This window comes from Takifugu rubripes, chromosome 13, assembly GCF_901000725.2.
Source record: "Takifugu rubripes chromosome 13, fTakRub1.2, whole genome shotgun sequence".
NCBI classification, from domain to species: Eukaryota; Metazoa; Chordata; class Actinopteri; order Tetraodontiformes; family Tetraodontidae; genus Takifugu; species Takifugu rubripes.
The window spans coordinates 315,159-387,247 of record NC_042297.1 but is presented as its reverse complement, the minus strand read 5'-3'; the positions used below and the strand labels follow the sequence as shown (position 1 = coordinate 387,247).

At 48.5% G+C, this 72,089-nt stretch overlaps 1 protein-coding gene and 1 long non-coding RNA gene across 3 annotated transcripts; both read right to left on the bottom strand.

Moving 5' to 3' along the window:
* Positions 1-9,079: 9,079 nt before the first annotated feature.
* On the bottom strand, positions 9,080-13,056 carry LOC115252121 (uncharacterized). Its single transcript, XR_003890563.1, has 3 exons — positions 12,211-13,056; positions 11,919-12,121; positions 9,080-10,070 (listed from the first exon to the last, which is right to left on the bottom strand). It is a non-coding gene; the product is annotated as an uncharacterized lncRNA (long non-coding RNA).
* An 18,798-nt stretch (positions 13,057-31,854) lies between these two features.
* LOC115252111 (collagen and calcium-binding EGF domain-containing protein 1-like) lies at positions 31,855-60,751 on the bottom strand. 2 transcript variants are annotated; one of them, XM_029846496.1, is made up of 11 exons: positions 60,426-60,751; positions 59,644-59,724; positions 39,203-39,255; positions 36,441-36,575; positions 36,218-36,355; positions 35,975-36,108; positions 35,773-35,887; positions 35,278-35,417; positions 34,770-34,805; positions 33,546-33,581; positions 31,856-33,341 (listed from the first exon to the last, which is right to left on the bottom strand). In XM_029846496.1, the coding sequence occupies exons 1-11, from the start codon at positions 60,527-60,529 to the stop codon at positions 33,153-33,155; spliced, it is 1,161 nt and encodes a 386-aa protein (XP_029702356.1). In that variant the 5' UTR covers positions 60,530-60,751; the 3' UTR covers positions 31,856-33,152. The 2 variants fall into 2 exon arrangements, with proteins under 2 accessions (XP_029702357.1, XP_029702356.1); XM_029846497.1 differs by lacking the exon at positions 59,644-59,724 and having other exon boundaries at positions 31,855-33,341.
* Positions 60,752-72,089: the final 11,338 nt, after the last annotated feature.

Sequence of the window (72,089 nt, the reverse complement as noted above, 5' to 3'; positions counted from 1 at the left end):
TCCGCTTTACCGGTCGGAGGAATATAAACGGTGATGGCGATGACGTTAGTAAACTCCCGTGGCAAATAGTATGGACGGAGTCCGATAGCAATAAGTTCCACGTGGGGACTGCGCACGCGCTCCTTGACGTGAATATGCTCCGGGTTGCACCACCTGTTGCTAACGAACACGGCCAGTCCCCCTCCTTTCTTCTTACCGGCCGTGGTGGTGTCTCGGTCCGCTCGCACAGTGGTGAAACCAGCGATCGTCACATTAGAGTCCGGTATCAGTCCATGGAGCCATGTCTCCGTGAAACACATGATACTGGCCTCTCTGGACTCCCGCTGGGTCCGTGTGAGCGCCTCCAGCTCGTCCATCTTATTCGCCAGGGACCTGACATTCCCCGTTATGACCACGTGGACGCAGGGTTTAAAACGTCGCCTCTTCATCCTCTGTCTAACTCCAGCCTTAGTCCCTCGTTGTTTCCTCCTCACCTCCTTCGGGATTTGGGGCTTCTCTCCGGCCACGAAGGATGGTGGTCTTAGAGCCATCAGCTGGTCTCGTGTATAGACAATACCGCTCCGCTTCTCGGCACAGCTGATGGAGGCCGCGAATAACCCAAGCACAGCAAAACAGAGAAAAAGGTATTCGAGCCTCCAGAACATGGTGTCTGAATACTCCAGTTGAAAATGGAAAGAAAGAAAGTAAATACCAAATAGCAAAGAATGTAAACAAGTAGAGAAAACACTATGAAAATTTAAAAAAGAACAATTAAGTGTAGGGAGCTGCTACTACTGGCTGCCACCTGGCACAGCGCCATTTTGCCACTTCTTAAAGTTACTAATGATCTTCTCATAGCTTCAGATCATGGACTGGTCTCTATGCTGGTTCTGCTGGACCTCAGTGCTGCTTTTGATCCAGTTGATCACAGCATCCTGTTACAGAGACTGGAACATGTGATTGGGATTAAAGGGACAGCACTAGACAGGTTTAGATCATATTTATCTGATAGATACCAGTTTGCTCATGTCCATGGTGTTCCCTCCTCATACAGTAGGGTTAGCCATGGAGTTCCTCAAGGTTCTGGACTTGGACCAATCCTCTTCACCTTGTACATGCTTCCCTTAGGGAACATTATTCATCAGCATGGGATAAATGTTCATTGTTATGCTGATGACACTCAGCTTTATTTATCCATGACACCAGAGGAGACAGAAGTTAGTGAAGCTCCAGACCTGTCTTAAAGATATAAAGTCCTGGATGTCTTCAAATGTCCTCCTCCTTAACTCAGGAAAAACTGAGGTCATGGTGTTTGGTCCTGAACCTCTCAGGGATAGATTAGATCACATGATCACTCTAGATGGTATCTCATTAACATCTAGTCTCTCTGTGAGGAATCTTGGAGTAACTTTTGATCAAAATCTCTCCTTCAACTCACACATTAAATTAGTCTCTAGTGCCTTTTTCCACCTGAGGAACATCTCAAAGATCAGGAAGCTACTGACCCACCATGATGCTGAAAAGTTAGTCCATGCATTTGTTACTTCCAGGCTGGACTATTGTGATTCTTTATTATCAGGGTGTCCAAACAACTCTTTAAGAAGCCTCCAGCTGATCCAAAATGCTGCAGCCAGAGTTCTGACAGGTATTGACCACAGAGGTCACATGACTCCTGCAATGGCATCGCTTCATTGGCTGCCCGTTAAATTTAGAATAATTTTTAAAACCCTTCTGGAACTGGAACATTTTTATAGTTTTATATTTATATTCATATTCTATTTTTAATTTATTCTATTTTATTTCTTATTTTATTCTATTTTTATTATCTTTAATAGGTTTAATGGGGTGTAATGGTGGTGGTAAATTTTGTAGATGCTTGTAGATCTTTGGAGATGCTAATTTCCCTGGTGGACCCCCCCTAAAGGGATCAATAAAGAACTCTTGAATCTTGAATGCTGGTCTACTTGTGGTTCCCAGAGTCTCTAGGGGTAGAATGGGCCCCCCTGCTATGGGACCAGCTCCCTGTCCAGGCCCCCCCTGCTATGGAACCAGCTCCCTGTCCAGGCCCCCCTGCTATGGAACCAGCTCCCGGTCCAGGTACGGGAGGCTGACTCCATCGCTACTTTAAGATCAAACTTAAAACCTTCCTCTTTGAAAAAGCTTATTATCACTAATTCTGTAGTTCCAGTTACTATCATAGACAGACAAATTATCATACTTAGGGGGTCGTCTAATCATTAGGTCACATCTTAGTTATGCTGCTATAGGCCGAGGCTGCCGGGGTCCAGAAACATGATCACCTGACAGGTCTCTGGTACCCCACTGGGTCATGGTCTCCTCTCCTCTCCTCTCCTCTCCTCTCCTCTCCTCTCCTCTCCTCTCCTCTCCTCTCCTCTCCTCTCCTCTCCTCTCCTCCTCTCCTCATCTCCTCCTCCCCTCCTCCCCTCTCCTCTCCTCTCCTCTCCTCTCCTCCTCTCCTCTCCTCTCCTCTCCTCTCCTCACTCCTCATCTCCTCATCTCCTCCTCTCCTCTCCTCTCCTCTCCTCTCCTCTCCTCACTCCTCATCTCCTCCTCCTCTCCTCTCCTCTCTTCTCCTCTCCTCACTCCTCATCTCCTCCTCCTCTCCTCTCCTCTCCTCACTCCTCATCTCCTCCTCCTCTCCTCTCCTCTCCTCTCCTCTCCTCTCCTCTCCTCTCCTCTCCTCTCCTCTCCTCTCTTCTCCTCTCCTCACTCCTCATCTCCTCCTCCTCTCCTCTCCTCTCCTCACTCCTCATCTCCTCCTCCTCTCCTCTCCTCTCCTCTCCTCTCCTCTCCTCTCCTCTCCTCTCCTCCTCCCCTCCTCTCCTCTCCTCTCCTCTCTTCCTCCTCTCCTCACTCCTCATCTCCTCCTCCTCTCCTCTCCTCTCCCTCTCCTCACTCCTCATCTCCTCCTCCTCTCCTCTCCTCTCCTCTCCTCTCCTCTCCTCTCCTCTCCTCTCCTCTCCTCTCCTCTCCTCCTCCCCTCCTCTCCTCTCCTCTCTTCTCCTCATCTCCTCCTCCTCTCCTCTCCTCTCCTCTCCTCACTCCTCATCTCCTCCCTCCTCTCCTCTCCTCTCCTCTCCTCTCCTCTCCTCTCCTCTCCTCTCCTCCTCCCCTCCTCTCCTCTCCTCTCTTCTCCTCTCCTCACTCCTCATCTCCTCCTCCTCTCCTCTCCTCTCCTCTCCTCACTCCTCCTCTCCTCTCCTCTCCTCTCCTCTCCTCTCCCCTCCCCTCCTAAGGTTCTGAAGACATGGTCGGTGTCAGATGGACCTGAGGTTCTGAAGACCATCAGTCGTCCACCACCTGTGCTGGCTTGGGAAGTGCATAAATGATAAGAAAGGTGACAGACAGGCACATGCACTGTCTCAGCCTCTCCAGGAAGTCGTGCACGTACACATGATCCTCCACACAACAGCGGACAGGTGCAGGCGTGGCCTGCTGCCAGGTGCAGGCGTGGCCTGCTGCCAGGTGCAGGCGTGGCCTGCTGCCAGACACGCTACCTTGACACGCTAACTCATTCTTAAATCCCAGTGACGGCGCCTGAGGCTGAGGCCTTTAGTTTACCTTCTGGAGCCTTTTCAGTCCTCGGAGGGTGTGTCCACGGAGGACACACCCTCCGTCCCCAATAGTAGGACACCTTCTGTCAGGCTCTTCATCATAGAACTGAATCTTTGCACGGGATCACAAGCAGGGCAGCGACCTCATGACAACTGGTTCATGTTAGAATCAACAGTGGATAATGTGGCCGGTGGGGGAAGGGGGGGGGGGGGGGGGGATGTCGAGAAAATGTCATCTTCACACTGTCTCTTCTAGAAAGAGGTGAGGAGACACAATGTGTGGCTATTATGTTTCAATAGCTTAGCATGAAAAAGTAGCATCTAGCTGGTGCTATTGTAGCAGGACTGGATGGACAAATGTGAGGAGGTGGATGACTGGCACCAGGCTGTGTAAACTCCTCTGGCCGCGGGCGTTCCCTCTCCATACACGTTCCTCGGGCGTTCCCTCTCCATACACGTTGTTCCTCTGGCGTTCCCTCTCCATACACGTTCCTCGGGCGTTCCCTCTCCATACACGTTGTTCCTCTGGCGTTCCCTCTCCATACACGTTCCTCGGGCGTCCATCTCCATACACGTTGTTTTCCTCTGGCGTTCCCTCTCCATACACGTTGTTCCTCTGGCGTTCCCTCTCCATACACGTTGTTCCCTGGCGTTCCCTCTCCATACACGTTGTTCCTCTGGCGTTCCCTCTCCATACACGTTGTTCCTCTGGCGTTCCCTCTCCATACACGTTGTTCCCTGGGCGTTCCCTCTCCATACACGTTGTTCCTCTGGCGTTCCCTCTCCATACACATTGTTCCTCTGGCGTTCCCCTCTCCATCACGTTGTTCCTCGGGCGTTCCCTCTCCATACACGTTGTTCCTCTGGCGTTCCCTCTCCATACACGTTGTTCCTCGGGCGTTCCCTCTCCATACACGTTGTTCCTCGGGCGTTCCCTCTCCATACACGTTCCTCGGGCGTTCCCTCTCCATACACGTTCCTCGGGCGTTCCCTCTCCATACACGTTGTTCCTCTGGCGTTCCCTCTCCATACACGTTGTTCCTCTGGCGTTCCCTCTCCATACACGTTGTTCCCTGGGCGTTCCCTCTCCATACACGTTGTTCCTCTGGCGTTCCCTCTCCATACACGTTGTTCCTCTGGCGTTCCCTCTCCATACACGTTGTTCCTCTGGCGTTCCCTCTCCATACACGTTGTTCCTCTGGCGTTCCCTCTCCATACACGTTGTTCCTCTGGCGTTCCCTCTCCATACACGTTGTTCCCCGGGCGTTCCCTCTCCATACACATTGTTCCTCTGGCGTTCCCTCTCCATCACGTTGTTCTCATCATACACGTTGTTCCCCGGGCATTCCCTCTCCATACACGTTGTTCCTCGGGCGTTCCCTCTCCATACACGTTGTTCCTCTGGCGTTCCCTCTCCATACACGTTGTTCCTCTGGCGTTCCCTCTCCATACACGTTGTTCCTCTGGCGTTCCCTCTCCATACACGTTGTTCCTCTGGCGTTCCCTCTCCATACACGTTGTTCCCCGGGCGTTCCCTCTCCATACACATTGTTCCTCTGGCGTTCCCTCTCCATCATGTTGTTCTCATCATACACGTTGTTCCTCTGGTGTTCCCTCTCCATCACGTTGTTCTCATCATACACGTTGTTCCCCGGGCGTTCCCTCTCCATACACGTTGTTCCTCTGGCGTTCCCTCTCCATACACGTTGTTCCTCTGGTGTTCCCTCTCCATACATGTTGTTCCCCGGGCGTTCCCTCTCCATACACATTGTTCCTCTGGCGTTCCCTCTCCATCATGTTGTTCTCATCATACACGTTGTTCCTCTGGTGTTCCCTCTCCATACACATTGTTCCCCGGGCGTTCCCTCTCCATACACATTGTTCCTCTGGCGTTCCCTCTCCATCATGTTGTTCTCATCATACACGTTGTTCCTCTGGTGTTCCCTCTCCATCACGTTGTTCTCATCATACACGTTGTTCCCCGGGCGTTCCCTCTCATACACGTTGTTCCCTGGGCGTTCCCTCTCCATACACGTAGTTCCCCGGGCGTTCTCTCTCCATACACGTTGTTCCTCGGGCGTTCCCTCTCCATACACGTTGTTCCTCTGGCGTTCCCTCTCCATACACGTTGTTCCTCGGGCGTTCCCTCTCCATACACGTTGTTCCCCGGGCGTTCTCTCTCCATACACGTTGTTCCCCGGGCGTTCCCTCTCCATACACATTGTTCCTCTGGCGTTCCCTCTCCATACACATTGTTCCTCTGGCGTTCCCTCGCCATCACGTTGTTCCTCGGGCGTTTTCTCTCCATACACGTTGTTCCTCTGGCGTTCTCTCTCCATACACGTTGTTCCTCGGGCGTTCCCTCTCCATACACGTTGTTCCTCGGGCGTTCCCTCTCCATACACGTTGTTCCTCGGGCGTTCTCTCTCCATACACGTTGTTCCTCGGGCGTTCCCTCTCCATACACGTTGTTCCTCGGGCGTTCCCTCTCCATACACGTTGTTCCTCTGGCGTTCTCTCTCCACACATGTTGTTACCTGGGCTTTCCCTTTCCATACACATTGTTCCTCGGGCGTTCCCTCTCCATACACGTTGTTCCTCTGGCGTTCTCTCTCCATACACGTTGTTCCTCTGGCGTTCCCTCTCCATACACGTTGTTCCCCGGGCGTTCCCTCTCCATACACATTGTTCCTCTGGCGTTCCCTCTCCATCATGTTGTTCTCATCATACACGTTGTTCCTCTGGTGTTCCCTCTCCATCACGTTGTTCTCATCATACACGTTGTTCCCCGGGCGTTCCCTCTCCATACACGTTGTTCCTCTGGCGTTCCCTCTCCATACACGTTGTTCCTCTGGTGTTCCCTCTCCATACATGTTGTTCCCCGGGCGTTCCCTCTCCATACACATTGTTCCTCTGGCGTTCCCTCTCCATCATGTTGTTCTCATCATACACGTTGTTCCTCTGGTGTTCCCTCTCCATACACATTGTTCCCCGGGCGTTCCCTCTCCATACACATTGTTCCTCTGGCGTTCCCTCTCCATCATGTTGTTCTCATCATACACGTTGTTCCTCTGGTGTTCCCTCTCCATCACGTTGTTCTCATCATACACGTTGTTCCCCGGGCGTTCCCTCTCCATACACGTTGTTCCCTGGGCGTTCCCTCTCCATACACGTAGTTCCCCGGGCGTTCTCTCTCCATACACGTTGTTCCTCGGGCGTTCCCTCTCCATACACGTTGTTCCTCTGGCGTTCCCTCTCCATACACGTTGTTCCTCGGGCGTTCCCTCTCCATACACGTTGTTCCCCGGGCGTTCTCTCTCCATACACGTTGTTCCCCGGGCGTTCCCTCTCCATACACATTGTTCCTCTGGCGTTCCCTCTCCATACACATTGTTCCTCTGGCGTCCCTCGCCATCACGTTGTTCCTCGGGCGTTTTCTCTCCATACACGTTGTTCCTCTGGCGTTCTCTCTCCATACACGTTGTTCCTCGGGCGTTCCCTCTCCATACACGTTGTTCCTCGGGCGTTCCCTCTCCATACACGTTGTTCCTCGGGCGTTCTCTCTCCATACACGTTGTTCCTCGGGCGTTCCCTCTCCATACACGTTGTTCCTCGGGCGTTCCCTCTCCATACACGTTGTTCCTCTGGCGTTCTCTCTCCACACATGTTGTTACCTGGGCTTTCCCTTTCCATACACATTGTTCCTCGGGCGTTCCCTCTCCATACACGTTGTTCCTCTGGCGTTCTCTCTCCATACACGTTGTTCCTCGGGCGTTCCCTCTCCATACACGTTGTTCCTCTGGCGTTCCCTCTCCATACACGTTGTTTTCTCTGGCGTTCCCTCTCCATACACGTTGTTCCTCTGGCGTTCCCTCTACATACACGTTGTTCCTCTGGCGTTCCCTCTACATACACGTTGTTCCCTGGGCGTTCCCTCTCCATACACGTTGTTCCTCTGGCGTTCCCTCTCCATACACATTGTTCCTCTGGCGTTCCCTCTCCATCACGTTGTTCCTCGGGCGTTCCCTCTCCATACACGTTGTTCCTCTGGCGTTCCCTCTCCATACACGTTGTTCCTCTGGCGTTCCCTCTACATACACGTTGTTCCTCGGGCGTTTTCTCTCCATACACGTTGTTCCTCGGGCGTTTTCTCTCCATACACGTTGTTCCTCGGGCGTTCCCTCTCCATACACGTTGTTCCTCTGGCGTTCCCTCTACATACACGTTGTTCCTCTGGCGTTCCCTCTACATACACGTTGTTCCTCGGGCGTTTTCTCTCCATACACGTTGTTCCTCGGGCGTTTTCTCTCCATACACGTTGTTCCTCTGGCGTTCCCTCTACATACACGTTGTTCCTCGGGCGTTTTCTCTCCATACACGTTGTTCCTCGGGCGTTCTCTCTCCATACATGTTGTTCCTCTGGCGTTCCCTCTCCATACACGTTGTTCCTCGGGCGTTCTCTCTCCATACATGTTGTTCCTGAGCCCTTTACAAGCTCCCTTCACACATGCAGCAGAATGAAGACCTGGAAGAGCGAGTTCCTCTGAGAGGAACACAGCAGGGCCACCACGTTTGGCCGTTCATCACACTGCAGAACCATCTAAGCTAACCACATGACACGTGCACGTTTTAGGTCACCAAATAAAGACGTGCATCAGACTTCTTAATGTTTAAACTCTTTTTGTTGCCATGGAAACACTTTGCCTTTCCAGAGTTGAACGTCAGGATTAGATGGGAGAGAGCACCTGTAGAACACCAACGTCAGGACTCTAATTCTGGGATGTGAATGGTAATATGAAGGTTCTCCATGTCAAAATAACCCATAATTAGGGGGGAGAACTTCTTATCATCCAACATTCATCTGCATTTAAGAGCAGAACACAAATTTACACACTGTTGTTGTGTTGGCTCGTCCCTCATTTAATGTTGCGACGTCCTTCATCACGTACGCACGCACACACCCTCTCTCACTCACACACACACACACACCTATACACACACATATACACAAACACACACTGTTGTTTTTGGCTCACTCACACTGACTGAGACTTTTCTGGCATCATATTCGTTTCTGTAATCATGAAATTTCCAAGTGGCCTCCTTTGAAAAACAGGTTGATAATTGAATTAGAGCTGGCAGCCAGTGTGCAGACAGCAGTAATATTATGGGATGACTCCCCAGAACAGAAGTCTTGCATCTGTGGGGAAGCTCTGAAGGCTTTTCTGCTGCTGCTTTCACACATTTGCAGCTAAATACTCTTAACCTTCATAGCAACAGTGGTTTTAGCCACGTTCCTGTGGAAACTAGAGCTGAGCTGATGGCTGGACTCTTCATTTTGGTTTCTCCTTGTATGAAATCATCTTGTCAGAGACCAGACGAGAACCCAAGAGCGACACCAGAGTTCGGTTGAACACAGCTTTATTAACAGGAGCAGAAGGCAGACAGGAGTCACCGGGGAGCGGCGTGGATCCAAGCGTCGGGGACTGGCAGGGTCGAGGGCGGGCGGGCAGGGTCGAGGGCGGGCGGGGCGGGCAAACGCTGGAGAGTCATGAGAGCCGCAGAGGACAACCTGGTGGGGAGGCAGCGTAACACAGGGAACTAAAAAGGCTCGTTATGGTGCTAATTCGCCCCAGGTGTGCGGGGCGCCACAGGTGCGACAAGATCTCACATTATGATCAAGAAACTGACTAAATATTACTGCCAAGGTTTCCCACAGCACAGAAGTGATGAGAAAGAGCCAAAATCATCCTGAAAGTGAAAGAAAATGAATAAATTCCACATGAAGAGCAACATCTGAACAAGACTCTAAACACAAACAATGTTACTATGAGTTGAACATCTTTGAATATGCCAGACAGGCATCGTTTCACATCCAGGAAGGAAACTATAAAGATATCTCAGCTTCCCCCCACTGGCTGATAACCTTTTCTTTTCTCTAGAGAAACTTCTGTTCACCAGGAAAAGACCTCTGGATGGCAGAAGACCATCAGCCAGGGGGGACGGGGGCTGTTTCAGGCCCAAATCCTCCTGTTGTTTTCATTTAGCTCAATTCTGTCTTCGTTTCCTCCGTTTTCTCCGACTCCACCTGTCTTAAACCAGTTGTTTATGTCACTCTAATACATTCAAATGCTGCTGGGGTGGATCAAAACCTGTTAACCAACCTGCTGTGAGGATGCACATACCAGCAACAGTGTATTTCAGCACTCAATATGAAGGAAGTACTGTACAGGAACACACACCCACACACAAGTGTGGATACACAGAGACGCACGTGCGCGCACACATGGCTGTCTTGTTGTGCACTAGGTGTATTTATGAATGGCTGCAGGGAGATTCCTCTCCCAGGAGGAAACAGCTGCCATTTGTCATCTGGCCTATCTTGACTCCCATCTAAAGATACCAAATCCAGCGCTACGTGCTGCTGAACGATGGCGGCCATACGTCACATCGTTCTCTGCCCTACGTGTTCCATTCATGCCTGATCCGTCTGGGCCAACACGCCTTCTCTGCTGGCTTAAACATAGGAAACAATCCAACAAATTTATGATCAATAAAATTGTTCTTTTATTTGACATCTACTTCAGCTTCCAGTATTGTATATTATGGGGTTTTATCCAATCACATTTCACCTGGCTGATGCTGTCAGGTGCTGTGATGTCTGCCCGAGACCTTCTGAAGCAGCAGAACGTTGAGGGACACACAGAAAGAAGGGTTAGGGTTAGAAGGGTTAGAAGGGTTAGAAGGGTTAGAAGGGTTAGGGTTAGGGTTAGAAGAGTTAGGGTTAGAAGGGTTAGAAGGGTTAGGGTTAGGTTAGGGGTAGGGTTAGAAGAGTTAGGGTTAGAAGAGTTAGAAGGGTTAGGGGGGGTTAGGGTTAGGTTAGGGGTAGGGTTAGAAGAGTTAGGGGTAGGGTTAGAAGAGTTAGGGGTAGGGTTAGAAGGGTTAGGGTTAGAAGAGTTAGGGTTAGAAGGGTTAGGGTAGGAGGGTTAGGGTTAGAAAGGTTAGGGTTAGGGTTAGGGTTAGAAGGGTTAGGGTTAGGGTTAGGAGGGTTAGGGTTAGAAAGGTTAGGGTTAGGGTTAGGGTTAGAAGGGTTAGGGTTAGAAGAGTTAGAAGGGTTAGGGTTAGGGTTAGGTTAGGGGTAGGGTTAGAAGAGTTAGGGTTAGGGTTAGAAGAGTTAGGGTTAGGGTTAGGGTTAGGTTAGGGGTAGGGTTAGAAGAGTTAGGGTTAGAAGGGTTAGGGTTAGGGTTAGGGGGCTTAGGGTTAGGTTAGGGGTAGGGTTAGAAGAGTTAGGGGTAGGGTTAGAAGAGTTAGGGTTAGGGTTAGAAGGGTTAGGGTTAGAAGAGTTAGGGTTAGAAGGGTTAGGGTTAGGAGGGTTAGGGTTAGAAAGGTTAGGGTTAGGGTTAGAAGGGTTAGGGTTAGGGTTAGGAGGGTTAGGGTTAGAAAGGTTAGGGTTAGGGTTAGAAGGGTTAGAAGAGTTAGGGTTAGAAGGGTTAGGGTTAGAAAGGTTAGGGTTAGGGTTAGGGTTAGAAGGGTTAGGGTTAGGGTTAGAAGGTTAGGGTTAGGGTTAGAAGGGTTAGGGTTAGGGTTAGAAAGGTTAGGGTTAGGGTTAGAAGGGTTAGGGTTAGAAGGGTTAGGGTTGGGGTCAGGGTTAGGGTTAGAAGGGTTAGGGTTAGAAAGGTTAGGGTTAGAAAGGTTAGGGTTAGAAGGGTTAGGGTTAGGGTTAGAAAGGTTAGGGTTAGAAGGGTTAGGGTTGGGGTCAGGGTTAGGGTTAGGGTTAGAAGGGTTAGGGTTGGGGTCAGGGTTAGGGTTGGGGTCAGGGTTAGGGTTAGAAGGGTTAGGGTTAGAAAGGTTGGGGTTAGAAGGGTTAGGGTTGGGGTCAGGGTTAGGGTTAGGGTTAGAAGGTTAGGGTTAGGGTTGGGGTCAGGGTTAGGGGGTTAGGGTTAGAAAGGTTAGGGTTAGGGTTGGGGTCAGGGTTAGGGTTAGGGTTAGAAAGGTTAGGGTTGGGGTCAGGGTTAGGGGGTCAGAGGAAGAAGGTCTTTGGCTGACATGCAGGCGTCCTGCAGCTGTGGAGAGAAGCTGAGATGTGCAGCTTTGCAAACTACCTGAGCTACAGATCTGCTAGCTTCCACATTTATCGCTGTATTTTTTGATTTTGGTTCATGAGTATTTGACTTCAGTCACAGCTGCGCCAACATCGTTTTCTCTTGCACATCTCAAAAACAAATATTGTGTTTACTTTGATTTTCAGGTAGTAGTTTGTTTCCCCATCATCTTGTTGGTGGTATTTGAACCAGAGAAAACGCAGTTTAATCTCAGATAGCATACTTTTGTTGAACTTTGTAAAAAATGACTGATTTTAATTACCTTGGGAATGAAGTGCTGCTCCACTAGTCTATGTTAAGGTGATGGGATGTGTGAGGCTGGAGCCCAGTTCTGTCCCTCAACCCTCGTCTTACATTTCAACCCTCGTCTTTGTGCGTTCACAGGTGTCACAACTGTGCCTCCGGTCAAAGGGGTCGGCTGAGGGGAAGCTCGAGTGTCCATGGAGGGAGGACATCACTGAAGGCCTGGACAACGATGATGATTCAGCACAGGTGTGACAGGTGAGCAGATGACGTGAATTTGATGTGAACATGTTGTGCAGGCGGTTCACCACCTCTCTGCTGCCACCTGCTGGCAGAGGCTAACACCTCCAGGAAATGAGATCATCTCTTGCTCAACACACTTCCTGGAGCGTTTTGTGTTGTTGTTGCTGATCCTGGTTGCTGTGGCAACGACTGTACTGTGAACAGTGACTGCGTGACAGTGGGCAGTGAGAGACCATGTAGGACGGACACGTTGCAATATGTGCACATGCAAAAGTGTGCACGTGCACATGTTTGCATGTGCACACAGCTGTAGCTTACAAATTAAATCAAGGCCAGTAAGATCAAATATGGATTCATTTACAATGAATGAAAATACTGAAATAATTTTACAGCATTGTGTCAAACCTGTTTATGTGTGTGTCACGTGCACTTTCTGTATCTATGTGCACGTTCTGAGTGTGGAAGCAGTCAGTCAGTCAGTCAGTGTTTTGAGTGCTTTCCTCTGGTCTACCCCCCTCTGCTGGTGAAGACGGAGCACATGCCACAAACCTGGACAGGTATTAGGTGGTAAATAAACTTTGATCGCACATGTTGATGCAAGACACAAACGTTCCCCGTTATTTCCTGTTGTGTATTTAATGGATCAGCATCACTGTAGCTGTTGGAAAGGAGGAACGATAAGAGATGGGAGCAGTTCAATTACCTTTTCAGAAAGTGCAGCAGCAGCAAAAAAGCTATGCTGACTCCTGCCCTAACCTAAAGAATCATCATGGCTATCATGATTGTCATTATGGTAGCCTCAACATCAGCCTCAACATCAGCCTCAACATCAGCCTCAACATCAACATCAGCCTCAACATCAGCCTCAACCTCAACATCAGCCTCAACATCAGCCTCAACATCAACATCAGCCTCAACATCAGCCTCAACATCAACATCAGCCTCAACATCAGCCTCAACCTCAACATCAGCCTCAACATCAGCCTCAACATCAGCCTCAACCTCAACATCAGCCTCAACATCAACATCAGCCTCAACATCAGCATCAACATCAGCCTCAACATCAACATCAGCCTCAACATCAGCCTCAACATCAGCCTCAACCTCAACATCAGCCTCAACCTCAACATCAGCCTCAACATCAGCCTCAACATCAACATCAGCCTCAACATCAGCCTCAACCTCAACATCAGCCTCAACATCAGCCTCAACCTCAACATCAGCCTCAACATCAGCCTCAACATCAACATCAGCCTCAACATCAGCCTCAACATCAGCCTCAACATCAGCCTCAACATCAACATCAGCCTCAACATCAACATCAGCCTCAACATCAGCCTCAACATCAGCCTCAACATCAGCCTCAACATCAGCATCAGCCTCAACATCAGCCTCAACATCAACATCAGCCTCAACATCAGCCTCAACCTCAACATCAGCCTCAACATCAGCCTCAACCTCAACATCAGCCTCAACATCAGCCTCAACATCAGCCTCAACATCAACATCAGCCTCAACATCAGCCTCAACCTCAACATCAGCCTCAACATCAGCCTCAACCTCAACATCAGCCTCAACATCAGCCTCAACCTCAACATCAGCCTCAACATCAGCCTCAACCTCAACATCAGCCTCAACATCAGCCTCAACCTCAACATCAGCCTCAACATCAGCCTCGACCTCAACATCAGCCTCAACATCAGCCTCAACATCAGCCTCAACATCAGCCTCAACATCAACATCAGCCTCAACATCAACATCAGCCTCAACATCAGCCTCAACATCAACATCAGCCTCAACATCAGCCTCAACATCAGCATCAGCCTCAACATCAGCCTCAACCTCAACATCAGCCTCAACATCAGCATCAGCCTCAACATCAGCCTCAACATCAGCATCAGCCTCAACATCAGCCTCAACCTCAACATCAGCCTCAACATCAACATCAGCCTCAACATCAGCCTCAACATCAACCTCAACATCAGCCTCAACATCAGCCTCAACATCAGCCTCAACATCAACATCAGCCTCAACATCAGCCTCAACATCAACATCAGCCTCAACATCAACATCAGCCTCAACATCAGCCTCAACATCAGCCTCAACATCAACATCAGCCTCAACATCAGCCTCAACATCAGCCTCAACATCAGCCTCAACATCAGCATCAACATCAGCATCAGCCTCAACATCAACATCAGCCTCAACATCAGCCTCAACATCAGCCTCAACATCAACATCAGCCTCAACATCAGCCTCAACATCAGCCTCAACATCAGCCTCAACATCAGCCTCAACATCAGCATCAGCCTCAACATCAGCATCAACATCAGCATCAGCCTCAACATCAGCATCAGCCTCAACATCAGCCTCAGCATCAGCCTCAACATCAGCCTCAGCCTCAACATCAGCCTCAACATCAGCCTCAACATCAGCCTCAGCCTCAACATCAGCATCAGCCTCAACATCAGCCTCAGCCTCAACATCAGCATCAGCCTCAACATCAGCCTCAACATCAGCCTCAACATCAGCATCAGCCTCAGCCTCAACATCAGCCTCAACATCAGCCTCAACATCAGCCTCAGCCTCAACATCAACATCAGCCTCAACATCATCAACATCAGCATCAGCCTCAACATCAGCCTCAGCCTCAACATCAGCCTCAGCCTCAACATCAGCCTCAACATCAGCCTCAACATCAACATCAGCCTCAACATCAGCCTCAACATCAACATCAGCCTCAACATCAGCATCAGCCTCAACATCAGCCTCAACATCAGCATCAACATCAGCATCAGCCTCAACATCAGCCTCAACATCAACATCAGCCTCAACATCAGCATCAGCCTCAACATCAGCCTCAACATCAGCCTCAACATCAACATCAGCATCAACATCAGCATCAGCCTCAACATCAGCCTCAACATCAACATCAGCCTCAACATCAGCATCAGCCTCAACATCAGCCTCAACATCAGCCTCAACATCAACATCAGCCTCAACCTCAGCATCAGCCTCAACATCAGCCTCAACATCAACATCAGCATCAACATCAGCATCAGCCTCAACATCAGCCTCAACATCAACATCAGCCTCAACATCAGCATCAGCCTCAACATCAGCCTCAACATCAGCATCAGCCTCAACATCAGCCTCAACATCAGCCTCAACATCAGCATCAGCCTCAACATCAGCATCAGCCTCAACATCAGCATCAGCCTCAACATCAGCCTCAACATCAGCATCAGCCTCAACATCAGCCTCAACATCAGCCTCAACATCAACATCAGCCTCAACATCAGCATCAGCCTCAACATCAGCATCAGCCTCAACATCAGCCTCAGCCTCAACATCAGCCTCAACATCAGCCTCAACATCAGCATCAGCCTCAACATCAGCATCAGCCTCAACATCAGCCTCAACATCAGCCTCAACCTCAACATCAGCCTCAACCTCAACATCAGCATCAGCCTCAACAACAGCATCAGCCTCATCAGCATCAGCCTCAACATCAGCCTCAGCCTCAACATCAGCCTCAACCTCAACATCAGCCTCAACCTCAACATCAGCATCAGCCTCATCAGCATCAGCCTCAACATCAACATCAGCCTCAACATCAGCATCAGCCTCAACATCAGCCTCAACATCAGCATCAGCCTCAACATCAGCCTCAACATCAGCCTCAACATCAGCCTCAGTCTCAACATCAGCATCAGCCTCAACATCAGCCTCAACATCAGCCTCAACATCAACATCAGCCTCAACATCAGCCTCAACATCAGCATCAGCCTCAGCCTCAACATCAGCCTCAGCCTCAACATCAGCCTCAACATCAGCCTCAGCCTCAACATCAAGCCATACATCAGCTCAAACATCAGCATAGCCCTAACATCAGCCTCAGCCTCAAAATCAGCCTCAAAATCAGCATCAGCCTCAACATCAGCCCTCAGCCTCAACATCAGCCTCAACATCAACAATCAGCCTCAACATCAGCATCAGCCTCAACATCAGCATCAGCCTCAGCATCAGCCTCAGCCTCAACATCAGCCTCAACATCAGCCTCAGCCTCAACATCAGCCTCAGCCTCAACATCAGCCTCAACATCAGCCTCAACATCAGCCTCAGCCTCAACATCAGCCTCAACATCAACATCAGCCTCAACATCAGCATCAGCCTCAACATCAGCATCAGCCTAACATCAGCCTCAACATCAGCATCAGCCTAAACATCAGCCTCAACATCAGCCTCAACATCAGCATCAGCCTAACATCAGCATCAGCTCAACATCAGCATCAGCCTCAACATCAGCATCTAACATCAGCATCGCCTCAACATCAGCATCAGCCTCAACATCAGCATTCCAGCCTCAACATCAGCCTCAACATCAGCCTCAGCCTCAACATCAGCCTCAATCAGCCTCAACATCAGCCTCAACATCAGCATCAGCCTCAACATCAGCCTCAACATCAGCCTCAACATCAGCATCAACATCAGCATCAGCCTCAACATCAGCCTCAGCCTCAACATCAGCATCAGCCTCAACATCAGCCTCAGCCTCAACATCAGCATCAGCCTCAACATCAGCATCAGCCTCAACATCAGCATCAGCCTCAACATCAGCCTCAACATCAGCCTCAACCTCAACATCAGCCTCAACCTCAACATCAGCATCAGCCTCAACAACAGCATCAGCCTCATCAGCATCAGCCTCAACATCAGCATCAGCCTCATCAACATTAGCCTCAACATCAGCCTCAGCCTCAACATCAGCCTCAACCTCAACATCAGCCTCAACAACAGCATCAGCCTCAACAACAGCATCAGCCTCATCAACATCAGCCTCAACATCAGCCTCAGCCTCAACATCAGCCTCAACCTCAACATCAGCCTCAACCTCAACATCAGCCTCAACATCAGCATCAGCCTCATCAGCATCAGCCTCAACATCAACATCAGCCTCAACATCAGCATCAGCCTCAACATCAACATCAGCCTCAACATCAGCCTCAACATCAGCATCAGCCTCAACATCAACATCAGCCTCAACATCAGCATCAGCCTCAACATCAGCATCAGCCTCAACATCAACATCAGCCTCAACATCAACATCAGCCTCAACATCAGCATCAGCCTCAACATCAACATCAGCCTCAACATCAGCATCAGCCTCAACATCAACATCAGCCTCAACATCAGCCTCAGCCTCAACATCAGCATCAGCCTCAACATCAACATCAGCCTCAACATCAGCCTCAACATCAACATCAGCCTCAACATCAGCCTCAACATCAACATCAGCCTCAACATCAGCCTCAACATCAGCATCAGCCTCAACATCAGCCTCAGCCTCAACATCAACATCAGCCTCAACATCAGCATCAGCCTCAACATCAACATCAGCCTCAACATCAGCCTCAGCCTCAACATCAGCCTCAACATCAACATCAGCCTCAACATCAGCCTCAACATCAGCATCAGCCTCAACATTAGCCTCAACATCAGCCTCAACATCAGCATCAGCCTCAACATCAGCATCAGCCTCAACATCAGCATCAGCCTCAACATCAGCCTCAACATCAGCATCAGCCTCAACATCAGCCTCAACATCAGCATCAGCCTCAACATCAGCCTCAACATCAGCCTCAACATCAGCATCAGCCTCAACATCAGCCTCAACATCAGCCTCAACATCAGCATCAGCCTCAACATCAGCCTCAACATCAGCATCAGCCTCAACATCAGCATCAGCCTCAACATCAGCATCAGCCTCAACATCAGCCTCAACATCAGCATCAGCCTCAACATCAGCCTCAACATCATCAACATCAGCCTCAGCCTCAACATCAGCCTCAACATCAGCATCAGCCTCAACATCAGCCTCAACATCAGCCTCAACATCAGCATCAGCCTCAACATCAGCCTCAACATCAGCCTCAACATCAGCCTCAGCCTCAACATCAGCCTCAACATCAGCCTCAACATCAGCCTCAACATCAGCATCAGCCTCAACATCAGCCTCAACATCAGCATCAGCCTCAACATCAGCCTCAACATCAACATCAGCCTCAACATCAGCATCAGCCTCAACATCAGCCTCAACATCAGCCTCAACATCAACATCAGCCTCAACATCAGCATCAGCCTCAACATCAGCCTCAACATCAGCCTCAACATCAACATCAGCCTCAACATCAACATCAGCCTCAACATCAGCCTCAACATCAGCCTCAGCCTCAACATCAGCCTCAGCCTCAACATCAGCCTCAGCCTCAACATCAGCCTCAACATCAGCATCAGCCTCAAACATCAGCCTCAGCCTCAACATCAGCCTCAACATCAGCCTCAGCCTCAACATCAGCCTCAACATCAGCCTCAGCCTCAACATCAGCCTCAGCCTCAACATCAGCCTCAACATCAGCATCAGCCTCAACATCAGCCTCAACATCAGCCTCAACATCATCAACATCAGCCTCAGCCTCAACATCAGCCTCAACATCATCAACATCAGCCTCAGCCTCAACATCAGCCTCAACATCAGCCTCAACATCAGCATCAGCCTCAGCCTCAACATCAGCATCAGCCTCAACATCAGCCTCAACATCAGCCTCAACATTAGCCTCAGCCTCAACATCAGCCTCAACATCAGCCTCAACATCAGCATCAGCCTCAGCCTCAACATCAGCCTCAACATCAACATCAGCCTCAACATCAGCATCAGCCTCAACATCAGCCTCAACATCAGCCTCAACATCAGCATCAGCCTCAACATCAACATCAGCCTCAACATCAGCATCAGCCTCAACATCAACATCAGCCTCAACATCAGCATCAGCCTCAACATCAGCCTCAACATCAGCCTCAACATCAACATCAGCCTCAACATCAGCCTCAACATCAGCATCAGCCTCAACATCAGCATCAGCCTCAACATCAGCCTCAACATCAGCCTCAGCCTCAACATCAGCCTCAACATCAACATCAGCCTCAACATCAGCCTCAACATCAACATCAGCCTCAACATCAGCCTCAACATCAGCCTCAGCCTCAACATCAGCCTCAGCCTCAACATCAGCCTCAGCCTCAACATCAGCCTCAACATCAGCATCAGCCTCAACATCAGCCTCAGCCTCAACATCAGCCTCAACATCAGCCTCAACATCAACATCAGCCTCAACATCAGCCTCAACATCAGCCTCAGCCTCAACATCAGCCTCAGCCTCAACATCAGCCTCAACATCAGCATCAGCCTCAACATCAGCCTCAACATCAGCCTCAACATCATCAACATCAGCCTCAGCCTCAACATCAGCCTCAACATCATCAACATCAGCCTCAGCCTCAACATCAGCCTCAACATCAGCCTCAACATCAGCCTCAACATCAGCATCAGCCTCAGCCTCAACATCAGCCTCAACATCAGCATCAGCCTCAACATCAGCCTCAACATCAGCCTCAACATTAGCCTCAGCCTCAACATCAGCCTCAACATCAGGCTCAACATCAGCATCAGCCTCAGCCTCAACATCAGCCTCAACATCAACATCAGCCTCAACATCAGCATCAGCCTCAACATCAGCCTCAACATCAGCCTCAACATCAGCATCAGCCTCAACATCAACATCAGCCTCAACATCAGCATCAGCCTCAACATCAACATCAGCCTCAACATCAGCATCAGCCTCAACATCAGCCTCAACATCAGCCTCAACATCAACATCAGCCTCAACATCAGCCTCAACATCAGCATCAGCCTCAACATCAGCATCAGCCTCAACATCAGCCTCAACATCAGCCTCAGCCTCAACATCAGCCTCAACATCAACATCAGCCTCAACATCAGCCTCAACATCAACATCAGCCTCAACATCAGCCTCAACATCAGCGTCAACATCAGCATCAGCCTGAACATCAACATCAGCCTCAACATCAGCATCAACATCATCAACATCAGCCTCAACATCAGCCTCAACATCAACATCAGCCTCAACATCAGCATCAGCCTCAACATCAGCATCAGCCTCAACATCAACATCAGCCTCAACATCAGCATCAACATCATCAACATCAGCCTCAACATCAGCCTCAACATCAACATCAGCCTCAACATCAGCATCAGCCTCAACATCAGCCTCAACATCAGCATCAGCCTCAACATCAGCCTCAACATCAACATCAGCCTCAACATCAGCATCAGCCTCAACATCAGCCTCAACATCAGCCTCAACATCAGCATCAGCCTCAACATCAGCCTCAACATCAGCCTCAACATCAGCCTCAGCCTCAACATCAGCCTCAACATCAGCATCAGCCTCAACATCAGCCTCAGCCTCAACATCAGCCTCAACATCAGCATCAGCCTCAACATCAGCCTCAGCCTCAACATCAGCCTCAACATCAGCCTCAACATCAACATCAGCCTCAACATCAGCCTCAACATCAGCCTCAGCCTCAACATCAGCCTCAGCCTCAACATCAGCCTCAACATCAGCATCAGCCTCAACATCAGCCTCAACATCAGCCTCAACATCATCAACATCAGCCTCAGCCTCAACATCAGCCTCAACATCATCAACATCAGCCTCAGCCTCAACATCAGCCTCAACATCAGCCTCAACATCAGCATCAGCCTCAGCCTCAACATCAGCCTCAACATCAGCATCAGCCTCAACATCAGCCTCAACATCAGCCTCAACATTAGCCTCAGCCTCAACATCAGCCTCAACATCAGCCTCAACATCAGCATCAGCCTCAGCCTCAACATCAGCCTCAACATCAACATCAGCCTCAACATCAGCATCAGCCTCAACATCAGCCTCAACATCAGCATCAGCCTCAACATCAACATCAGCCTCAACATCAGCATCAGCCTCAACATCAACATCAGCCTCAACATCAGCATCAGCCTCAACATCAGCCTCAACATCAGCCTCAACATCAACATCAGCCTCAACATCAGCCTCAACATCAGCATCAGCCTCAACATCAGCATCAGCCTCAACATCAGCCTCAACATCAGCCTCAGCCTCAACATCAGCCTCAACATCAACATCAGCCTCAACATCAGCCTCAACATCAACATCAGCCTCAACATCAGCCTCAACATCAGCGTCAACATCAGCATCAGCCTCAACATCAACATCAGCCTCAACATCAGCATCAACATCATCAACATCAGCCTCAACATCAGCCTCAACATCAACATCAGCCTCAACATCAGCATCAGCCCTCAACATCAGCATCAGCCTCAACATCAACATCAGCCTCAACATCAGCATCAACATCATCAACATCAGCCTCAACATCAGCCTCAACATCAACATCAGCCTCAACATCAGCATCAGCCTCAACATCAGCCTCAACATCAGCATCAGCCTCAACATCAGCCTCAACATCAACATCAGCATCAGCATCAGCCTCAACATCAGCCTCAACATCAGCATCAGCCTCAACATCAGCCTCAACATCAACATCAGCCTCACATCAGCATCAGCCTCAACATCAGCCTCAACATCAGCATCAGCCTCAACATCAGCATCAGCCTCAACATCAGCCTCAACATCAGCCTCAACATCAACATCAGCCTCAACATCAGCCTCAACATCAACATCAGCCTCAACATCAGCCTCAGCCTCAACATCAGCCTCAACATCAGCCTCAGCCTCAACATCAGCCTCAACATCAGCATCAACATCATCAACATCAGCCTCAACATCAACATCAGCCTCAACATCAACATCAGCCTCAACATCAGCATCAGCCTCAACATCAGCCTCAACATCAACATCAGCCTCAACATCAGCCTCAACATCAACATCAGCCTCAACATCAGCATCAGCCTCAACATCAGCCTCAACATCAACATCAGCCTCAACATCAGCCTCATCATCAACATCAGCCTCAACATCAGCCTCAACATCAACATCAGCCTCAACATCAGCATCAGCCTCAACATCAGCCTCAACATCAACATCAGCCTCAACATCAGCCTCAACATCAGCCTCAACATCAGCCTCAGCCTCAACATCAGCCTCAACATTAGCCTCAGCCTCAACATCAGCCTCAACATCAGCCTCAACATCAGCCTCAACATCAACATCAGCCTCAACATCAGCCTCAACATCAGCCTCAACATCAGCCTCAACATCAAAATCAGCCTCAACATCAGCCTCAACATCAGCCTCAACATCAACATCAGCCTCAACATCAGCCTCAACATCAGCCTCAACATCAGCATCAGCCTCAAACATCAGCCTCACATCAGCATCAGCCTCAACATCAGCCTCAACATCAGCATCAACCTCAACATCAGCCTCAACATCAGCCTCAACATCAGCATCAGCCTCAACATCAGCCTCAACATCAGCATCAGCCTCAACATCAGCCTCAACTCAGCATCCAGCCTCAACATCAGCATCAACATCATAACATCAGCCTCAACATCCAGCCTCAACATCAACATCAGCCTCAACATCAGCATCAGCCTCAACATCAGCCTCAACATCAGCATCAGCCTCAACATCAGCCTCAACATCAGCCTCAGCATCAGCATCAGCCTCAACATCAGCATCAGCCTCAACATCAGCCTCAACATCAACATCAGCCTCAACATCAACATCAGCCTCAACATCAGCCTCAGCCTCAACATCAGCATCAGCCTCAACATCAGCATCAGCCTCAACATCAGCATCAGCCTCAACATCAGCATCAGCCTCAACATCAACATCAGCCTCAACATCAGCCTCAACATCAGCCTCAACATCAACATCAGCCTCAACATCAGCCTCAACATCAGCATCAGCCTCAACATCAGCATCAGCCTCAACATCAGCCTCAACATCAGCATCAGCCTCAACATCAGCATCAACATCATCAACATCAGCCTCAACATCAGCCTCAACATCAACATCAGCCTCAACATCAGCATCAGCCTCAACATCAGCATCAGCCTCAACATCAGCCTCAACATCAGCCTCAGCATCAGCATCAGCCTCAACATCAGCATCAGCCTCAACATCAGCCTCAACATCAACATCAGCCTCAACATCAACATCAGCCTCAACATCAGCCTCAGCCTCAACATCAGCATCAGCCTCAACATCAGCATCAGCCTCAACATCAGCATCAGCCTCAACATCAACATCAGCCTCAACATCCGCACATCAGCCTCAACATCAGCCTCAACATCAGCCTCACATCAACATCAGCCTCAACATCAGCCTCAACATCAGCATCAGCCTCAACATCAGCATCAGCCTCAACATCAGCCTCAACATCAGCCTCAGCCTCAACATCAGCCTCAACATCAACATCAGCCTCAACATCAGCCTCAACATCAGCCTCAACATCAGCCTCAACATCAGCCTCAACATCAACATCAGCCTCAACATCACAATCAGCCTCAACATCAGCCTCAACATCAGCCTCAACCTCAGCATCAGCCTCAACATCAGCATCAGCCTCAACATCAGCATCAGCCTCAACATCAGCATCAGCCTCAACATCAGCATCAACATCATCAACATCAGCCTCAACATCAGCCTCAACATCAGCCTCAACATCAGCATCAGCCTCAACATCAGCCTCAACATCAGCATCAGCCTCAACATCAGCCTCAACATCAACATCAGCCTCAACATCAGCATCAGCCTCAACATCAGCCTCAACATCAGCATCAGCCTCAACATCAGCCTCAACATCAACATCAGCCTCAACATCAGCATCAGCCTCAACATCAGCCTCAACATCAGCATCAGCCTCAACATCAGCCTCAACATCAACATCAGCCTCAACATCAGCATCAGCCTCAACATCAGCCTCAACATCAGCATCAGCCTCAACATCAGCATCAGCCTCAACATCAGCCTCAACATCAGCCTCAACATCAACATCAGCCTCAACATCAACATCAGCCTCAACATCAGCCTCAGCCTCAACATCAGCATCAGCCTCAACATCAGCATCAGCCTCAACATCAGCATCAGCCTCAACATCAACATCAGCCTCAACATCAGCATCAGCCTCAACATCAGCCTCAACATCAGCCTCAACATCAACATCAGCCTCAACATCAGCCTCAACATCAGCATCAGCCTCAACATCAGCATCAGCCTCAACATCAGCCTCAACATCAGCCTCAGCCTCAACATCAGCCTCAACATCAACATCAGCCTCAACATCAGCCTCAACATCAGCCTCAACATCAGCCTCAACATCAGCCTCAACATCAGCCTCAACATCAACATCAGCCTCAACATCAGCATCAGCCTCAACATCAGCATCAGCATCAACATCAACATCAGCCTCAACATCAGCAGCCTCAACCTCATCAATCAACATCAGCCTCACATCACATCAGCCTCAACATCAGCAATCAGCATCAACATCAGCATCAGCCTCAAATCACACATCAGCACCTCAACCATCAGGCCCACATCAGCCTCAACCTCAACATCAGCCTCAACATCAGCATCAGCCTCAACATCAGCCTCAACATCAACATCAGCCTCAACATCAGCATCAACCTCAACATCAGCCTCAACATCAGCATCAGCCTCAACATCAGCCTCAACATCAGCATCAGCCTCAACATCAGCATCAGCCTCAACATCAGCCTCAACATCAGCCTCAACATCAACATCAGCCTCAACATCAGCCTCAACATCAACATCAGCCTCAACATCAGCCTCAGCCTCAACATCAGCCTCAACATCAGCCTCAGCCTCAACATCAGCCTCAACATCAGCATCAACATCATCAGCATCAGCCTCAACATCAGCCTCAACATCAACATCAGCCTCAACATCAGCATCAGCCTCAACATCAGCCTCAACATCAACATCAGCCTCAACATCAGCCTCAACATCAACATCAGCCTCAACATCAGCATCAGCCTCAACATCAGCCTCAACAAATCACATCACCTCACATCAGCCTCATCATCAACATCAGCCTCAACATCAGCCTCAACATCAACATCAGCCTCAACATCAGCATCAGCCTCAACATCAGCCTCAACATCAACATCAGCCTCAACATCAGCCTCAACATCAGCCTCAACATCAGCCTCAGCCTCAACATCAGCCTCAACATCAGCCTCAGCCTCAACATCAGCCTCAACATCAGCCTCAACATCAGCCTCAACATCAACATCAGCCTCAACATCAGCCTCAACATCAGCCTCAACATCAGCCTCAACATCAAAATCAGCCTCAACATCAGCCTCAACATCAGCCTCAACATCAACATCAGCCTCAACATCAGCCTCAACATCAGCCTCAACATCAGCATCAGCCTCAACATCAGCCTCAACATCAGCATCAGCCTCAACATCAGCCTCAACATCAGCATCAACCTCAACATCAGCCTCAACATCAGCCTCAACATCAGCATCAGCCTCAACATCAGCCTCAACATCAGCATCAGCCTCAACATCAGCCTCAACATCAGCATCAGCCTCAACATCAGCATCAACATCATCAACATCAGCCTCAACATCAGCCTCAACATCAACATCAGCCTCAACATCAGCATCAGCCTCAACATCAGCCTCAACATCAGCATCAGCCTCAACATCAGCCTCAACATCAGCCTCAGCATCAGCATCAGCCTCAACATCAGCATCAGCCTCAACATCAGCCTCAACATCAACATCAGCCTCAACATCAACATCAGCCTCAACATCAGCCTCAGCCTCAACATCAGCATCAGCCTCAACATCAGCATCAGCCTCAACATCAGCATCAGCCTCAACATCAGCATCAGCCTCAACATCAACATCAGCCTCAACATCAGCCTCAACATCAGCCTCAACATCAGCCTCAACATCAACATCAGCCTCAACATCAGCCTCAACATCAGCATCAGCCTCAACATCAGCATCAGCCTCAACATCAGCCTCAACATCAGCCTCAACATCAGAATCAACATCATCAACATCAGCCTCAACCTCAATCAGCCTCAACATCAACACTCAGCCTCAACATCAGCATCAGCCTCAAACATCAGCCTCAACATCAGCATCAGCCTCAACATCAGCCTCAACATCAGCCTCAGCATCAGCATCAGCCTCAACATCAGCATCAGCCTCAACATCAGCCTCAACATCAACATCAGCCTCAACATCAACATCAGCCTCAACATCAGCCTCAGCCTCAACATCAGCATCAGCCTCAACATCAGCATCAGCCTCAACATCAGCATCAGCCTCAACATCAACATCAGCCTCAACATCAGAATCAGCCTCAACATCAGCCTCAACATCAGCCTCAACATCAACATCAGCCTCAATCAGCCTCAATTCAGCTCAGCCTCAAATCAGCATCAGCCTCAACATCAGCCTCAACATCAGCCCTCAACATCAGCCTCACCATCAACATCAGCCTCAACATCAGCCTCAACATCAGCCTCAACATCAGCCTCAACATCAGCCTCAACATCAGCCTCAACATCAACATCAGCCTCAACATCAGCCTCAACATCAACATCAGCCTCAACATCAGCCTCAACATCAGCCTCAACATCAGCATCAGCCTCAACATCAGCATCAGCCTCAACATCAGCATCAGCCTCAACATCAACATCAGCCTCAACATCAGCATCAACATCATCAACATCAGCCTCAACATCAGCCTCAACATCAACATCAGCCTCAACATCAGCATCAGCCTCAACATCAGCCTCAACATCAGCATCAGCCTCAACATCAGCCTCAACATCAACATCAGCCTCAACATCAGCATCAGCCTCAACATCAGCCTCAACATCAGCATCAGCCTCAACATCAGCCTCAACATCAACATCAGCCTCAACATCAGCATCAGCCTCAACATCAGCCTCAACATCAGCATCAGCCTCAACATCAGCCTCAACATCAACATCAGCCTCAACATCAGCCTCAACATCAGCATCAGCCTCAACATCAAGCCTCAACATCAGCCTCAACATAGCAAACCTCAGCCTCAACATCAACATCAGCCTCAACATCAGCCTCAGCCTCAACATCAGCATCAGCCTCAACATCAGCATCAGCCTCAACATCAGCATCAGCCTCAACATCAACATCAGCCTCAACATCAGCATCAGCCTCAACATCAGCCTCAACATCAGCCTCAACATCAACATCAGCCTCAACATCAGCCTCAACATCAGCATCAGCCTCAACATCAGCATCAGCCCTCAACATCAAGCCTCAACATCAGCCTCAGCCTCAACATCAGCCTCAACATCAACATCCGCCTCAACATCAGCCCAACATCAGCCTCAACATCAGCCTCAACATCAGCCTCAACATCAGCCTCAACATCAACATCAGCCCTCAACATCAGCCTCAACATCAACATCAGCCTCAAACATCAGTCAACATCAACATCAGCCCTCAACATCAGCATCAGCCTCAACATCAGCATCAGCCTCAACATCAGCATCAGCCTCACATCAACATCAGCCTCAACATCAACAGCTCACAACATCATCAACATCAGCCTCAACATCAGCCTCAACATCAACATCAGCCTCAAACATCAGCATCAGCCTCAACATCAGCCTCAAACATCAGCATCAGCCTCAACATCAGCCTCAACATCAACATCAGCCTCAACATCAGCATCAGCCTCAACATCAGCCTCAACATCAACATCAGCCTCAACATCAGCCTCAGCCTCAACATCAGCCTCAACATCAGCATCAGCCTCAACATCAGCCTCAACATCACATCAGCCTCAACATCAGCATCAGCCTCAACATCAGCCTCAACATCAGCATCAGCCCTCAACATCAGCATTCAGCCTCAACATCAGCCTCAACATCAGCCCTCAACATCAACATCAGCCTCAACATCAGCCTCAACATCAAACATCAGCCTCAACCAGCCTCAGCCAACATCAGCATCAGCCTCAGCCTCAACATCAGCCTCAGCCTCAACATCAGCCTCAACATCAGCATCAACATCATCAACATCAGCCTCAACATCAACATCAGCCTCAACATCAGCATCAGCCTCAACATCAGCCTCAACATCAACATCAGCCTCAACATCAGCCTCAACATCAGCCTCAACATCAGCCTCAACATCAGCCTCAGCCTCAACATCAGCCTCAACATCAGCCTCAGCCTCAACATCAGCCTCAACATCAGCCTCAACATCAGCCTCAACATCAACATCAGCCTCAACATCAGCCTCAACATCAGCCTCAACATCAGCCTCAACATCAGCCTCACATCAGCATCAGCCTCAACATCAACATCAGCCTCAACATCAACATCAGCCTCAACATCAGCATCACATCATCAACATCAGCCTCAACATCAGCCTCAACATCAACATCAGCCTCAACATCAGCATCAGCCTCAACATCAGCCTCAACATCAGCATCAGCCTCAACATCAGCCTCAACATCAACCATCAGCCTCAACATCAGCATCAGCCTCAACATCAGCCTCAACATCAGCATCAGCCTCAACATCAGCCTCAACATCACATCAGCCTCAACATCAGCATCAGCCTCAACATCAGCCTCAACATCAGCATCAGCCTCAACATCAGCCTCAACATCAGCATCAGCCTCAACATCAGCCTCAACATCAGCATCAGCCTCAACATCAGCATCAGCCTCAAACATCAGCCTCATACATCAGCCTCAACATCAACATCAGCCTCAACTCAGCCTCAACATCAACATCAGCCTCACACATCAGCCTCAGCCTCACATCAGCCTCAAACATCAGCCTCAGCCTCACATCAGACCTCAAACATCAGCATCAACATCATCAACATCAGCCTCAACATCAAATCAGCCTCAACATCAGCATCAGCCTCAACATCAGCTCAACCTCACATCAGCCTCAACATCAGCCTAACATCAGCCTAACATCAGCCTAACATCAGCCTCAGCCTCAACATCAGCTCAACATCAGCCTCAGCCTCAACATCAGCCTCAGCCTCAACATCAGCCTCAACATCAACATCAGCCTCAACATCAGCCTCAACATCAGCCTCAACATCAGCCTCAACATCAAAATCAGCCTCAACATCAGCCTCAACATCAGCCTCAACATCAACATCAGCCTCAACATCAGCCTCAACATCAGCCTCAACATCAGCATCAGCCTCAACATCAGCCTCAACATCAGCATCAGCCTCAACATCAGCCTCAACATCAGCATCAACCTCAACATCAGCCTCAACATCAGCCTCAACATCAGCATCAGCCTCAACATCAGCCTCAACATCAACATCAGCCTCAACATCAGCATCAGCCTCAACATCAACATCAGCCTCAACATCAGCCTCAACATCAGCCTCAACATCAGCATCAGCCTCAACATCAGCATCAACATCATCAACATCAGCCTCAACATCAGCCTCAACATCAACATCAGCCTCAACATCAGCATCAGCCTCAACATCAGCCTCAACATCAACATCAGCCTCAACATCAGCATCAGCCTCAACATCAGCATCAGCCTCAACATCAACATCAGCCTCAACATCAGCATCAGCCTCAACATCAGCCTCAACATCAGCCTCAACATCAGCATCAGCCTCAACATCAGCCTCAACATCAGCCTCAGCATCAGCCTCAACATCAGCATCAACATCACATCAGCCTCAACATCAGCATCAGCCTCAACATCAGCCTCAACATCAGCCTCAACATCAACATCAGCCTCAACATCAGCATCAGCCTCAACATCAGCATCAGCCTCAACATCAGCCTCAACATCAGCCTCAACATCAACATCAGCCTCAACATCAGCCTCAACATCAGCATCAGCCTCAACATCAGCATCAGCCTCAACATCAGCATCAGCCTCAACATCAACATCAACATCAGCCTCAACATCAGCATCAGCCTCAACATCAACATCAGCCTCAACATCAACATCAGCCTACAAATCAGCCTCAACATCAGCATCAGCCTCAACATCAACATCAGCCTCAACATCAGCATCAGCCTCAACATCAGCATCAACATCATCAACATCAGCCTCAACATCAGCCTCAGCCTCAACATCAGCATCAGCCTCAACATCAGCCTCAACATCAACATCAGCCTCAACATCAGCCTCAACATCAGCATCAGCCTCAACATCAGCATCAGCCTCAACATCAACATCAGCCTCAACATCAGCATCAGCCTCAACATCAGCCTCAACATCAGCCTCAACATCAGCATCAGCCTCAACATCAGCCTCAACATCAGCCTCAACATCAGCATCAGCCTCAACATCAGCCTCAACATCAACATCAGCCTCAACATCAGCATCAGCCTCAACATCAGCCTCAACATCAGCCTCAACATCAGCCTCAACATCAGCATCAGCCTCAACATCAGCCTCAACATCAACATCAGCCTCAACATCAGCCTCAACATCAGCATCAGCCTCAACATCAGCATCAGCCTCAACATCAGCCTCAGCATCAGCCTCAACATCAGCCTCAACATCAACATCAGCCTCAACATCAGCCTCAACATCAGCATCAGCCTCAACATCAGCATCAGCCTCAACATCAGCCTCAACATCAGCCTCAACATCAACATCAGCCTCAACATCAACATCAGCCTCAACATCAGCCTCAACATCAGCATCAGACTCAAAATCAGCCTCAACATCAGCCTCAACATCAACATCAGCCTCAACATCAGCCTCAACATCAGCATCAGCCTCAAAATCAGCCTCAACATCAGCCTCAACATCAACATCAGCCTCAACATCAGCCTCAACATCAGCCTCAACATCAACATCAGCCTCAACATCAGCCTCAACATCAGCCTCAACATCAGCCTCAGCCTCAACATCAGCCTCAACATCAGCATCAGCCTCAACATCAGCCTCAACATCAACATCAGCCTCAACATCAGCATCAGCCTCAACATCAGCATCAGCCTCAACATCAGCATCAGCCTCAACATCAGCCTCAACATCAGCCTCAACATCAGCCTCAACATCAGCCTCAACATCAGCATCAGCCTCAACATCAGCATCAGCCTCAACATCAGCCTCAACATCAGCATCAACATCATCAACATCAGCCTCAACATCAGCCTCAACATCAGCATCAACATCATCAACATCAGCCTCAACATCAGCCTCAGCCTCAACATCAGCCTCAACATCAGCCTCAACATCAGCATCAGCCTCAACATCAGCCTCAACATCAACATCAGCCTCAACATCAGCATCAGCCTCAACATCAGCATCAGCCTCAACATCAGCATCAGCCTCAACATCAGCCTCAACATCAGCCTCAACATCAGCCTCAACATCAGCCTCAACATCAGCATCAGCCTCAACATCAGCATCAGCCTCAACATCAGCCTCAACATCAGCATCAACATCATCAACATCAGCCTCAACATCAGCCTCAACATCAACATCAGCCTCAACATCAGCCTCAACATCAACATCAGCCTCAACATCAGCATCAGCCTCAACATCAGCATCAACATCAGCCTCAACATCAGCATCAGCCTCAACATCAGCCTCAACATCAGCATCAGCCTCAACATCAGCATCAGCCTCAACATCAGCCTCAACATCAGCATCAACATCATCAACATCAGCCTCAACATCAGACTCAACATCAACATCAGCCTCAACATCAGCCTCAACATCAACATCAGCCTCAACATCAGCATCAGCCTCAACATCAGCCTCAACATCAGCCTCAACATCAGCCTCAACATCAACATCAGCCTCAACATCAGCCTCAACATCAACATCAGCCTCAACATCAGCCTCAACATCAGCATCAGCCTCAACATCAGCATCAGCTGTATAACGGAGGTGTTTATGGCTCAGGTAACAGGTTGAGGGGGCGGGGCTGTATAACGGAGGTGTTTATGGCTCAGGTAACAGGTTGAGGGGGCGGGGCTGTATAACGGAGGTGTTTATGGCTCAGGTAACAGGTTGAGGGGGCGGGGCTGTATAACGGAGGTGTTTATGGCTCAGGTAACAGGTTGAGGGGGCGGGGCTGTATAACGGAGGTGTTTATGGCTCAGGTAACAGGTTGAGGGGGCGGGGCTGTATAACGGAGGTGTTTATGGCTCAGGTAACAGGTTCAGGGGGCGGGGCTGTATAACGGAGGTGTTTATGGCTCAGGTAACAGGTTCAGGGGGCGGGGCTGTATAACGGAGGTGTTTATGGCTCAGGTAACAGGTTCAGGGGGCGGGGCTGTATAACGGAGGTGTTTATGGCTCAGGTAACAGGTTGAGGGGGCGGGGCTGTATAACGGAGGTGTTTATGGCTCAGGTAACAGGTTGAGGGGGCGGGGCTGTATAACGGAGGTGTTTATGGCTCAGGTAACAGGTTGAGGGGGCGGGGCTGTATAACGGAGGTGTTTATGGCTCAGGTAACAGGTTGAGGGGGCGGGGCTGTATAACGGAGGTGTTTATGGCTCAGGTAACAGGTTGAGGGGGCGGGGCTGTATAACGGAGGTGTTCTGTTCTGCTGGCAGATGTTGGGTCATGAATGAATGCAGCTCCAAACAGACTTGAAAACACATTTTAAACGTTCTTCAGGTTCTTATCAAGGCTACATTTGGACAGATGTTCCGGGCTTCCTCAGTGGGAGTGAAAGAGGCTTGTTTACATTCCTCAGGCTCAGGATTTAAACGGATCAAAGTTCCTCTCTGGGAATACAAGCATGTGTCTGTGGATTCATTACATATTACAGAGATTTAGAGCAACACAGCGAAGCAGCAAAGCTCTCAGCGAGTTGGTGCAGCAGCAGCTGCAGGGAGGAGATGATTCCTCAAAGTTCTGCTCACTTTGAGCTACAGAACCCAGATTTAAGAGCTGGGTTCTGCAGGCAGGTGCAGAGGTCTGAATGTGGGTCCCGAGTCTTTCCACCGTGTTGCTTTTTTCTGGAGACACGCTGGAGAAGATCCATTGTTCCAGCACGTAAAGGTCGCGCCCTTGCTCCTGTTGGTCCTTAAAACATCGCCCACTTCCACAGAAAGACTGATCTGAAGACGATCCTTTATCAGACAAGAAAGTCATCTGAGTTGTTTTCAGGTATTGAGCACGATGTCTCCTTGTCCAGAGCCCCACTCTCCAAATTCCATTTCACCACTGGAATGAGGATGGGTCTCCAGGGAGATGCCTCGTCGCCCCCCCAGCACCTTCTGCTGGAGTTCAATGATGTCATTGCGGATGTCAGCCATCATCAGCAGGAGAAAGTCAAAAGAGCCGGGTGGTCCCTGCAGATGCAAGAGGAGTCTCTCTTTAGAAGAATGTTCAGAGACTCAAACAGTTTCATACAACGGATTTAATTAACTGAAGCATTAATCTCATTAATGAAACATGACTAATTCCACTGTGGATGCATAATGGCTAACGCTGAGTATCTGGATTTCCTCTTGGGTCCAAAAGACCACCTCTAGTCAGTTTAAGAGTCAACTTACAGGTGGACCTCTGGGACCTGGAGCCCCTTGATCACCCTGTGGATGGAAAAAAAGGCAAATTTATAAATGTAAACATCCATGGTAACATGTCCCACGTTCCTTTCAGATTCAGCACAGGGTTAGGGTTAGGGTTAGGGTTAGAGGGTTAGGGTTAGAGGGTTAGGGTTAGAGGGTTAGGGTTAGGGTTAGAGGGTTAGGGTTAGAGGGTTAGGGTTAGGGTTAGGGTTAGAGGGTTAGGGTTAGAGGGTTAGGGTTAGAGGGTTAGAGGGTTAGGGTTAGAGGGTTAGGGTTAGAGGGTTAGGGTTAGAGGGTTAGAGGGTTAGGGTTAGAGGGTTAGAGGGTTAGGGTTAGAGGGTTAGGGTTAGAGGGTTAGGGTTAGAGGGTCAGGGTTAAGGTTTGAAGGCTGGGGTTAGAGGGTTAGAGGGTTAGGGTTAGAGGGTTAGGGTTAGAGGGTTAGAGGGTTAGGGTTAGAGGGTCAGGGTTAAGGTTTGAGGGCTAGGGTTAGAGGGTTAGGGTTAGGGGGTTAGAGGGTTAGGGTTAGAGGGTTAGGGTTAGAGGGTTAGGGTTAGAGGGTTAGGGTTAGGGGGTTAGGGTTAGAGGGTCAGGGTTAGAGGGTTAGGGTTAGAGGGTTAGGGTTAGAGGGTTAGGGTTAGAGGGTTAGGGTTAGAGGGCTAGGGTTAGAGGGTTAGGGTTAGGGGGTTAGAGGGTTAGGGTTAGAGGGTTAGGGTTAGAGGGTTAGGGTTAGAGGGTTAGGGTTAGGGGGTTAGGGTTAGAGGGTCAGGGTTAGAGGGCTAGGGTTAGAGGGTTAGGGTTAGAGGGTTAGAGGGTTAGGGTTAGAGGGTCAGGGTTAGAGGGTCAGGGTTAGAGGGTTAGAGGGTTAGAGGGTCAGGGTTAGAGGGCTAGGGTTAGAGGGTTAGGGTTAGAGGGTTAGAGGGTTAGGGTTAGAGGGTTAGGGTTAAGGTTTGAGGGCTAGGGTTAGAGGGTTAGGGTTAGGGGGTTAGGGTTAGAGGGTCAGGGTTAGAGGGCTAGGGTTAGAGGGTTAGGGTTAGAGGGTTAGAGGGTTAGGGTTAGAGGGTCAGGGTTAGAGGGTCAGGGTTAGAGGGTTAGAGGGTTAGGGTTAGAAGATGGAGAATCTTCTTCCAGTGGACTTCAACATTCTTGTGGACTCTTGACTAGACCTTAATGGAGAAGAGAGTGTTTGTATGAAGGATCTGCAACACACACCTTTAGTCCATCTCGTCCTGGTGCTCCAGGGGGTCCCTGCAGAAAAGAGATGATCAGCCAATCGTCTATATTAATGATGAGCCCTCGGGCTGTTTCTCCTGCGACAGGACAACTCGTCTCCTACGACAGGACAACTCGTCTCTTACGACAGGACAACTCGTCTCCTGCGACAGGACAACTCGTCTCCTGCGACAGGACAACTCGTCTCCTACGACAGGACAACTCGTCTCCAACGACAGGACAACTCGTCTCCTACGACAGGACAACTCGTCTCTTACGACAGGACAACTCGTCTCCTGCGACAGGACAACTCGTCTCCTGCGACAGGACAACTCGTCTCCTACGACAGGACAACTCGTCTCCTACGACAGGACAACTCGTCTCCAACGATAGGACAACTCGTCTCTGTGTTCCAGCCAATTTCAGTGCTGAGTCACACTGAGCGAGATGTGACCTTGAGGTCTGATGAAGTTCCATCTAGGCTCCAAAATCAGACTTTTTTGCTCACCACTGGCCCCCTGCGTCCTCTTTTGATGTGCTTCAAGTCTGGCTCTGGACCTATGGGACCCATGTCTCCACGAGGACCTTGGAGACCAGGATGACCCTTCTCCCCAGGTTCCCCTTTCTTTCCTGGTTCTCCTGGATGTCCTGTGAAGACAAACGGATACATATGAAGAAGATTTTGTGTCCTTTTGCTTTCATGCATTTCTCAGTGTTTAAGGCACTTTCACTTTCTTCGTCATTGCACTTCTATTCATGTTCTTGTGCTTTGTGACCAGAGGAGGCAGAAACACAAGAAGGAGGAGAGGAAGACACTGAAGAAGCTGAATGAAAACATGAAGAAAGATAATCACATAAGTGATAAAACGCAGTTCACAAGAAAAACCAGAACAAAAGAACTGCTGAGGAACTAAAGCCCAACCACAAAAAAGTGACAGAAGAAGGAATCAAACCAGCTCTCTCAATACTAATGTGCTGGACCGTTGGTGTGCTCCAAAATCACCTGGGACACCAGGAGCTCCCGGAAGACCAGTAGCACCTGGAAGACCGGCTGGATGAGGATCCTTTCCTGCTCTGCCCACTGATGGTTTGTTGCTGCTGGTGGCCAAACCAGGCATCTGAAAGCCAAGACACAGGTTACAAACAAGGCTGAGGGCTGCGGTCTGTTGGGTATCTAGGAAGGCTTAGGGTTAGGGTTGTGCTACTTGGTTGGGTGACTGGATGTTTCCCAGCTTTAGCTTCAGCTGCAACAGGCTGCTTTTCATGTTGCTAAAGTCCTGACAGGTGAAAGAGCAGGTACCAGCGCTCATCAATGTGTCTGATGTCCCCGTGGACCTCACTGGAACAGAACAGTTTTAGACAAGCTTGTCCTCTCAGAGCATCTGACAGCATGCAGACATCAAAGAGCTCTCAGATAAACGTCTCCAAAGAACTCATCAGCATCTCACAGTTGTGCACGGGAATGCAAGAGCGCCTGTCTGGCGCCAGAATGTAGCCGCCGCCACAGCGACACAGGAAGCTGCCCACGGTGTTCACACACTCGTGCTGGCACATGCTGGTGCCTGGTTGCTCACACTCGTTGATGTCTGCAGGTGTGAGAGGAGAAGAGTGTGAGGTGTCCTCTCATCACAGGGAACCTTGATGCCACAGGGACTCAACAGGTGCACTGACCCAGGCAGTATGGAGATTTATGACTGCGGTGCCTCGCTTGGTCGAAGCGATAGCCAAGGAAACACGTGCACACAACTTGTCCAAAGTTATCGGTGCACTGCTGCTCGCAGGGAGAAGCTGCACAAACATCTACAGCTGCAAGGAAGAAGCAGAGGAATGTTGGTGCTACTGTCAGGAAAAGAGGGTTAGGGTTAGAGGGTTAGGGTTAGGGTTAGAGGGTTAGGGTTAGGGTTAGGGTTAGAGGGTTAGGGTTAGGGTTAGAGGGTTAGGGTTAGAGGGTTAGGGTTAGGGTTAGAGGGTTAGGGTTAGAGGGTTAGGGTTAGAGGGTTAGGGTTAGGGGGTTAGGGTTAGGGTTAGAGGGTTAGGGTTAGGGTTAGGGTTAGGGTTAGAGGGTTAGGGTTAGGGTTAGAGGGTTAGGGTTAGAGGGTTAGGGTTAGGGTTAGAGGGTTAGGGTTAGGGGGTTAGGTTAGAGGGTTAGGGTTAGAGGGTTAGGGTTAGGGTTAGAGGGTTAGGGTTAGAGGGTTAGGGTTAGAGGGTTAGGGTTAGAGGGTTAGGGTTAGGGTTAGGGTTAGGGTTAGAGGTAGGGTTAGAGGGTTAGGGTTAGGGTTAGGGGTTAGGGTTAGAGGGTTAGGGTTAGGGGGTTAGGGTTAGAGGGTTAGGGTTAGAGGGTTAGGGTTAGGGTTAGAGGGTTAGGGTTAGAGGGTTAGGGTTAGAGGGTTAGGGTTAGAGGGTTAGAGGGTTAGGGTTAGGGTTAGAGGGTTAGGGTTAGAGGGTTAGGGTTAGAGGGTTAGGGTTAGGGTTAGGGGGTTAGGGTTAGGGTTAGAGGGTTAGGGGGTTAGGGTTAGGGGGTTAGGGTTAGGGTTAGAGGGTTAGGGTTAGAGGGTTAGGGTTAGGGTTAGAGGGTTAGGGTTAGGGTTAGGGGGTTAGGGTTAGGGTTAGGGTTAGAGGGTTAGGGTTAGGGTTAGAGGGTTAGGGTTAGAGGGTTAGGGTTAGGGTTAGAGGGTTAGGGTTAGGGTTAGGGGGTTAGGGTTAGGGTTAGAGGGTTAGGGTTAGAGGGTTAGGGTTAGGGGGTTAGGGTTAGGGTTAGGGTTAGAGGGTGAGGGTTAGAGGGTTAGGGTTAGAGGGTGAGGGTTAGAGGGTTAGGGTTAGAGGGTGAGGGTTAGAGGGTTAGGGTTAGAGGGTTAGGGTTAGAGGGTTAGAGGGTTAGGGGGTTAGGGTTAGGGTTAGAGGGTTAGGGTTAGAGGGTTAGAGGGTTAGGGTTAGAGGGTGAGGGTTAGAGGGTTAGAGGGTTAGGGTTAGAGGGTTAGGGTTAGAGGGTTAGAGGGTTAGGGTTAGGGTTAGGGTTAGAGGGTTAGGGTTAGAGGGTTAGGGGTTAGGGGGTTAGGGTTAGGGTTAGAGGGTTAGGGTTAGAGGGTTAGGGTTAGGGTTAGAGGGTTAGGGTTAGGGTTAGAGGGTTAGAGGGTTAGAGGGTTAGAGGGTTAGGGTTAGAGGGTTAGGGTTGGAGGGTGAGGGTTAGAGGGTTAGGGTTAGAGGGTTAGGGTAAGAGGGTTAGGTGAAAAGAGGCGAGCAGCTTCCCTGGAACCTTTCTATCTAACCCTAACCCTAACCCTAACCCTCTAACCTTAACCCTAACCCTAACCCTAACCCTGACCCTAGCCCTCTAACCCTAAACCTCTAACCCTAACCCCTAACCCTGACCCTAACCCTAACCCTAGCAACTAACATTTTAATGAGGCTTTGCTTGATGAAGGCCACACTAAACAGAATACATCGATACATTTCAAGCTTTGCATTGTGGGGTTGAAATAATTCTTGGAAATGATTTTGGGCTAATTATGGGGTTAGGGTTAGGGTTAGGGTTTCCGATGCTTGTCATTCAACATTCCTGGAGTACAAATATCTCTCAGTTCGAAAACATAGATACTGTTACGTGTTAAGACTGGAGATGATTTTAATCCTATATTTCACATCAACACTATGGTATTGATCTCTGTTCTGCCAATACTGATAATATTTAGCCTCTCTCTCTCCCTCTCTCTCTCTGTATCTTTATTTATTTATTTCTCTCTCTCTCTCTCTGTCTCTCTACCTGTACTTCCCCATCTCTCTATATCTGTATCTCCATCCATCATCCATCCATCTATCCATCCATCTATCCATCCATCCATCATCCATCCATCATCCACCCATCCATCCATCATCCATCCATCCATCCATCCATCTTCTATCCATCCATCCATCCATCCATCCATCCATCCCTCCATCCATCATCCATCTATCCATCCATCATCCATCTATCGTCCATCCATCCATCCATCATCCATCTATCGTCCATCCATCATCCACCCATCCATCCATCTTCTATCCATCCATCCATCATCCATCCATCATCCATCCCTCCATCCATCATCCATCTTCTATCCATCCATCCCTCCATCCATCATCCATCATCCACCCATCCATCCATCTTCTATCCATCCATCCATCATCCACCATCCATCCATCATCCATCCCTCCATCCATCATCCACCCATCCATCCATCATCCACCCATCTTCTATCCATCCATCCATCATCCATCCATCATCCACCCATCTTCTATCCATCCATCCATCATCCATCCATCATCCATCCATCCATCATCCATCTTCTATCCATCCATCCATCCATCCATCCATCCATCCCTCCATCCATCATCCATCCAACGGTGTGTCTCTATCTCTTATCTACCGGGCTCTCTGACAGCGTGGATGCGTTACCTACCTTCAGATATGCATTGGCCCATCACAAACCTGAAACCATCACAGCATTTCCTCCTGGAAAACAAAGGAGAGCTGTTGAAAGAGGCTCTTAGCTCAGCAGAGTGAGCAAGTTGTAAAGGTCTGAAGGAACAAAAGCCAGGCAGCTCTCACATACGCTACATGTGCCAGAACACTTTCTGAAGATAGTTTAGCAGACTTTCAGGAGCACAGGAGCATGAATGTGCCAAGGAAGAAAGAACCAAGATATTCAAATCCAGGAAACAAACTCTATAACCTGCGTGGAGGCAATATGTCATACAGAGACCAGCAGGCTGAATCAGGCAGACACAAACAGGCAGGGAGCAGGCAGAAAGCTGAGCAATCACAGGTACCAACAGTCAAAGCTGGGAGTCAAACAAGAAAAGAAACACAAAGACAAGGGTTAGGGTTAGGTTAGGGTTAGAAAGGGTTAGGGTTAGGTTAGGGTTAGGGTTAGGGTTAGGTTAGGGTTAGGGTTAGAAAGACTCACAAAGGGTTAGGGTTAGGTTAGGGTTAGGGTTAGAAAGACTCACAAAGGGTTAGGGTTAGGGTTAGAAAGACTCACAAAGGGTTAGGGTTAGGGTTAGAAAGACTCACAAAGGGTTAGGGTTAGGGTTAGAAAGACTCACAAAGGGTTAGGGTTAGGTTAGGGTTAGGGTTAGGGTTAGAAAGACTCACAAAGGGTTAGGGTTAGGTTAGGGTTAGAAAGGGTTAGGGTTAGGGTTAGAAAGACTCACAAAGGGTTAGGGTTAGGTTAGGGTTAGAAAGACTCACAAAGACAGTCTGGGACCAAAGGGTTAGGGTTACGGGTTAGGGTTAGGGTTAGAAAGACTCACAAAGGGTTAGGGTTAGGGTTAGAAAGACTCACAAAGGGTTAGGGTTAGGTTAGGGTTAGAAAGGGTTAGGGTTAGGGTTAGAAAGACTCACAAAGGGTTAGGGTTAGGTTAGGGTTAGAAAGACTCACAAAGACAATCTGGGACCAAAGGGTTAGGGTTAGGGGTTAGGGTTAGAAAGACTCACAAAGGGTTAGGGTTCGAAAGACTCACAAAGGGTTAGGGTTAGGTTAGGGTTAGGGTTAGAAAGACTCACAAAGACAGTCTGGGACCAAAGGGTTAGGGTTACGGGTTACGGGTTAGGGTTAGGGGTTAAAGGGTCAGGGTTCGGGTTAGGGTTAGGTTAGGGTTAAGGTTAGAAAGACTCACAAAGACAATCTGGGACCAAAGGGTTAGGGTTAGGGTTAGGGGTTAGGGGGCACTCTCCAGCACTCCCTCTAAGGACTCCAAGAAGGGTGGATACGCTGAACTGCTGTTTGGACCATAGGCACAAACAACAGTCAGGATCCGTCCCCCCACCCGAAGGCGAAGGGAGGCTACCCTCTCATCCACCGGGGTAAACTCCAATACACAGGCACTGAGCTGGGGAGCAACCAGAATTGCCACCCCTGCTCGTCGCCTCTCACCATCGGCAACTCCAGAGTGGTAGAGAGTCCAACCCCTCTCAAGAAGACTGGTTCCAGAGCCCTTGCCGTGCGTCGAGGTGAGGCCAACTATATCTAGTCGGAACTTCTCAACCTCGCGCACCAACTCAGGCTCCTTTCCCACCAGAGAGGTGACATTCCATGTCCCTAGAGCCAGTTTGTGCAGCCGGGAATCAGACCGCCAAGGTCCCTGCCTCTGGCTGCTACCCAAAACACAATGCACCCGACCCCCTTGGCCCCTCCTGCAGGTGGTGAGCCCACGGGAAGGGGTCCCCATGTTGCCTCTTCGGGCTGCGCCCGGCCGGACTCCATGGGCAGAGGTCCGGCCACCCCTAACGCTCCCTCGTCCTCCTGGGTGACTTCAATGCTCACGTTGGCAATGACAGTGTGACCTGGAGAGGGGTGATTGGGAAGAACGGCCCCCCTGATCTGAACCCGAGTGGTGTTTTGTTATTGGACTTCTGTGCTCGTCTCAGATTGTCCATAACGAACACCTTGTTCAGACATAAAGGGTTAGGGTTAGGGTTAGGGTTAGGGTTAACCCTAACCCTAACCCTAACCCTGCCCTTTGTCACCGATTCTGTTCATAATTTTTATGGACAGAATTTCTAGGTGCAGTCATGGTGTTGAGGGGATCCGGTTTGGTGACCTCAGGATCGCGTCTCTGCTTTTTGCGGATGATGTGGTCCTGTTGGCTTCATCGGCCCGTGACCTCCAACTATCACTGGATCGGTTCGCCGCCGCATGTGAAGCGGCTGGGATGAGAATCAGCACCTCCAAATCCGAGGCCATGGTTCTCGACCGGAAAAAGGTGGAGTGCCTTCTCCGGGTAAAGGAGGAGATCCTGCCCCAAGTGGAGGAGTTTAAGTACCTCGGGGTCTTGTTCACGAGTGAGGGAAGAATGGAGCGGGAGATCGACAGATGGATCGGTGTGGCGTCCACAGTAATGCGGACTCTGCACCGGTCCGTAGTGGTGAAGAGAGAGCTGAGCCGAAAAGCGAAGCTCTCGATTTACCAGTCGATCTTCGTTCCTACCCTCACCTATGGTCATGAGCTTTGGGTAATGACCGAAAGAACAAGATCACGGGTACAAGCGGCTGAAATGAGCTTCCTCCGTAGGGTGGCTGGGCTCTCCCTTAGAGATAGGGTGAGAAGCTCTGCCATCCGGGAGGAGCTCGGAGTAGAGTCGCTGCTCCTCCGCGTTGAGAGGAGCCAGATGGGGTGGCTTGGGCATCTAGTCAGGATGCCCCCTGGACGCCTCCCTGGTGAGGTGTTCAGGGCATGTCCCTCCGGTAGGAGGCCCCCGGGGAGACCCAGGACACGTTGGAGAGACTATGTCTCTCCAACGTGTCCTGGGAACGCCTGGGGATCCCTCCGGATGAGCTGGAGGAGGTAGCTGGGGAGAGGGAAGTCTGGGCTTCTCTCCTTAGGCTGCTACCCCCGCGACCCGACCCCGGATAAGCGGTAGAGAATGGATGGATGGATGGATGGTTAGGGTTAGGGTCAGGGTTAGGGGTTAGAGGGTCAGGGTTAGGGTTAGAAAGACTCACAAAAACAATCTGGGACCAAAGGGAAGCTGGACGAGCCTTAAAAAGTCACGGGAAGGGAAGAGGACACAGGAGAAAATGATGAACTTTTTAGGTAAAAGGAAGGACTCACAGCCAGGAAACAGAACTTCCACAATAAAACAGGAAATACACAATAAAACACCAAAATAAAATACAGCCATGACAAAGAGTGCCCCTAATTAAGCAACCAATCAATTGTCTGTGCAGGTTCTCAGTCATCCAGGTTAGGAGAATTCTGGTAGTTGAATCACAGATTCAGTCAAACAATCAATTCTAATGTGTGTAGCAAAGCGGCTGCAGCTCCCAGGCCAGTATCACAACCTTCCCTGAGAGAGTTCTTCACTTCTCTGGACCCTTTTTCCTTTTATGTAAGAAAGATTTTTGTCACACACACACACACACACACACACACACACACACACAAATCTTAATTTAAGATTTCCAGTCTTTCTTTAAAAAAGCAGTAAAGTTTTCCAGGACAGGAAGTTTATAGTAAGTGAGACACTGTGTCCTTCTGTGTCCTGTGTCCTATATGATGCACATACAGAAAAAGTTGCTGTTTCTTTTTAATCTGAGATTTGTCTGCTTTGATTCTGGATTTCATGGTGTCAGGGTCACCCCAGGCCAACACGACAGACATTAACAAGCTCCAGGATTCAACTCAAGGTCTAAAAGTAAACTGGACAGATAAGGACCAGATGCTGAGAAGTTTCTCTGGGGTGGTTGTGATGATGCAGCTGTGAGCTCACTATCTGAACAGGTCAAGAAGAAAGTAAGTTGAAAACTCTGATCGTCAACAGTGAGACACTAACCCTAACCCTAACGCTAACCCCTAACCCTAACTCTCACCCTAACGCTAACCCCTAACCCTAACCCCTAACCCTAACTCTCACCCTAACGCTAACCCCTAACGCTAACCCCTAACCCTAACTCTCACCCTAACGCTAACCCCTAAGCCTAACCCTAACCCCTAACGCTAACCCCTAACCCTAACTCTCACCCTAACGCTAACCCCTAACCCCTAACGCTAACCCCTAACCCTTAACCCCTAACCCTAACGCTAACCCCTAAGCCTAACCCCTAACGCTAACCCCTAACCCTAACCCTAACGCTAACCCCTAACCCTAACTCTCACCCTAACGCTAACCCCTAACCCTAACCCCTAACCCTAACTCTCACCCTAACGCTAACCCCTAACGCTAACCCCTAACCCTAACTCTCACCCTAACGCTAACCCCTAAGCCTAACCCTAACCCCTAACGCTAACCCCTAACCCTAACTCTCACCCTAACGCTAACCCCTAACCCCTAACGCTAACCCCTAACCCTTAACCCCTAACCCTAACGCTAACCCCTAAGCCTAACCCCTAACGCTAACCCCTAACGCTAACCCCTAACGCTAACCCTAACGCTAACCCCTAACCCTATGAAGGGTACAATAATAACAAACGGTCAACACAAGTAACAGTTAAAGGTAGAGCACGCTAATATTTATAAGACGAGTTTTACTGGCAAAAACACACAATAGCGAAAGTGTTTGCATTTATTTTGTATAATGCATTAAAATGCTATATTTTAGGGTAAAACATCTCCATACTGCCCACCAGATATGCAGCCCCCGCTGGGAGGTTCATGGGTGTCTGACAAACCAGACGAGGGGGTGTTGTTGTTTTGAGAAGCAAAAGTATGTTGGTTCAGTATGTTGAAACCAGAGCGGTCATCATGACTCCAACTGTACACCACAGTTCTAGTCTGTGGAATCGGACTTAAGAACATTTCCCTTCTTCACTATTGGAAGTTGGAGCTGCCTCATTTAAGCAACGTGGGAGTTTAAACACAAGGTGTCAAGAGCCTTGTTCAGCTTGATTCAGAAGCTGCTTGAAGAGGGAAATCGGAACTCTAAATGAATTAGCAGGAATAGAAACTTATATCAGTCATCTGGAGGCAGGTCAGGGATAAGAGTTAATGTTATACGGCACAAACAACTGATTGGAATGGACAGAACAGGGGAGACGGTGTTGTTGGGGTTGTGTCTGGTTTTTTCCTCCAGGGGGCGTGGAGGAGCTCGATTGGTGGCAGCTGGTGCTGCAGGCAGGCGCACCTGTGGGCAATTAACATCTGGTCGCCTACTTAGGGAGGGAGCGCCTGCCCACCAGGGCCAGAGTGTTGTGTGAGCTTTGTGGATTGGTGGTGGGAGTGTTGCGGCTTTGTTGGTGTGGCTTTGCTTGGTCCGTCTTCCCTACATTCGAGGTCTTCATGCTGTTTGCTGGACTTGTGTGGTGCAGAACCTGTCTCCTGAGTTCTGTGCAGTCCAGGGGGACTGCTTCTGGTTGAGGACTCACCGGTGCACCTGGAATCCCTAACGCTAACCCAGACGCTGACTCCGAGCTCCCTGCAGTCCTGGAGGACTGAGAATTGACTGAGAGTCAAGTAAGATGAGACAGCAGTACAAAAAACGAATCCAAAAAATTCCCAAATAATGCGGAAAAGACACAGGAAGTCCTTTAAGAGCCTAATACTTGATATACCATAATTTACAACAGCTGGGCAAATATATTGATGTGGACCAGGTGGAGTGATGAAACAAGGTGTGTAGTGATCAGAAGAGGGAGTCAAAAAAACAAGGAAGGTCTGAAGGAAGGAGCAAAGTAAACACACACAAAAAAGGTAGATTCCTAACAACATCACACTGTAGCAGCACCCCATAAAAGGAAGAGGTGCCAAAGCATGGAATATCAAGTTGTTTATCATGTTCATTAGCCCCATCATTGGAAACCAGAGGTCCAATGATGGGCTCCTGTGCTTGACAACCGGCGACATGATGCTTCATGGATTCTTATGGTCAAAACATACCTCACACAGGCTAGATGGGTTCTAACAGCCTTGACAAGATGACAACCTGGGCTAGGATGATTTTCAAGCCAAGAAAATCAAGGATCAACATTATAGGATAGACAACACCACAACAATCTGCTCTCTAAGGTGGGGCCGTACCATGTATCAAGGACAATGCCATCATATGTCTGGCATGATGAGGCACTGAAGGACAAACAACATCCACATTACTGAGAAACAAGCAAGATGGGTGAAGAACACTGAGAAATCTGGACTTCCAGGAAAGGTAAAGACATGGCTATACCTGCATGGTCTGCTTCCTAGACCGCTGTCAAATCAAATCAATCTTTATTTATATAGCGTCTTTTACAATCAAAATTGTTTCAAGGCGCTTTCCAGAATCCCAGGGACTAACCCCAGACAAGCAACAGTGGCAAGGAAAAACTCCCCTTTAACAGGAAGAAACCTTGAGCAGGACCAGGCTCATGTAGGGGGACCCTCCTGCTGATGGGGGGGTGGGTAGAGAGAGAGAGGAGAGGAGAGGAGGACCCCATGGGGTGACAGAGGCCTGTCAGGTGATCATGTTTCTGGACCCCGGCAGCCTCGGCCTCTAGCAGCATAGCTAAGATGTGACCTAACGATTAGACGACCCCCTAAGTATGATAATTTGTCTGTCTATGATAGTAACTGGAACTGCAGAATTAGTAACAATAAGCTTTTTCAAAGAGGAAGGTTTTAAGTCTGATCTTAAAAGTAGCGATGGAGTCAGCCTCCCATCCTGGACAGGGAGCTGGTTCCATAGCAGGGGGGCCTGGACAGGGAGCTGGTTCCATAGCAGGGGGGCCTGGTAGCTAAATGCTCGGCCCCCCATTCTACCCCTAGAAACTCTGGGAACCACAAGTAGACCAGCATTCTGAGAGCGGAGCGGTCTATTGGGCTGGTAAGGTGTCACTAGCTCCTCCAGGTAGGATGGAGCTAGGCCTCTGAGGACCTTGTAGGTCAAAAGAAGGGTTTTAAAAATTATTCTAAATTTAATGGGCAGCCAATGAAGCGACGCCATTACAGGAGTCATGTGACCTCTGTAGTCAATACCTGTCAGAACTCTGGCTGCAGCATTTTGGATCAGCTGGAGGCTTCTTAAAGAGTTGTTTGGACACCCTGATAATAAAGAATTACAATAGTCCAGCCTGGAAGGAACAAATGCTGGACTAACTTTTCAGCATCATGGTGGGTCAGTAGCTTCCTGATCTTTGAGATGTTCCTCAGGTGGAAAAAAGGCACTAGAGGCACTAGGCACTAACCCTAATTTAATGTGTGAGTTGAAGGAGAGATTTTGATCAAAAGTTACTCCTAGATTCCTCACAGAGAGACTAGATGTTAATGAGATACCATCTAGGGTGATCATGTGATCTAATCTATCCCTGAGAGGTTCAGGACCAAACACCATGACCTCAGTTTTTCCTGGGTTAAGGAGGAGGAAATTTGAAGACATCCAGGACTTTATGTCTTTAAGACAGGTCTGAAGCTTCACTAACTTCTCTGTCTCCTCGGGTTTCATGGATAAATAAAGCTGAGCATCATCAGCATAACAATGAACATTTATCCCATGCTGCCGAATAATGGTCCGTAAGGGAAGCATGTACAAGGTGAAGAGGATTGGTCCGAGTACAGAACCTTGAGGAACTCCATGGCTAACCCTACTGTATGAGGAGGGAACACCATGGACATGAGCAAACTGGTATCTATCAGATAAGTATGATCTAAACCAGTCTAGTGCTGTCCCTTTTAATCCCAATCACATGTTCCAGTCTCTGTAACAGGATGCTGTGATCAACTGGATCAAAAGCAGCACTGAGGTCCAGCAGAACCAGCATAGAGACCAGTCCATGATCGGAAGCTATGAGAAGATCATTAGTGACTTTAAGAAGTGCTGTTTCTGTGCTGTGGTGAGCTCTAAAGCCTGACTGAAACATCTCAAACAGGCTGTTTCTCTGCAGGTGCTCCAGTAACTGAGTCACCACCACCTTCTCTAGAACTTTAGAGATAAAAGGAAGGTTGGATATCGGCCTGTAATTTGCTAAGACATCAGGATCCAGTGATGGTTTTTTTTTTAAGCAACGGCTTAATCACTGCCACCTTGTAGGACCGGGGTACATAACCTGACACTAAAGAACTATTGATCTGGTCCAGGATAGAACTGCCTATCAATGGTAGAACATCCTTCAACAGGTGTGTTGGGATGGGATCTAAAGGACACGTGGTGGACTGGGATTTCTGAATTAGCGATGACGCCTCAGAGAAAGACCAACAAGGACTACAGAAGGTGGCTTGGACTCTATCCAAGTTTCACATCAGTCAGGCTGCATCAGATCTGGACACCTACAGCGACCCCTGTCATCCCTTATAGATAAGGGTCTACTAGGGGAAAAATCCCAATACCTATTCAACCTGTTAAACCATTTTTCTTGATGCCGGGTTGCTTCCTTACTCTGCCTAACGGCCCGCAATTTCTTTGGCCAAAATTCTTTTACTTCTTCTGCAGCAAGTGATTGAAACACCCTTCAACACTCTAAAATGTTCAGCTCTTCCATCACTCCACATGTTCACACAGAAACCCCAACAGTCCCGGCTAATTTATCTGTTTCTTCTAACTCTTGTCTCTTCCTCTTTGGATCTATGGTTGCGTCCTGTTTGGGCCTCTTGCCAGATCCCCACTGTTAATAAAGGTTCGTTTTCTCCCGCTTATCCGGATCTGGGTCGCGGGGGCAGCAGCTTCAGGAGGGATGCCCAGACAGCCCTCTCCCCGGCCACTTCCATCAGCTCTTCCGGGGGGAAGAGCTGTTAATAAAGTGCTATTCTAAATTTATCATATCTGTTAAAATAAAGCTGAAATAAATAACATAACATAAATCGGAGCACCCTGCCTGTCCAGGTACAGGCTGGCAGGTGAGGTCTTGGGGTTTGACAGGAAGTGAAAGAAAGAAGGCTGTGCAAAGGTTAGGGGAAGCAGCAGAGAGAACCTCCTCATGGAGCAGGAAGGAACCACAAGGTGGTGGTAGTAGCAGTAGCAGTATTTGTGATGGGAGCCCCGGGAAGTTGTTCAGTGCCGCAGTTGTAGGGTCGACGAGGGGGTAGAGAAACCGCGCGCTGCCTGCTGAACACCTCGTCATGGCCATGGTATTTGACAGGTACTGTGGAGAGATCTGGGACCTCAGGTAATGGCTCTGAGCTGCTCGAAGCGGAGGAGAGAGCTGAGTTTGAATGACAGGTAACACTCCAGCTACTGAGCCTCCCGGCCAACCAATCAAAGTGGGGGTTGTGGCGGGCTAGCCATGGGGCGCCCAGGACTCCCAGGGAGGAAGTTGACTGAAAAAATTGCATAGTCCTCCCGTTGATTACGTGAGGTGATGAGGGTCAGGGGTGCTGTACGGTGGGTTACCTTAGCCAGGACCTTAGTATATAAACCCAGGATGAACTTTGGCTTGGATAGGTCCTCAATGGCCATGTCCACGTTGATGAAACTGTCCTCAGCACCAGAGTCAATTAAGAACAAGAGAGATGAAGTCGTGAAGCCAGAGGAGTGGACCAGGGAATGTGAGGTGAGAGGACATAGAACAGGAAGCGGCTCTGCTCGCCAGCACTCCTGCATATGCTGCTAGCTTAGTCTTTTGGCTGGAACATGCACCCAGCAATGACATGGCTTGGTTGCCCACAATCCAAGCGGAGCCTCTCAGACAACCTCCTCTGTCTCTCAGGGCCCGGCCAAGCTGCATGGGCTCCTCTACTGCAGCTGACAGACATGGGGTCGGCATCGGTGCAACGATTAAAGGTTCAAGTGGACTAACTGTGGGACAACTTGAGACTGCTGGAGAAGGCACGTTGTGAGAGAAATGCGGTATCATCTCGAGCCGCTAATTCGTCCTTCAGCTCCTCCCTCAGCCCCTTACAGCAGACTTCCCGAGTGCGGCGTCGTTCCAACCACTGCGTGGGCAGCTTGTGGAACTGGATGGAATAATCTGCAACCAATGCACCCCCCTGCATTAAGGAGAGGAGCTTCGCTGCCGCCTCTCCACCCTGGAGCAGGTGATAAAGCATACTTCTAAGCTCATCCTTAAAAGGGTCAAAATGCACAGAAACCAGTGGCTGATTCTCAATTATAGCAGTGGCACAGCCCTCCCTGATCAGAAATGACAATACATGCAATCTCAGCCCAGTCAGTAGGTTGATTTAATGGCTGAAGATCAAAAACCAAGGAGCATTGCAACAAGCAGTTCCAGACAGTTAAAAGGAGCTTTATTGATAACTTGTGGACAACAGAACTAAAGTAATCACGGAACTCCGTGGAAGGCAGATGACGCCACACAGCCACAGGAGGATGTAGGTCCAAATAACCACATAGGCAAAACTCTTAGTTGGGGACAAAAGGTTGTCGGGTTTACCAGGGTGGAGGTGAAGAAGGAATGTCCAAGGCAGTCAGGGTCAAACCAGAAAATCCGAATGCAGATAACGCTGGAGAGTCGGGCATGAAGCAATAGCAACAGGCTGAAAATGAGCAACAGGTGAAGATGGTAAAACAAATCCGGTGGGTGTGGAGGAAGGGTGTGGTAGAGCGAGTGGAGTTCTCCACCTCAGCATGAGAGCAGGCCGTGGCAGCTCAGGAAATGGGACGCGTGGCTCACGTGGAGCGCCGGAAAAAGGAGGTGCTGAGTGCAAAGGAGCGGACGCTCTGGAGGACGCTGAAGCGGCGGGAGACTGTGCTGGGAGGGGGCTGGATGCTCCTGTCCAAGGAGACTCCCAACACCAGACTCTGGACTCTGGAGGGAGCTCCATCCGTCAGACAGAAGCTTGTCGAGCTGCCCATAAGGGCACCCTGCCGAACAGCGGCATCGTCGGCCAGGTCCAAAATGATCTGATCAGAATATTACACACGCTTCAGACTGGACCCCCAAGCAGACAATGGACAGCTGACGGTGGTTAAACGAGGCAGATCAGCGTGCACCGCCTGGAGACAAGATGAGGGGGGTGAGGTGCACATCGTTCCTCCCAATGAGGGGCGCGTGGAGACCTCGAGGGGATGTGAGAACACGGAGAAAGTTACTGGAAGGTCCAGTTCACCAGAAGACACGATAGAACCACGTTCAGCACTGAGCAGATTAACGCTCAGACGCTGGTGGACTGGAGGCAGCGGCTCTTGAGGACCGTCCAATGCAAACAGGCGTGATGTCACCAGCAAAAGGTCCATGAAGGAATCCACCAATAGAGGCAGAAAGACAGGAAAACGCAAACAAAACACACAAATGCTCGCCTATCGGCTCCAGATCTGAAAAGTCCCAGGGTTTTGACAGACGATTCCGGAAGGTTCGTCGATCAGCTTTGCTTTCAAGTGCTTTATCCAGATGTTTTTGTAGATGAGGCGCTCGGTGTCACGTCAGTTATTGAGACTGTCGTTCTGACCGGACCTCAAAGTGTCTCCATTTGGACCGGAGAGTGGGACAACAACTGCTCGTAGTAGTAGTGTCACAGACAGAAGGAAAGCGTGATGAAAGCTGACCTTTCCAGAACATTTATATTACATTGCTTTACTTAAGTGCATGAAAAGCCTTTATTTGAGAGCAATATTCAAACATTTTATGTTCTAAATGTACTGCTTTGCTCTGTACACATCCCTTGGAAAGAGCTCAAGTCAGTTGTGGTACATAGGGATGACATCACTATTCATATTTTATAGCCATCCTTGATGGGTCATGTGTGCATCTACAAGGTGAATAAAACATAATCATTTCATCCTCTCTGATCCCTTTAAACACCTGCCTGACCCTTCACCCCTCGGTCCATCTCTCCTGACCCAGCAGCTTCCAGCCCATCAGGGGTCCCAGACAAGCCCACGGTCCCCAGAGGCCACTGCAGCTAACCCTGCACTAAGTCAGCACTGCAGATGTAAAGTAAACCCCGAACAGGTCCAGAGGCCAACCTGCACCTGGAACCTTTCACACATGCGATGGTGTTCTTTAGGAAAGGGGTTTCTTTCCAGGGGGTTGTGCTCTGACTCCACTGCTATGGGTTCCCTTCTAGCTATACTATGATTTATTGGTGCATGTGTGTGTAGTAGTTCTCCATTCTTAAAGACAGGATATTCATTACAGAATCCCAAAGAAACTCGACCTCCCAGAGCCGAAACCATAGACAGTGCAGGGGTCCTGGGAGCAGGACTGCACATGTTTCTGGAGGTGAAGGACATTCTGGACTATTGATGTCTGTTGAAATAACACTGATCTAAATCAGAATGTGAAGACAAGGATCATGACTAGGAAACGAGAGATGATGATGAGAATGCTTAAAATATGTCAGTGAAGGTTGTCAGCTTTGGGTTTCTCTCTGCAGAGAAACACAGGAAGCGGAGCTCAGTAGAGGTCAGGGGCCTCCCGACATGGTCTGCCCAGAAACAGGCCTATTTCTGTGGCTGCTATATATCTGTGCTGCCTCTTGATGTGACAGAGGCCCAGGACCATGTTCAGGGCCTGCACGTCTACTGGGATCATGATGGTTGGTTTTCTGTCTGTTAAGTTTAAGGGTTTGTATTTAAAGGGCAGCCAAAGTTTTTGCTTTTATTTCTCCAATGCCCTGTATTTATCAATTCCATAAATTCTTCTCTGCAAATGAAAGTTCAACGTTGACCTCAGCTTCCCCCTGACTGTTGAGCACTGGGACGTTCACTTCATATAGTGCACAACTGTATACGTCCCTTATAAAACTCTTGCAAGTTTACATATGTGAAGGTGTTATGAGGGTAATCCTGAGCGCACCCCCCCCCCCCTCTGTTAGTGTCCTGGCAGCTCACTTCCTGGAGCATCAAGGGAAACATCCGAGCTCCAGAAGGTCTTCCACAGCAGAAGTGCCCCTACCCTCTGTCCTAACCCCTACCCTCAGTCCCAACCCTAACCCTCTGTCCCAACCCCTACGCTCTCTATCTCTATCTATCTATCGAGAGAAAAAACATGTCATTTGATTAAATAACTTGTTAAAGGTTGTGTGCACATTGTTCACATTTCTGTGATTCCCTAACGATGATGAGTAACTCATATGTATGCACGAATATATGGGAGGCAGATTTCTCCAACCCCTCCTCCGGAGCTTCTCACCTGCTGCTCGTCAGCTCATCAGGAGCAGCAGCTTGTTGCTTAAACTCTGAATGGTAATTGGATATGGCTCCTGTGCTCGTTCTTCTTGAGAGACGCTAGTTGTTTGGACTTCTGTGGCTTCTGCCTTAACAGGTTTCTCTTTAGCAGCTAGTCTCTCTTTAGCGGCTAGTCTCTCCTTAGCGGCTAGTCTCTCTGTGAGGAATCTTGGAGTATCTATTGGCCAAGCTCTGTCCTTTAACTCTCTCATTTAAACAGTGTCTTTTCACTTTAGAAACATTACTGAGAGACCATCCATCCATCCATCCATTCTCTACCGCTTATCCGGGGTCGGGTCGCGGGGGCAGCAGCCTAAGGAGAGAAGCCCAGACTTCCCTCTCCCCAGCTACCTCCTCCAGCTCATCCGGAGGGATCCCCAGGCGTTCCCAGGCCAGTCGAGAGACATAGTCTCTCCAACGTGTCCTGGGTCTCCCCGGGGGTCTCCTACTGGAGGGACATGCCCTGAACACCTCACCAGGGAGGCGTCCAGGGGGCCTCAACAATGGAGGCACGGAACACGGTCCACTCGGACTCAATGTCCCCCGCCTCCCCCGGGACATGGTCAAAGCTCTCCCGGAGGCGTGAGTTGAAGCTCCTTCTGACAGGGGACTCTGCCAGGCGTTCCCAGCAGACCCTCACAACACGTTTGGGCCTGCCAGGTCTGTCCGGCATCCTTCCCCACCATCGGGGCCAACTCACCACCAGATGGTGATCAGTTGACAGCTCCGCCCCCCTCTTCACCCGAGTGTCCAGAACATGCGGCCGCAAATCCGATGACACAACCACAAAGTCGATCATCGATCTGCGGCCTAAGGCGTCCTGGTGCCAAGTGCACATGTGGACGCCTTTATGTCTGAACAAGGTGTTCGTTATGGACAATCTGAGACGAGCACAGAAGTCCAATAACAAAACACCGCTCGGGTTCAGATCAGGGGGGCCGTTCTTCCCAATCACACCTCTCCAGGTCACACTGTCATTGCCAACGTGAGCATTGAAGTCACCCAGGAGGACGAGGGAGCCCCCAGAAGGGGCACTCTCCAGCACTCCCTCTAAGGACTCCAAAAAGGGTGGATACGCTGAACTGCTGTTTGGACCATAGGCACAAACAACAGTCAGGATCCATCCCCCCACCCGAAGGCGAAGGGAGGCTACCCTCTCATCCACCGGGGTAAACTCCAATACACAGGCACTGAGCTGGGGAGCAACCAGAATTGCCACCCCTGCTCGTCGCCTCTCGCCATCGGCAACTCCAGAGTGGTAGAGAGTCCAACCCCTCTCAAGAAGACTGGTTCCAGAGCCCTTGCCGTGCGTCGAGGTGAGGCCGACTATGTCTAGTCGGAACTTCTCAACCTCGCGCACCAACTCAGGCTCCTTTCCCACCAGAGAGGTGACATTCCATGTCCCTAGAGCCAGTTTATGCAGCCGGGGATCAGACCGCCAAGGTCCCTGCCTCCGGCTGCTACCCAAAACACAATGCACCCGACCCCCTTGGCCCCTCCTGCAGGTGGTGAGCCCACGGGAAGGGGGCCCCATGTTGCCTCTTCGGGCTGCGCCCGGCCGGACTCCATGGGCAGAGGTCCAGCCACCAGGCGCTCGCCAACGTGCCCCACCCCCAGGCCTGGCTCCAGGAGGGGGCCCCGGTGACCCGCATCCGGGCAAGGGAAACTTGGTACCAATGTTGTTATTCATCATCAGGGGGTCTGGGCTACGCGTCGTCTGATCCCTCACCTAGGACCTGTTTGCCATGGGTGGCCCTACCAGGGGCATATAGCCCCAGACAACGGAGCTCCTGGGATCATTGGGACACGCAAACCCCTCCACCACGATAAGGTGGCAGCCCAGGGAGGAGATTACTGAGAGACATTATATGAAACAAAGGCTAATAAATAAAATGTGAGCCAAAGCTAACAGCTAATCTGAAGACAATTATTAGTTTAAACATATTTACAATGACACATTTTCCAGATTGTCTGACAGAAACAAGTTTTCTTGAACAACTCAAGGAGACCAGATGTCATCACACACAGTGAAGCTGCAGGAAACATGGGAATATTTACCGGACCCAACAGATGTACTGTTATGGATTTCTACATGATGGGAAAACCCATGAGGCTCTTTAATAATATGTGTGTGTGTGTGTGTGTGTGAACTTAAATCACAAGTCTGAATGGACTGAATATATGCAGTTGCAACTTGTGGGGTAAAATGGCCAAATTCAGCATCCTAGCAACAATAGATTATTGAAATGTGTATTTTGTCTGGTTCAGTGTTTACATCTGAGAGAAGCCTCACGACCAAGTTACAACTAAATGAGACGAGAGCATAAAGAGAAACTTATTTTCATGGTCACAGTTTTTGACAGATCAAAAGCATTTCCCTTTGCTATAATACTTTAAACCTCTCTTCTATCCTTATCTAACCTCTTTTCTTATCTTTTGTCCTTAGTACTCCAGTGATTTATTTTATTGATGACATTAAAGCGTTAACCTTGAGCAGATTTGGTGAAAAGATTGCTGCTGTGTGCACAGTCAGGCTTAATCAGAAAAATATGGACGGTTATGACTGCTGTTTTTGGGAAGTTTGACTCTGGTGTGCAGCTTGATGAAGACAATTATTCCTCCATTAAACACAGGAAGTCCAACCGAGAAGCCTCGTAAAAGTTTCTCTGCATGCACACAAAGGAAAAGTGCCTTTCACCGAAGGAATAAAGTAATAGATTAAAGGCTTTAGCGTCAGTTCCATGTGAGACAAAATGAACATGTTATAGTTCCCAAAGGTGGAGGTTTATTGATTAGACAGAGAACACCAAGGGGTTCTACCATCGAAAGTGATCGTTTGAACAGGATTTCCCACTGAAACTCTGTAGCAGATCATGAATGCTTTAGCTTCAAAGCAGGAGTCAGTTACCCGTCAGTTACCCGCTACTGACAGCCAAACGGTTAAATGTTTAGTTTCAGCCTAAAGCAGGAACCAGTGCTGAATCCACTGAGACAAAGTGCCTCATTTTGACCTCAAGCTAGTAAATGTCCCATCAGACATCTGCATCCGAAGGATGCTAAACGATACTCCCCGCGCTCCACTATTGCCTGCAAGTCAAAGTGTCATTTATAGGCATGAGCACACGCGCACGTGTTCCCGGTTGTGTTCGAAAATAAACTCCAATCCTCGACTTCTACCTACTGGGTCTCTTCACTGGCTTCGTCACCTCTTTGCAGTGTTAATTGTCCCAGTTTTTTGAAGAGTGACAATGTAAAAACAACAAGTGTCTTTAGCAGCAGTGGTTGTTACGCCTGCAAACACTGGCTCGGTATTTCACAGGTTGTTTTCAGTAGCTTTTTCTCGCTCCAGTCAGGTAGCAATAATTGCTGTTTCCACCTGCTGTTGTGCAAATGAAGACACCTGGCCTCTCCTTTCTAGCTTATTCTTTGTTGTTTTAGCATCTTACTGGAGCCCGAACCCTAACCCTGTCCAGGAAGGATTATTGTTTCCATCCAGTGTTGAAAGCATTAAGGGGGGTACCAGGAGACAGGCCAGTAGGTCAGAAGAGGTGGTCAGGTTGTAGAAGGACAACCCAGAGATCAAATAAGAATTCAAATGAATTAGTATCTATCCATGTATTGGCTGATACAATTATAGTTGTCTGAAGGCACTCTACAGAAATCCAGAGTGTGACCCTCAATAAGCAACAGTGGTAAGGAAAACTCAACAGGAAGAAACCTCGAGTAGGACCAGACATGTATGGGAGGAGCCTTCAGCTGATGGACAGCTGGCTAAAGAAAGAGGGGAGACAGAGATATAACAGGGTGAAAGCTCCTGACCGTCGGTGAGGGCAGGAACAAAGATCGACTGGTAAATGGAGAGCTCCGCCTTTTGGCTCAGCTCTCTCTTCACCACTACGGACCGTCGTCAGCAAAACACTCAGCTATTAGCTTAAATTTATACACACTTTCTCATTGATAAAACACGGACAGAACAGATTTACTGGTGATCAAAGCAAAAGTTTGCTGGTGCTAAACTGGTAAAACAAATGGTAGAAGTTTAGTTTGATTGCTTTATTTCTTTTATCAAGGTTGGCATCAGTTCTGCTAATCTTAGTAGCCTTTTATGTTTGGCGCCCATTTAATAATCATTAGAGTTGAGTAATCCCCCCCCACATCAAAACACTGAGCATGTAGAAACAGTGTTTGTTTGATTGACCTGACCTGGACCCCAGCTCCAATCTGGTTTGTGTTGCTCAAGTGCAAAGGCAGGGGCCAGAAGGGCAGCGGTAGAGGGGAGATGGAGTCCAGGCCACCAGCCAGAGCTCATTAACGGTCACCTTGGATGTTTGTGGGTGAAACCCAGGAAGAGTGGCTGGTTCAGAAAATAGTCTGGGATGGTTTTCCTCCTTCAAGATGATTCCACAGGCAGAAGAATTAGATCCTGCTGGGCTTTGACTGTTTCTGGAGTTGAACTAAAATGGAACCATGTCGCCCATTTGGTGCAGAAACAGCCTCCTGGGACAGGACTCTGTAGTTTCTGATTCCATAAAAAAGACTGAAAACGTTGTTTCTGTGCTGCTGATGACCAGTTAACTACTCAAGAGTAAAGGTAACCAGAGAACTCCTGGTGTGTAGTGGATGTGGTGTAATGAGTGATCTGATCACCACAGAATGGAAAAGGCAGCAGCAAACGAGGAGAACGGTGGTCTGATGTTCGCCTGGCTTTGGAGCATGAAGAAGACTGACTACATAGTTACATTTAACTGGCTTTACCAAATTAAAACATTTAAAACAAGTCAACAATAATGGCCGAGCTAAAACTAGATCAGGAGAATATCGTGTATGATACTTTCTCACTTATGGATTATGGAATTCCACCACTTCTACCGAACAAAGGGAAGTTTAAACATCCAGTTGAGGGTTGAGAATATCATCTTAGAATAAAGAGATCCTCCCGACTGTTGAGATGTGACCTTGGGCAGTGAGAACGCCACCTCTTCAACTCCTCCACACAGCTTCTGCTTCCAAGCAGTTCAGGAATGAACCACAATGGAAACATGCTGGAGAAACTGATGAATATCATTTAGATGATCTTTACAAATATTTCTAAATGCAGCAGTTATGTGATCTTTTTGTATAAAGAAGAGTCCAAACTTTTGCTTAAGGACTTTAAAAAAAGGATCCACACTATGTAGCACATGGTGCTGGTTAAAAGATGGATCACAAACCTCAAGCACACTCTAATGAGCCAAGACAGGAAGTGGCTGTGGAATAATGGCCGCCTGAAATAAACCTCACATCATTCAAACTTTGATCTGTTGAATGACCACTGAAGAGCTCTGATGGTCAATAAAGCCTCAGAGGTGACCCACTGCTGCTCCACCACTCAACTCTGACATGTTCCTGGAGGCCATGAGAAGGAACACTGATTGCAAGCAGGGTTTTCTTTGTAATCCTTTTTTGAATGACTTGGTTGGAAAGCTCTGAGCCCGTTATTTGGTGTCGAGCAATGACAGAAGATCCTTATTGAACAGCTGATTCCACTCAAAGACAAGTGAGGAAATGTTCTGAGCAGCCTTCACCGGAGCAACGATGGACCAGAGAATGTGCAGACGTCAGCCTTTAGCAGGGTCAGGCTGTCCATGTCATGGTTCTGGCAGGACTCATGTGAGGTTGTTGAAACACCGGCAGGAGTTGGAGTTAGGGTTGGGTTAGGGTTAGGGTAGGGTAGGTTAGGGTTAGGGTAGGTTAGGGTAGGGTAGGTTAGGGTTAGGGTAGGGTTAGAGTTAGGGTAGGGTTAGAGTTGGGGTTAGGGTTAGGGTAGGGTTAGGGTTAGGGTAGGGTTAGAGTTAGGGTAGGTTAGGGTTAGAGTTAGGGTTAGAGTTAGGGTTAGAGTTAGGGTTAGAGTTAGGGTTGGGTTAGAGTAAGGGTAGGTTAGGGTTAGAGTTAGGGTTAGAGTTAGGGTTAGGGTTGGGTTAGAGTTAGGTACGAGAAGAAAAGGTTTTCTGTCATGACTGACTCACTTCATTGAGAGCAGAAGGAGAAAGACGAGCTCAAGACCAACCAAAGGCTGGGTTCCAGTCAGGAAATTAGCAGTGATTCATTTGAGACGATTTAACACCAAATGACCAGTAAACACACAACTGGCCCGTAACCATAGCAACGCCTCAGGGAGCGATGGAACACAGCAGCATATAAAAGTATGGAAACAATCAAAACAAGCCAGAGACCTCATCATCATTACTTTAATCTCATCTGTGTTTTTTCAGCAGAGCTGGATTTAGTGTGAAATATTCAACCAAGTGACAGCCAATAAAACCACGGTGGACTTCTCAGCGGGGTTTATTCTCCAGCTTAGGGTTAGGGTTCTCCAGCTAACCCTAACCCAGCTAACCCTAACGGCAGAGCTGAACTTTAACCCCAACACTCAGCAAAGAGAGCACAGAGTAGATTTGGCCTGTGACCCACAATCACTCCTCACCAGCAAATATCCACCCTTTCAAATCTGCTTTAGACTAGAGGAGCGCCTCGGGACTAGAGGAGCGCCTCGGGACTAGAGGAGCGCCTCGGGACTAGAGGAGCGCCTCGGGACTAGAGGAGCGCCTCGGGACTAGAGGAGCGCCTCGGGACTAGAGGAGCGCCTCAAGACTCAGACGTCAGGACTAGAGGAGCGCCTCGGGACGTCAGGACTAGAGGAGCGCCTCGGGACTAGAGGAGCGCCTCAAGACTAGAGGAGCACCTCAAGACTAGAGGAGCACCTCAAGACTCAGACGTCAGGACTAGAGGAGCCTGCCTTTGATGATGAACAGATCACAGTCTGGGGTCTCTGCAGACCCAGAACCTTCATTAAAGGATCCTCTTACCTTCACCAAGCAAATCCACATCTGACTTCACAAAAATCTGATCTGCATGTCAAAATGAGGGATTTGCATCTGTTTCCTCCCTTTGTGTGATGTCACCTGAGCTGCTGCCCTGTGATCATATAATGTATAATATCTATAATAAGGAATTCATCTGTTTCCTGCCACCATTGTTTCATTCAACATCAAAGGATAACTTTGTCAGCAGGCCAACGCCACGCAGGCCAACGCCACGAGGACGAGTTCCTGTTCTGCTTTCATGTCCTACAGCCCGTCGGGACCAGCACAGTTCAAATCTGGATCCATAAAATGGAGTTTTTAGAAGACAAACTATGGCTGATTCAGCTCGGAATCATCTCATTGTTGGGGGTATGGCCTCCAAAAGTGCTGCTGTGGGAGAGACCTGACAGGATGTTTTTGGTGCTTGCAGAGCTGCAGCTTCTGCAAACATAGAACGTTTCCGTCCTCCCCACATGCATCAGCAGCCTGTCAGAGGGTCCAAACAGTCACTCATGTGCCAGAGGCTCACCTCAAACATGTGCTGTTCCTCCCTCCAGCGCTCACACAGGGATACTCCACAGTCAGGACCTTATTCTCTGGACACTCTGAGCTGGGAAAACACACGCAACCAGTTATCAGCAGCTATGTGGTCAAAGAACCAGCGATCGAGAGCTTTAGAATGGTTCATGTCCTCAGTGTCATTAGCTGATCCATGATCAGAGCCTTTGCAGGCTTCAGAACAAGAAGCAGCTAAATGCTGGACGCACACGTTCACCAATGTGGTGTCAAGGAGGTTAGCTAGAGCTAGCGCTGAGTGCTAACCACTTCACCAGTAAATGTGTCATTTGACAGCAGATAGTAACCCTAGCATGTGGTGGGAAGCAGAACTACAGCCCGGACAGTGTGCCCATCACACACACACACACGCACACACGCGCACACACACACACACACACACTATGGAGAGAGCACGTGACTTTTTATATGGCTGATATGAGTTCAAACGTCCCCGTGGGGGCTTCCCCGTCTCCACGTGCTCACATCTTCACCCCTCACCCCTTTTTAATTGAAGCCGGCGGGGGCCGCGCTCCTATGAGCCTCACACAGCCAAGAGTTCTAACGCAGTTAGAACCCGAGGACAACTACGGGAAATCATCGCTGAGTGTCACGATAAGCCAAGTAAACTCTAAAATAACTTCCTGCAGAAGTTTGTATTCGCTCTTAAACATAGAATCTGACAACATTGTAATTTAGAAAATGCAAACTATCTCTTCATTATTAGAAGAATCATTCAATAGAGTCGAGGCTTACTTTGAGATGCCCGTCGGCCTGGTCGAGCTGACACCAGGTAGCCAGAGGAAAACTGCCCAGATGGTTCCAAATGGTAACAGACGGACTCCAGAAAGGTGGCCCATGTCCAGACTGCGCTCCGGAACAGACGACAGCCGAGTCCGCTCGGTCTCACGTCTGCACAACTCAGGGGCTTCTCGACCTTCAGACCATTACAGCACCAGTACTGAAGAATGAACGAAGGAATCCAAGTTCTTGGGGAATTATCCGACACCTATGACGCGCGCGCACCGAGGCTGGAGTTGCGTTTGACGCTCGGACGCAGCACAGACGCAGCACGGACCCTCGGAGAGCCAGAGAGGAGTTTCCAGCCCAGCGTGCTCCCACTAATCCCTGTGGATTTACATTCCAGCCTTAAAGAAGATAAAGGAAGGCGGTGCATTATCCTAAAAATCCATTTGAAATCTTAGTCCATCCTAGAAATACTGAAATGATTCCCAGATGGACATAAAGACATTGGGCCAGATTCACGAAGCGTTCTTACGAACAAATTTGTTCTTAAGTCCCATTTACGAACAGTTGACGAAGATTGTGGCATTCACCAATTTCTTCTTATCCTGGATTTATTCGTAGGTAAGAACAAATCCTACGAACACTCAGGAGTACTCTTGCGCACATTTCAGTGCCGACATGTTGGCATGGTTGTGTTTTCTTCTCTTGTGGAGTTCAATAAAATTCAATATTACAATGATAATTATGTCATATTTATTTATTTCCTATTTTTGGTGATTCACGGAGAATTTTAAAATAACGTAAATGTGCCAATGACTTAACATTAATCAACCAAATTGGAAACCATGCCAAAACTGTCTTTTTATTTGATTTTATCTTGATTTATTTTATTAGGGGATCGAGGATATGCCCTGGTTGTTGACACCACTGACCAACCCTCAGACTCCACAGGAGTTTTATTCAATCAGATGCATGCGCGCAGTCGCTCCACCATTGAACGCACCATCGGCATGTTACAGGGGCGCTGGATGTGTTTGGACACAGCCACAACCCCGTGAGGATGTGCGTCCTGACGCAATGATGGGGCCAGACTGCAGGCACGCGGTTCACGTTCGAGCGCGATTAATTGCCCGTTTGTGAATCAAATGCATTATTGTCACAATCCGAGCACAGCTTTTACACGTTTATTTTTTTTACATTCTTCTTTTTTTTACATTCTCGTTGATTTCTTTAAGCGTGTTGGCTATAGTCATCAGGGTTGAGGCAATTTTATCAAGCGTGTTAGCCATCCTTTCTTGATTGTGCAACACGGCGTCAGAAATCAGGCGTGGAGAGGCAAGCTTTGGGCATTTCGCTTTGGGCATTTGGCTTTGGGCATTTCGCTTTGGGCATTTGGCTTTGGGCATTTGGCTTTGGGCATTTCGCTTTGGGCATTTGGCTGCTTTTGGCTCTGTCTACAGGGTCCTGCTGCAGTTCCTTTTATGGGCATTAGTGGGCGGTGACTTATGCTAATCGTATGTTAATTAGACTCACCTGGCACGCGCTTTCAACTTACGAACAGATGGCATTCATCAATCTAAGAACACAGCTGCGAACAATTCTGGGGCTTACGAACGCGTTGATGAATCCGACGTAGGGTTTTCTTAAAAAACTTCTTAAGGACAACTTAAGAAAGAATCTAAGAAGATTCGTAAGAACATATTGGTGAATTGGGCCCAATGACTGCGCGCATGCATCTGATTGAATAAAACTCCTGTGGAGTCTGAGGGTTGGTCAGTGGTATCAACAACCAGGGAGCCAGGGCATACCCTCGATCCCCTAATAAAATAAATCAAGATAAAATCAAATAAAGACAGTTTTGGCATGGTTTCCAATTTGGTTGATTAATGTTAAGTCATTGGCACATTTACGTTATTTTAAAATTCTCCGTGAATCACCAAAAATAGGAAATAAACAAATAAATATGACAATTATCATTGTAATATTGAATTTTATTGAACTGCACAAGAGAAGAAAACCCAACCATACCAACATGTCGGCACTGAAATGTGTGTAAGAGTACTCCTGAGTGTTCGTAGGATTTGTTCTTACCTACGCATAAATCCAGGATAAGAAGAAATTGGTGAATGCCACAATCTTCGTAAAATGTTCGTAAGTGGGACTTAAGAACACATTTGTTCGTAAGAACGTTTCGTGAATCTGGCCCATTGTTCCAACACCAAAGCCTTCCTGTGTAAACTGGAACCAGTTCACATGTTCACCTCCATGTCAGGTAAACAATGCAAAGATGCTAATGGCAGAGGAGCCCTAGAGAATGTGCAGCCATACCGGGCTAAAGCTAAAGGAGTTTCCCCATGAGCCAAGTCATGGAAGAGCTGTGGGAAACAGTCAACTAAATCAGTCTGCTAAAGCACCTAAATGTATTCAATCGATCAATCAATCAATCAATCAATCAATCTTTATTGGCACCTAATATTTGCAAAGGCTGTCAATAGGTGCTCCGGTGAGGGTGGAATGATGATGAGGAGACAAGAAACTGTTGATCTTTGTTTTTTCTCCTGAGTTTGAGGGCACTAACTAGTTCACTAGTGTAACTAGTTCACTAGTGCTCTCACACCTCAGCGCCTCTTTTGTGAGTCCATCCACTCCACAACCACAACAAAGAGGTTTGTTTCCACCAAAAACTGCAGTGTCATTATCTCTGTGTCCAAATGAAACGTGCACTCACACCAGTCATGCCTAATTACTGAAGTGCACGCTCACACTGGTGAACAGAGCTCGTTATGGACCCGGATTAATGAGCCCTTGTGAGTCCTGTTAAAGGATCAGCTCATTTCTAAAGCTTCTTTTTTATTCTGAGGAAGAATAATCTCATTTTCTGCATTCCGCTATCATGGCTTTGTGTATATGTACATGTATTACAATGAATAACAGTAATAATAATAATAATAATCATAATAGTAATAATTTAGCATCACCACAACTTTATTCTCACTCATGACTGAGAATGAAAGTTCAAAAGTGCTTAATTATATTTCAGTCAGGTTAAACCTTTATTGTACACAATTGTTTGCAAAATTATCACTTTTTCATCAGGGAATTGATATTAATTAAATTAATTAATATATATATATAGACAGAGCCTGATGGCAGAGCTGCTTCACTCTTGCTGGCACCCAGACGCCTTCATGTGATGTAAAGTGTCTTAAATAGTTTAGCCTTTTAGCTAGCGAGAATACCGTTGTGAATTGCTGCTGGGATCAACCAGGATACTGTCCCCGAGTGCTGGGTTCCCAGCTTCTGGGAGCGCCGTTGCGGGTTTCTCCCTGTAGGGGGCGTGGTGGAGCCATGCTCCCGACGCAGCTGTCGCACCTGCAGCCTATCGGAAATCGAGCCGCCTATTTATGGACTGAACTCCCGTTTGCCAGCGTTGGCGTGTTTGTTCCCTAGCCAAACCCCGACTTCTCGTTTCTGGATTATTGTTGTGAGTTTTCCTTTGTAGACTCGTTTTTGAACTTGTCGTGGTCTCGACGCCTCTTTTGGTTTAAACACTTGTAACTCCAATAAAGGTTTTTCTCGGAAACCATCCGCCACTGCGTTTTCCTGCTTTCGGGTCCTGGCACAAGCCACCGTAGCCCAGAGGAGCAGCGGTGTCTTCTGGAAACTGGAAGAATTCCCACATGAAACTGAGCAGCGATGACAGTGAAAACATCAAACATTACTGATAAAGTCATAAAAAGGTGCATTGAAATGCTTTAAGACATTTATTTTTAGCTAGATCTGTCATTTTACTCCTATAAACACACAGAATATGTGTTACAATGTGAAAACAAATGATACTGCACACTCTCTTGGCAATTTTGGATATTTACACTGAATATACATATATACACACATATATACAGTATATGTATGTATATATATGTGTGTATATATACACTGAATAGTGAACAGAACCAAAGCATAGAAATAATCGTATTTTGAAGGAGGAAATTGGATGATTTCAGCTCCCATTTTCCCATTTTATATTATTTTCATATAATCACCATTATGACTTACATTATTAATGCTCTCATCCAGACAGAGCTATATAGACAGAACTATATTACACATCTCAGTTACTTTGGTGTTATTATCTTACGTTTAACAAAAGTCAATTCACATTTGCTCACCATTCAACAATCACGGTATGACTGTTAGCATGTGTGTGCTTTTCCTTTAGAATTTCCAACAGTTTCCTGATTTTATCAAAAGATGATTTTAACAGAAGCAACATTTCTTTTAAATGTCTCTATGGGTTCACATTATTTAATTTCACCTTGAGGTGAAGCTGTCACGTGTTATGTGATACTATGTGTGAAACACAAACACACCAGAAAGTGAGTCGAACAGCAAAAGAGTTGTGATGAATGTACTTTACAAGGGTTCCTTAAACTTAGTGTCTCTCAGAATCAGGGTTCCTTCAGTGTGTGCAAAGGTTCATATCAAATGAATCATCTCATCATTGTCTACAAAATCAGCCGCAGATGAATCCCAAAAAAGAGCTACTTCTTGGAGTCGCGTCACTCAAGCAGATCAGGAGTAAATTGAGTAAATATGTGAGATATTGCAGAACAAATCTGACTTGTGAGAACAAATGTTTGAAAGTTCAAATGAATTCTGTTAACATGTAAACATTTTATTCAAATATCTAGCTTTGAACTTATTAGACATTTAAATTAGTGGAATAGAAGGAAAATGACATCATGAAAGTTTGGGATTTTTGGTCAAAAATTTTGTATGATCGCGTGGACGCAACAGGAACACAGAAGTGATACAGGACTGATAGAAACCCACTGTGCTCTTTGCAGTTTCTGAAAAAGTGATGATGCTAATGTTACATTTCAATGGCGCCGTATGTGCCTTGCAAAACATCTGCACCTGGACCAGAATCTCTACAATGCATTGCTCCTTCACGGTAAAGGTTCAAATTCTTGACCCGTTCTCACTTCAGGGCTTAAAGTGTCCAACAGTAAATGTAAAACAATGTATGATTGCTGTGAACTCCTGCAGGCCTTTTAACAGTGAGACCTGGTGATGGTGCTCAGCTAAACGGGACCACGTGCAGAAAAAAACAGGCGTCTGACAGTTAAAAAAAATTGGCTGTAGTTCTTAATTATCTTCCCAGTTAAATTTTCATTTGAATGAAGCAGAACACACAGAAAAGAGTGAATTAATGATTATTCTTCTCATTATGCTGTATACATTTCATGCGACTTTAAAAATTTGGGGGTTAAATTTGTTCCTCATTCCTCTGATGGCAACAGCACGGGAAGAAAACTGATCACTTTCTCCCAACATAAAACTTGGTCCTTCCAGCCGGATCTCTTGAGATCACGAACCCGAGAAGTGCGATCCTGAAGACATCATGCAACGCCGGCAACGACGCCTCGGAGGCAGTGGCGGGCCGAGCATGTCACCCCTAGGCCTTCAGTCGTGAATCAATCCAACCCTCAATAACTATTTTAAGGCTATAAAACTTCCACTGCAGGTACAGCTGCGACACACATAAAAAAGCGTCAAAAATAACCTGATAAAATTGCAATATTATTTAGGAATATAGCAACATTTTACTCCCCAAAAATCCTGATTATTTGTACACAAAATCCATCCTCCTTTCTTTCCTCAAGAAGATTTCAATGACTCTGTTGTGCAGATTATCCGTGCGTTTCAGTTCCATCAAGACGTCCTTTCCTACTGCCATCGAAGCTAATGCTGAAGGTCGAGCCTGCCCTGTCGGATTTCTAGGGCTGAGAATGTCCGTTCAACAGAAGCAGTAGACACGGGGATGGTCACCGCCAAACCGCCACAGTCGATCAGTCTTTTTAAGATTTCCCTATTTTCCTTCACCTTTTCGTTGCGGAGCTCCGTTCCCCTGCCCACTTGCTCGCTCCGCTGTAGATCCACTCTGGTTTCCCCAAAAGTTTTGGAAAGCACCGTTGCTTGCAAGTGTCCGGCAGTGCTTTGATGCCGCGTTGCTGCCTTGGTTAGCCAAGCCAAATTTACAAATCCAGTGTGGCTCCAAACACCACGTCGATCAGTGGCCAATAACAAGCACTCCCAGCAAGACAATTAGCAGCGTTCCTCGGAGCCTGTGAGCCCGGAGTACCGCTCGTAGTTAGCGGACTGAAAGTGGCGGACAAATCCTTTTCCCGGTTGCGACAGGCTTGCTAGCTTCGGAGTTGCCCGACCTTGCTTAACGATGTCCAGCTTTTCTTGAAAAGTCCGTCTTGAAAATGGCTTTGACAGTAAATCAGCGACCAAATCCATTTTTTCTCCTACTTCAGCCATCGTGGGTTGACAAAACAGCTATTAAATCAACACAACAATATCTTTGCTTGTGCAGCTCGCTACAGATGCAGTTTGCTAGCTCTGGCTCGTACACTCTCTGACTGTCCAATCAAAGCCCGTGAATACGCTGACGTTTCCTACGCCTGCTAGAAGGCCTCGGGGTCGCCAACTCACAATCTGATTGGTTGAAGCAACAGTTGGATCGACATTTTTTTTATGCTACAGGGCCGCAGAACTGATTGTGAAGGCCTCCAGGCAGATTTCTCTGACCCTGGCAACAAATAGGCCCACCACTGCTCAGAGGTGAGACCTGGTTAGACTTAGCCGTAATTAAGTGGGTTAGACTTAGCCTGGAGGATGACCTGCTGAGTGAGCTCAACACCTGCGAGATTCAGAAACTGAAACAGCAGCTTATGCGGGTGGAGAGGGAGAAAGTAGTCCTCATCAGCTCTCTCCAGGAGAGCCAGAAGCAGCCAGAACAAGCCTACGGGACAGTGTCTGAACAAAAGGAAACTGTCAACAGACTTACTGAGAATCTCAGTGCAATGAGGAAACTTCAGGCCAGTAGGGAGCGCCAGTCTGCCCTCGACAGCGAAAAGACAGAGACAGCCACGACGACGGAGACCACTCTGAGCTCGATATAAACGGGCCTGAGATTCGGCAGTGCAAGTACACGGTTGCCATGTCAGAAGCTGGAGAGCTGAGGCAGGAGCTGAAGACTCTGAAGGCAAAGTACGAGAAGTGTCAAAATCAGTATGAAGAGGAACAGGGCCAACTGGACGGTGCCATAGCAACCTCTATAGAGCACGACTGAAGCACTGGCACTGTTTCAATCCCATGACACCAATAAAAGTTCATTGTGTGCTCATCCAGGTGAGACTGACGCTGTGTCCGAAACCACCCCCTATACCCTACCCTGTCTCCTCTGGTTTCATGGATAAATAGAGCTGAGTGTCATCAGCATAACAATGCAAATGTATCCCATGCTGCTGAATAATGTTCCCTAAGGGAAGCATGGACAAGGTGAAGAGGATTGGTCCAAGTCCAGAACCTTGAGGAACTCCATGGCTAACCCTACTGTATGAGGAGGGAACACCATGGACATGAGCAAACTGGGATCTATCAGATAAATATGATCTAAACCAGTCTAGTGCTGTCCCTTTAATCCCAATCACATGTTCCAGTCGCTGATCACGCACCCGCCCTCAGTCGCTGATCACGCACCCGCCCTCAGTCGCTGATCACGCACCCGCTCTCAGTCGCTGATCACGCACCCGCCCTCAGTCACTGATCACGCACCCGCTCTCAGTCACTGATCACGCACCCGCCCTCAGTCGCTGATCACACACCTGCCCTCACTCATCGATCAGCTCACCTACCAGTGTATATATTCTCCAGCCTCACACTCACTCAGTGCCAGATTGTTCTTCTGCTCTCATGCGAGACTTTCCAGCGTTGTTTCCCTGCCGGATTCCCCGTTACCGACCCTGCCTGTCTTCGTTCTGCCTGCCTTGCCTGTTCCCCGGACAACCTACCTGCTTTCTGCCCCTGACTACGACTTCTGCCTCAGCGTCTCTGGTTCCTGTCTGCTCACCTGGTTTTGACTTCTCCGCCCGGCCCCGACTTCGCTGCTGCTCGTCCCACTCCCCGAGCCTGCAACTCCTAGACTTTGTGTGGGCCCGGAGCCTGAAGAACGGACTATTTCCTGTGTTTCCTTGTCTGCCTGAGTTCCTGTTTGCCCGTGTGTTAATAAAAGGCATTACTACGGCCCAGCTTTCCAGAGTGCTGCATTTGGGTCCAAACTGCACCCGTCACACACTTGTGGGTCTGATGGACCCGTTGCATTTTGTGGCTTTTAATGCCTCACAATCAAACACTTTTATGTTAAAATACTGAACAGTTGTTTACCTTATCCCAATTACAAGCAGTGTAAACAATATATATGGGTTAGGGTTAATATTTGCCCTTTATCTTTGTTAGGTCACATTTATAACTTATTATTTAAGACATAATAAAGAAAATCAAATAAAATCAAGATATGATTAGAGACAAATTTACAAGTGAAGCAAGGTTTTCAAAACTACTGACTTTTATTTCTTTGAACTCGAAATTTAACCCATTCAGGTGCACATCACAAGCTGAACACAGAGTAAACTAATTAGTCAAGACAACACATCAGCCCCTGGGGCTGACCCCAGTGAACACATGGCCTTTAGCCTCTAGCCTATACGACACACGAGGGCCAGAGCTTTACTGTGTGTGTTGCAGATATACTTTTTGCACTTGCATGTATATTGTGTTTTCCTGTCCATCCTCGGTCCGCACACTTCGCACCGCTTCTTCTTGTTGCTGTTCACAACCTAGAATAATGAAAAGATCAGGGATTTTACTAACAGCTCTCTCTCTCACAAGACATGAGTGCCAGACATGTACTGCAACAGCATCACACATTTACTTCAGGCTCTGCAGATTGTGGTTCTGTAGGTTGGGTGGACAGGGCACCAGCATTCTCCTCCTCACCATGGCTGCAGAGGCTGGGGTTCTGGGGATATGTTTTCTTCTCTCGATTTGTGGTCTCACCAATGCCTTTGCCAGATCCTCAAGAAAGAGCCGTCTTTTCTGGAGCTTCACTCGTTTCCACTCTGGGTTCAGTGCCATCCAAATGACAAAGCCATTGTACGCTGAGATGTCCAACATGTCAAAGAATATCACCAGTGGCCAGCGTCGAGTCCTCTGTTTGCAGCTGTAGGCCGTCACCAGCTTGTCCATGTGGTCCACCCCTCCTTTTGTGGCATTATAATCCATGATGATCTCTGGTTTGTGATGTTCCTGGTCACAGATTCTTCCATCCCCGTGCAGTGTACTCATGAGTACCACATTCTTGCCTTTCTTTGGCCCGTAGCATACCAGGGATGTGTCAGCCGTGTATGCACACTTGGATGACTTGACAGGCCTGTTCTAACCCTAACCTCAGCAGTTGAGGTGGGAGCTCTGACCTGTTTTTCCTTATTGTTCCCACAATGGTCAGCTTCCTCTTCAGGAGCTCGTGTCCCAGTTTGTGCGAGGTAAAAAAAATGGCGCATGTGATGTCCACTGAGTCCCTGAGACATGTCGAGGACAACTCCCATTCCTTGGTTTTTCTCGGGGGCTCTTCCATCAGGTTTCCCTGTGTAGACCTGTAAGTTCCAAGCATATGAGGAAGTGGCATCACAGGCAGCCCAGATCTTTATACCATACTTTGCAGGTTTAGATGGTAAATACTGCAGAAAGGGGCAGCGGCCCCTAAATGGCATCAGCTGTCCATCAATGGTGACATTGGGCCCAGGGTTGTACAGCAGGGGGAGGCGGCGCACCCGCTTGTCCCACACGGTCCTGATGGCAGCTAGTTTGTCTCTCGGTTGTCAAAGCGCATAATCCTGGAAATGATGTGAAAGTTTTCCAGAGACATTGTTGCACGGAAAACTTCTCTGCCAGTTTCTGCATCCCACAGGGATTCTGCGGATTCCCCTTTGGACCTGAAAACTCCAGCAAGGATGAGAACTCCGAAGTAAGCGTGTAATTGGGTTTGGTCCATTTCCTTCCACCTCTCTCCAAAAACATGTCGTCCTTTTAAATTAGTGCAGTCAAGAATAATTTCCTGGATGGAATCTGGGATGAAAAGCTCAAAAGACTTGATGTCCTGTGTGTGAGTAACTGCCATCCTGGTTGCATCCTTATCACATTGGCAGCCTTGTGGGGGGGCCCTTTTCTTGGGCGAGAAGACCATTCAATTTCAGAATTTTTTGACATCCATATTTCCTCACTTGCTTCATGCTGACGGCCTGGTCCTGTGGCTCGTCTTTGTTTTGGAACTGTCTGATTCTCAATCTCATCATCTTCTTCAGAGTCATTGTCAGACTCTAAATTTTTAGATATGTGATCCTCAAATTCTGAAACCTCTTCTTCTGAATCCTCTCCCTCTACATCATCATCAAAAACTTCTCTATCTTCCAAAATCAATTCCAGGGCCCTCTGCGCAGAGTGCCTTTTGGCCATCTTGATCGGTTGTGATAAGAAACCACACTGGCAAAGCTTTTGTGTTTCTGCAGCTGCGGTTCCCAGACAATGTTGCAACATTTTTTGTCAACACTGTCTGCGATGTTCTGTGTTCCTGTCTAGGCCTGCTGTGTGTGTGTGTGTGTGTGTGTGTGTGTGTGGTACACAGAACATAAATTTCCACACTTCTATTTGCCCCGGGTTAGGGTTAGCCCCTGACCCGAACATCTTATACATAGAAATGTGTAGGGGGGGTGTATGGTGTGTGTGTGGTCATTAAATATCAAATCAAATCAAATCAAATCAATCTTTATTTATATAGCGTCTTATACAATCAAAATTGTTTCAAGGCGCTTTCCAGAATCCCAGGGCCTGACCCCAGACAAGCAACAGTGGCAAGGAAAAACTCCCCTTTAACAGGAAGAAACCTTGAGCAGGACCAGGCTCATGTAGGGGGACCCTCCTGCTGATGGCCGGCTGGGTAAAGAGAGAGGAGAGGAGGGAGGACAGGTAGAGGATAGAATAGGTAGGAGAGGAGAGGGGTAGAGGAGAGGAGAGGTAGAGTGAAGGGGAGGTAGAGGAGAGGAGAAGGAGGAGGAGGGGAGAGAGGAGAGGAAAGAAGAGGAGAGGGAGAGGAGAGGAGAGGAGAGGAGAGGAGAGGAGAGGAGAGGAGAGGGAGAGGAGAGGCACAGAGCACAGAAACACACACAAAAAATATACACAATCGCTTCAACGGGGCCGGCGGTCATTATGCAGCTCCGATGGCAGTGATACCTGCAAATAGATAGAGGGGGGGGGGGGGGGGGAGAAGCAGAAAAACTACACAAGAATCAGCATAACTAGTCTGCTTGATGAGGAGAGGAAAGGAGAGGAAAGGAGAGGAAACCATGACCCAGTGGAGTGACAGAGGCCTGTCAGGTGATCATGTTTCCGGACCCCGGCAGCCTTGGCCTATAACAGCATAGCTAGAATGTGACCTAATGATTAGACGACCCCCTAAGTATGATAATTTGTCTGTCTATGATAGTAACTGGAACTACTGAATTAGTAACAGTAAGCTTTTTCAAAGAGGTAGGTTTTGAGTCTGATCTTAAAAGTAGCGATGGAGTCAGCCTCCCGTACCTGGACAGGGAGCTGGTTCCAAAGCAGGGGGGCCTGGTAGCTAAATGCTCGGCCCCCCATTCTACTCCTAGAAACTCTGGGAACCACAAGTAGACCAGCATTCTGAGAGCGGAGCGGTCTATTGGGCTGATAGGGTATCACTAGCTCCTCCAGGTAGGATGGAGCTAGGCCTCTGAGGACCTTGTA

What these genes read in the sequence shown, in the direction of transcription:
- LOC115252111 (XM_029846496.1), bottom strand. Translation starts at nt 60,529, where the DNA reads ATGGGCCACCTTTCTGGAGTCCGTCTGTTACCATTTGGAACCATCTGG. An exon ending in GGGCCAATGCATATCTGAAG is followed by an intron (nt 36,576 to 39,202) that starts GTAGGTAACGCA and finishes TCTTCCTTGCAG; the next exon opens with CTGTAGATGTTTGTGCAGCT. An exon ending in TTGCATTCCCGTGCACAACT is followed by an intron (nt 36,109 to 36,217) that starts GTGAGATGCTGA and finishes GTTCTGTTCCAG; the next exon opens with TGAGGTCCACGGGGACATCA.